This window comes from Cnephaeus nilssonii (genome assembly GCF_951640355.1).
Source record: "Cnephaeus nilssonii genome assembly, chromosome: 5".
Lineage (NCBI taxonomy): Eukaryota > Metazoa > Chordata > Mammalia > Chiroptera > Vespertilionidae > Cnephaeus > Cnephaeus nilssonii.
The window spans coordinates 74,142,883-74,210,487 of NC_137076.1; the positions used below are offsets into that span (position 1 = coordinate 74,142,883).

Here is a 67,605-nt window from a genome sequence, read left to right on the forward strand (position 1 = left end):
TGGGATAAATAGCAGTACCTATTTACTTTCTTGCCCCTGGGCCATGTGAATTCTCCTGCTCTCTTTCACAATATAGTTTTTAGTGACTTGGTTGTCTTTGTAGTCCATAGAACATCATGATGGTTCACTGTATTGGTGGCATAATGCTAATTTGCCACCAATAAGATACTGCATGCCAGAAGATGGGGGAGGGGGGGCAGTATGAAGATTCAGGGCCTGCTCTACTGGTGAAGTTTTTTCTTATCTTTTTATTCTGGACTGAGTTAAATGTATGTAAAAGTAAACACACTTGTAAAATAAACCCCTAGAACCATCATCATAGCCAATCTTATTGTATCTATATACTTGCTCACTTCTTCCATCTCATATTATTTTGAAGCAAATTGGTTAGGTTACTAGGGATCCAGTAGTCGGGAGCATACCAGGACATCCCCTGTAAGGTAAAGACAAGTTGTTGTACCCTGTACCCTTTATGTCCTTTATGTAAATAGACATAAAGCGTAGTGGGAATATTACTCTGACCCCTTTAATGGGGGCCAGTGAAGCCCAGAGCAAGAGAGCGCTATAGTTTGTCCAAGTATAGCGCAAGGTTCTACTATCTGTTCCATATGACCCAGCAGAAGAATGGTGCTAGAGGTGTTTGTGGTGATAAGATGCTGGGTAGTATCTCCCATTAATCCTAAAAAAGGAGTTTCAGTACAGATCTCTAAGGTTCCAGAGCAAGGTCATGCCTTGTGCAGCAGAGAGCTTTTTGCCTTTTGGAAAAGCAGCTGTGGCAGTGGGACATCATGAAACTAGAGGTGTCCAGTATGAGTTGGGAATTATCAGATTCTATCAAGTCATAAGATTAAGCAGGCATAGCAGCAATCCACCTTATAACAGAAATAAATGATAGAGTCAGCATCAGGGCTGAGCAGGTCCCTAAGACTCATGTCAGTTAATGAGCAGGTGCTTCTAACTCCTATGCCACCTACCTTAGCTATACTCACACTTCTCCCTTAACTCGAAAGTATGGTCTTGTATAACCAACTGGTGGTGGTGGGGGGGAAATACTCAGGCCTGACTGACAGATGGGTTAGTTTGCTATCAGCCAAAAACTGGATTGTTACTGCAACACAGCCCCACCTAGGGGTGGCCCTAAAGGACAATGGTCGAGGGAAATCTTCCCAATGGGCCCAGCTGTAAGTAGTGCACTTGGACATTCATTTTTTATGGAGGGCAAAATGGTTCAAGATATGGATCTACATATACTCATAGGCAATGGCAAGTAGTTTAGTTGAATAATACTGTTCGTCTCTCACACCTGTGCAACCTGGAAAAGTGCAGGGGAGTTGACCAATGGAGCCAGAAGTAGGAAACAAATACCTCCTCATTCGATATAGCTCTTATAAGGTCCCAGTGGGATTGAGTCCCAGTCACCCAGAGCAAGGAGAATTGGGACAAGGCTAAGGCAAGTGAAATGAGTGAGGTGCAAAATGTAAGGGGGCACAGAGAAAGTAAATAATCAAGTTAATTATATTTTAATATATTTTTTAAAAATCAAAATCAGTATAAAAATCCATATAAAAATATTAAAATCTTAAGTACAGATAGGATCAGTATTGCTAATTTTTTTCCTTTGGCCTCTAGCTCCAGTATGTCTCAGCACAGCACTGCCACCGATCCTGGCCATGGCCAGTGACCAGCTCAATCACACAGTCTTGTGTTGGGCTTCCCTCCTTCTCTAGTTGCTCTCCTGTAGTCCCTCACTCCTTTCCCTAGGGTTACTTCTCAAAATAAACTACCTCCACGTAAGTTCTTGTCTCTGGCTTTGCTCTTTTACTGCGGGAAGAGGAGAGGATGAAATCCAAGCTGAGTAAGATAGTGACCACGTTACAGTAAGTATTCACTTAATGTCACTGATGGGTTCTTGGAAACCTCAACTTTAAGGAAAACAACGTATAAAGAAACCAATTTTACCATGGGCTAATTGATATAAACAAGAGTTAAGTTCCCATGACATATTTCTGGCCACAAAAATAAAACAAAACACCAAACTTCTAAATAAAGACCTCCAAACACTTCTAATAGAAAACATTGAAGTAAATGTAAGCTATACATACACTCAAAAAATATTAACACACACAAGTAAGATTATTTTCCAATCGGCTTCTTCCAGTTCAGGGTCATAGGTGGCCCAGAAGCTCAGAATGCAAGGCCAGAACCCACCCTGGACAGGACACCCTTCCCTCGCAGGGTCTCACACACTCACACACACACACACACACACACACACACACACACACCCTGGACAGGACACCCTTCCCTCGCGGGTCTCACACACACACACACACACACACACACACACACACGGGCACACACACACACTGGACAGGACACCCTTCCCTCGCAGGGTCTCACACACTCACACACACACACACACACACACACACGGGCGCACACACATACACACAAACACATGCACACTCACTCATGCTGGGATGATGGAAACAGGTGAATTAGCCTTACACGCACATTTTTGGGATGTGGGAGGAAACCAAAGGACCTGGAGAAAACTCACGCAGACATGGGGAGAGCTGAAAACATCACACAGACGTGGCCCAGGCTGAAAACCGACTTTTTATCCTCACCAACATAACAAAATGACATTGAATTCGAGGATGTGATATATATATACATTTCAAAGAAGAATACTTTCAAGCGTAAAGGGAAGAGCTATTAATAATTTCGCTGGATTACTAGGCATACATCAGAGCTGTCCTGGCACATCAGGACATATGGTCTTATTCAGACAAGGAAACTGAGGCAAGTGAAATGAGTGAGGCCAGGCTAAGAGGAGGGGTAAGACTGGAGGCTACAAAAAACGAGGCAGAAATGTCCCTCAGCCTGTAAAGCAGGGGCTGGAGAAGCAAGCAAACTTGTACAAAATCTCCAATTTGACAGGTCCTTCGGCCTGTCAATTTCATCTGCCTCATGAACCCCAGGACTCTGACAGCAGAGGGGACTTAGACCTGGACACTGAGCAGACTGTTGTCCCAGCTCTGGTTACCCCGTTAGATCTAGGCGCCAGACTGGATCTTCTCCTCCTCCCTTCCTCCCTCCCAGTTCCTGGACTGGGGGCGGTCCCTTCTGCCAACGGAGGCCTTCCAGTCCAGATGGCTCTGGCAGCCACCCCATAAAGAGCCCTGGCGGGGGGGGGGGGGGGGGGGTGAAGAGAGGGAAGGGATCCAAATGAGAATCCAGGAGCGGTGACAGCAGCGTCTCCACGAGTTGCCCTTACAGTGGGCCAGGCTTCCGGCTGAATCCTCTGGGGCCCGCGTAGGACCCTGGCACCACCCCTGCCCCCCACCTCCCTTCGTCCCAGCCTCTCTGACGCAGGGTGACCTTGCCCGTCCCTCCCGGGCCCTGGGCCTGTTTCCCCTTTTTTCAAGGTGAGGCTCCTGGCTTTCCGTGAGCGCCGCTCCGGAGGCCGCCGGCCGGGGACCGAATCCAGCCCTCCCAGGACGGGTGGCGAGTGCGCGCCCCGTCAGCTGGTGCCGGCCGCGGGCGCGGCGTGCGTGCCCGGGGAGAGTGCGCGCTGTCGCCGCGCCGCACGCGTTTCCCGGAGCAGCGAACCCACGGACTCGCGTCCGCGTGAGGCCAGCGGGGCTCAGACTCCGGATTGGGAGGGACCGCGGAGAGACCTCCGCCCCGGGCGAGGGGCCGCCGCCGACCGGGAGGGCCGAGAGCCGACCTCTCCAAGACTTTGCTCTCCAGCCTCTGCTCCTCCCTTTCGCCCGCTCTCTCCCGAGGGCCCGGCTCGGGGGCCGGGTTGGTTGCTCAGCACTGCGGGGTCGCCGGGGACGCGGAGCCCCGGAGCCCAGCCTCCTCCCAGCCTCCTCCCCGCACGCAGGTAGCCCGCGGTGTCCCAGCGCCGGCGGAGTCGACCGCGGGGTCGCCGGCGTTCGGAGCGGGGCCTCGAGGCGGAGCCGGCCCGGAAGCCCCACCCCAGCGGGCCCGGCCGCCCGGCCCTCCCCAGCCCCAGCCCCAGCCCCAGCCGGGATGGGGGTGTGGTCCCGAGTTTCTACGGCGGCTTCCAGCTTGGCGTCCAGATCCCGCTGCAGGTTTCCCGGGAACTGGCCCCGGTCGCGCGTTCCAATTTCCGCAGCCTGCCTCCCCCGGAGCGTCCCGACACCCGCGGGGAACGCCCTCGGCCGCGCGGCGCCCTCCGGAGAGCGCTCCTGTCGTCACCGCGCGCAGCGACCTGCGGAGCCGCGGCGGGGAGCATGCGGGACTACGACGAGGTGACCGCCTTCCTGGGCGAGTGGGGGCTCTTCCAGCGCCTCATCTTCTTCCTGCTCAGCGCCAGCATCATCCCCAACGGCTTCAACGGCATGTCCGTCGTGTTCCTGGCAGGGACCCCCGAGCACCGCTGCCGGGTGCCCGACTCCGCGAACCTGAGCAGCGCCTGGCGCAACCACAGCGCCCCGCTGCTCCGGCTGCAGGACGGCCGCCAGGTGCCCCACAACTGCCGGCGCTACCAGCTCGCGGCGATCGCCAACTTCTCGGCGCTCGGGCTGGAGCCGGGGCGCGACGTGGACCTGGAGAAGCTGCAGCAGGAGGACTGCCTGGATGGCTGGGAGTTCAGCCAGGACGTCTACCTGTCCACCATCGTGACCGAGGTGGGTGTGTGCAACCCTCTACCCGCCTCAGTCCCCTTCGAAGCTCCCCGGCGCTGGCTGTCCCACCACTGCTCACATTAAGCTCATTCTTTATCTTTCTGTCCAGCATGGAGGGGATGGAGAAGGGAGTGTTCTGGCCAACTGTCTTCTCCTTTTAGAGTTGCACAACAGATGAAGTTGTTTCTCAAGAGCCTAGATGCTGCCCTAGGGAGGCCCAGCCCCAGGCTCCCCAGATGTACAGGCTGAGTCAAGTTCTGTCACAGGCAGGAGGGGAGCGTAGGGGACGCTCCTGAGCTCAAGTGCAGACACAAATGGGCAGGTCTGCTTGCTGGTGGCCACAGACTTCTGGAAGCATCAGGGGCCTACTGCTCGCACGTGCCTATGGGGAGGCTTGAGCTCCAGTTTCCCTGGAAAGGAGCAGAGGTCCTCCTGATGCCTGCTGGGTGCAGGGACCAACGGAGGCAATAACCATGGCCCCAAGGCACTTAAGAAGAGACAGGCACACAGAGACCCCTCTGAGCCTAGGGCCCAGTGGTGGATGGGGGCTCCAGCTTATGCCATTAGCCCCTTAGCATCCTAAGTGATTTGGTGGCAGGTTTTCCGAGTCTCGGAAGTCAGGATACAGACAACTTCACTCCCTGCATTTCCTGCTCTGCCCTGGGTAAAGGCCAGGAGATGCTGGGTCAGGGCACGGGTCCTGAGAAGGGTATCCTCACAGACTAGTTTCCTGCTATTGGTTGGGCAGGTAGGAGTCCCCAGCTTCTGGACCCTCGTCTGCTCTGTGTTCCTCCCAAGAAAAACTGGAGGGTGGCCTCTGCTATCCCCTTCCTTCAGCACAACGGGGCAACCATCAGACACCATGGCTGGCTTTGAGCTGGGCACTAGGCTGTAGACATCTCAGAGGTCAGATGCCCATGGGGCATCCTGGCCAGGTTACAGAGAGGACTAAGGTCAACAAGGTTCTGGAGCCTGAATTCCAATCCTGACAGGCTTGCTCTGTGACCTGGGGCAAATATATTACCCTCTCTGTGGAGAGAACAGGGTGAGGAAATACTCCAAGAAGTGGGGATAAGATTTGAGCAAAGTCTGGAAACACGAGCAGGACTTATCCAGGCAAAGAACATGGCAGATCCTGGGAATGGAATTTTATAGATCAGGGTGCCTGGAGCTCAGAAGATGGCAGGTGAGGCTAGAAACGCCTACAGAGGCCAGTTCCCGGTGGGCCTTGTAGGAATGCAGAGGAATTGACTTTATTCCAAGAATAGTGAGGGTTCTAAGCAAGGGGTAACATGGCCAGATTGGTGTTTTTAGAAAGAGCTCACTTCAGCTGCTAAAAAGCAAGAAGATTAGTGAGGAGGCTATGGGAGTTGCTTTGGCAGAGACTGGTGGCCAACCAGGAGTGGTGGCTGCAACATCTATAGGACCTATGGAAAGTGGGCTCAGCCTATGGGCCACCTCAGGTTCCCCCTGGCATTGGTGCCATGCCTACCTTAGACCCTAAGGTGGCCATTCTTCTTTGATCCCCTAACAGGGCCTCCTAGTGCTTGCCCATGCCCTGCCTACATCCTGGCCCGGGGCACCTAAGACTGGAGGCCAGTTCATCCCACCTCGGTTCCTGGAAGCGTCGTCAGCAGCTAAGCTGCAGCTGGCCGAGCTGGCTGCTGTCTCCTCCCTGGCAGCTGTGTTGACCAGTCTCTTTTCCCTTCCTTTCTGGTTTCGTTCCCCTCAGGTGTCAGGGGTGGGTAGCTGCTGGCCTCCAAGTACATAGCTACCCTGTTGTGCCCTGCTTACAGAGAGGGGGCCTATGGGATGCTCTTCATCACACACACACACACACACACACACACACACACACACACACACACCAGGATTTGGTTTTTCCCCTCCTTGCTTCCTTTTTGGGTGGTGGGAGTCAGGTAAAAGGCAAATGGGCACTGGTGGTTGGGAGGAAGGTGGGAGAAGCCCCAGGGTGGCTGGAGCGGGAGGGAGGGGGTGGTGGTGGCTCTCCCCAGAGAATTGGTGGCACAGGAGGAGTCTGGAATCTGACTGGAGCCTCGGTTCTGACTCCACCGCTAACCACCTGGCTGACTTCAGCATGTTACATTCACTGCTCAAAGTCTCTCTTTCCTTATCTACAAAAGGGGATACCAGTGTATGAAAAGGTGCTCAACATCACTAACTGTTAGGGAAATACAGATGCAAATCAAAGCCACAATGAGATATCACCTGACACCCACTAGGATGGCTGTTATTTAAAAAAACAAAAACAAAAAACCCAAAAGGGAAAATAAGTGTTGGCAAGGATGTGGAGAAATTGGAGTCCTTGTGCACTTTAGTGGGAATGTAAAATGGTGCAGGCACTATGAAAAACAGTATAGCAGTTCTTCAAAAAATTAAAAATAGAATTACCATATGATCCAACAATACCACTTCTTGGTATATATACAAAATAATTGAAAGCAGAGTCTTAAAGAGATATTTGTACACCCACGTTCATAGCAGAATTATTCACAATAGCCAAAAAGTGGAAGTAACTCAAGTGTCCATCAACGGATGAATGGGTAAATGAAATGTGGTATATACGTGCATCTGTCTTTGTGTGTATATGTGTATACGGTAGCTTCCTTCCGCAGGGGCTGTTTGTGAAGTTTAATTTATTCGTCCTGTGCAGTAACTAAGAATCGCTTTTTATTAAACTTTATTTTGAAATAATTTTTGATTTAGAGAAAAGTTGTGAAAATAGTACAGAGAATTCCCTTCACCCAGGTTCCCCTAATGGTCACAAGTTACCTATACTAATAAAAGAGACAGATGCAAATTGACCGTACCTTTGCGACACCCACCAGCCAATCAGGAGTGAGTATGCAAATTAACCCACCAAAGATGGCGGGTTAATTTGCATGCACAGGCGCCCAGCAGCCGGGGGCGGGGGACTTATGTTGTTGCCATGGCAATGACGCAGGCATTTCGCAATGCCCCAGCGGCTCTGGGCCTCTGGGCAGCAAGGGAAGGCTGAAAGGCAGCTCTGGGCGGAGCAAAGGCAGAAAGGCAGCTCCGGGCCAGAGCAAAGGCTGTGCCGGCAGCCAGGGTAAGAAAGGCCCATTCTGCATGAATCTTCGTGCATCGGGCCTCTAGTATAACCATAATTTATTTATTAAAACCAGGAAATTAACATTGGTTACAATATTATTAACTAAATTTCAGACCTTGTTCTAATTTCACCAGTTTTTCCACGAGTGTCCTTTCTCTGTTTTAGGATCCAGTCCAGGATTTTACATTGTATTTGGTTGTCACGGCTCCTTAGTCTCCTCCAATCTGTGATAGTTGCTTAGTCTTTCCTTATCTTGATCTTGACACTTGTTATGAGTCTCCTTCATTTTGGATTTGTGTAATTTGTCTCACCATGAAATTGAGTTTGTGAGTTTTTGACAAGAATACCATAGAAGTGATATGTCCTCGGGGCATCATACCAGCAGGTACATAGTATTGATATGGCTTATTACTGGTGATGTTCACCTTGACCACTTGTTTAAGTTGGTGTCTGCTGGGTTTCTCCATTGTAAAGCTATTATTTTCCCCCCCTTTATCATTAATGAATATCTTGGGGGAGATACTTTGAGGCTATACAAATATCCTGTTTCTCCAACTACAACAACTATTTCTGTGGCATTTGCCTAGTGGTGATTTTTGCATCTTCTACATTCTTTCCAATTTATCAATTGGAATTCTGCAAAGAAGAGCTTCTTCTTCACTCCCATTTCTTTATTTATACAATTATTACTTTATATCAGTACAGACTCACACATATTTATTTTGTTTCATGAGTTATAATCTAATACTATCCTTATTTATTCTGTTGCTTCAGTTGTGCCAGTATGAACCCAATTATTTTTCACTTTAAGGATAAAGACTGTAAAAGTCAGGGCAGGGCCGTTTGTCTGTCGCTGGAGTCGGGGCTAGAGAAGCCTGCACTTGGCCCAGGGAGGAGTGCCAGCCACCACGGAGCAGGAGCAGGAACAGGAACCAGTGGAATCTGGCCCAACAGGTTGAGATTGAAGCTTCTGTTGGGGAAGGAAGGGACCCCAAACCTCCCAGACCGGCTGATGATGGATGCTTCTCACGGAGACCTACTGCAGTGGGGGACCAGCCTCCCTGGGCTTGGCCCTCCCTGCAGCCCTTCAGTGTGATGGACTCCACAGGGCAAAGGCCCTGTGTGTGAGGAAGCTCAGAAGCCTCCAGCCCTGAGGCTGAAAGAGCAGGGAGGGCAGCCTGTTCCCTGCTCTCCAGGGGCCCTCGATTCATCTGAAGGGCCTCAGGCAGAGCAGTAGGGGTGAGCCTCGCTTCTGGCCTGGGTCTAAGCATGGACTGGCCTCTGCCTCAGCACGTCCTCTTTTCCCATGGAACATTCAGTCCATGGGCTGGGAAAACTATGCGTCAGGTACCACTTCCAGGCGCCGGGCTCCAGAGGCCCTGAGAGAACCTGCTTTTGGTGAGGACCAGCCTTCTTCTTTTTTTTTTTTTTTTTTTTTTGAGAGAGAGGAAAGGAGAGAGAGAGAAACATCACTGTGAGAGAGAAACATTGATTGGTTGCCTCCCATATGTACCCAACAGGGGATTGAATCCTTAACCTAGATACTAGTATGTGCCCTGACTGGGAATTGAACCCACAACTGTTTTGGTGTACGGGATGACACTCCAACCAACTGAGCCACCGGCTAGACAGGACCAGCCTTCTGTGGCAAGCCACCAATGGCTTGAGGCAGGTTTACTTCCTCACCAGACAAACTTTTAGCCTTTCTAGCAGCTGGGTGCTTCCTCTAGACACCCGTGGGTGGAGGTGATGCTAGTCATGCCTTTAAGCATGAAAGAATCTCCAGCAAAGGGCCTGGACCTTTGGAGGCACTAGCCTTGTGCATCTTTCCTGGGACCCGGGGTCAGGGCATGGATGGACAGAACAGGACACGCTGATTTCCACCCACAGTCCAAAGTTATGAGGTTGAAACACAGTGGCCTCATCTCTGCTAAGATAACACTTATGGGAGGCATTGGGAGCAGCAAAGGAGGGAACAGTGAGACAGAGTGAGCCTGGCATCTATCTGATCACTATGTGGGAGTGAGTGCATATGGCAACACGCAGAGATGTGCCTCTCCTGGGACTTGGCCGGGCCTGGCTGGACTCTGGCAAAGCTGCAGACTTTGAGCAGTAGGCAGGTTTAGGCTGTTTTCTTTCCATCAGGCCTGTAGGCTGCCTTGGGATACTGCTGGCCAGTATGGGGACTGGCAGCTTGGTTATCGGGATAGCCTGAATATAACCAAGCTCACACTCAGACCTGCCCTTTGGCACATTCCAAAGCGGGTAAGGTGTGGAGACCTCTGCCTCTAGCCAACACCAGCAAGACTTTTATTTCAGAAAGATCTTGCCAGAGAACAAATAAAGGAGACGCAGGGGCATTTCCCTAGCTCTGGCCTGAATGTGCTTCCCTGTTTGTTTATCAGCTGTCTCACCCTAAACAGTGTGCCGGTGGCCTCTCAGCTATGTTCCTCCAGACAATGGCCACCAGGATCTCAGAGTGTGCCTTTGTCCGGAAACTGCTTCACCTACACCTCCTGCCAAGTTTCTGGATAAACAGACTTTGTCCATCCCTCCTGGTGGGCAGCAGAACCCTCACACAGAGTCCAAGAGGTAGGTTGTCAAAAAACAAGGCTTTGGCAGGGCTGATCAGAGGAGGAGCGGCAGATGCCTTGGGCCTCTGCAAGGACTATAATTTGTCCCTTGTGATGGGCCAAATCAATTTATATTCAAGGCTAGCACAGGCCTGCCTTGTTATCGGAAACCTCGGTGTAGTTGTAAGCAAGGATACCATTTGGAGCAGAGATGGTGCAGAGAGAATGGAGGCTCTGGGGAGAGGCAGGGTTGACTCACATGCCCGAGCAACTGGCATAGACAGCCCAAGGCTAGTGGTTCCTGCTCTGTGTTTGCCGGGCTGTAGGGAAGGTCCGCAGTGGTACAGACCCCATTCCATTTGCTCACACTCCCAGAGTGGAGCCTGGTAGAGCTGTGATGGATTCCATGCCAGGATGCAAGAGGAGAGCCAGGTCCCTGAGTACCCTCCTCCTTCCCTCAGGTTCTCCAATCCCATCCCCACCATCCCACTCAAACCCCCTGGGTCTTTCACTTTGGGTGAGCCTCTGATGACCACAGAACTCTTCACTGAGGCCTCTCCACCTATGGTTGATTTTTCTTTACCTCTAGTATGAAGGAAAAAAAGATACTGAGAACATTTTAAGGTTTAGCCCACCTCAATTTCCTGAACTCCAAGTTGCAGAGGTTTAATTTCTGGTGAATGCGGCGAGGAGATTGGGGGATCCCATCTTCTAATCAGCTCCTACTGACACGGTGGCAGCTCTACCACAGGTTACATAAGCCGAGAACATAGGGACTCTTGTCCCAGCTTGTTTGTAGAGTGGGGCTGGTTGCCCTTGCCCCAGCTCATTTGTAGGGTGGAGGTTCCATGGTGAGAGAGGCAGCTGAAAAGACAGAGGCTATAACCCCCACCCAGAGTCCAACTCATAAAGTAGGGGTGTCTGCCAAAACTGGTTTGGCTCAGTGGATAGAGCGTCGGCCTGCGGACTGAAAGGTCCCAGGTTCGATTCCGGTCAAGGGCATGTACCTTGGTTGCGGGCACATCCCCGGTAGGGGGTGTGCAGGAGGCAGCTGGTCGATGTTTCTCTCTCATCGATGTTTCTGGCTTTCTATCCCTCTCCCTTCCTCTCTGTGAAAAATCAATAAAATATATTTAAAAAAATAAAAAATAAAGTAGGGGTGTCACTCTGAGGGCTGCTTTCTCTGCCCTCAGCTCTGGAGCTGGAGCTCAGAGGTTTTTGCACTCTGAAAGGTAGTCCCATTAGAACAGAGAGCTCTGAAGCTGTCCCTACAGAAAATAACTTCATTTGAAAGTGTGCAGGAGTTGAAGACTAAGAGTGATGTTGAAAGCAACGTAGACTGTGGTGATAAAGAAGAGGAGGATGGCAGCTCCATTAGAGCAACAAGCTAACCCAGGTCAGCTAGTTTACCAGTGGAAACCAGAAAAAGAAACAGCTCAGAACATCCCTCCTAGAGTCAGAACAAACCTCAAAAACTACTCCTGCAAAGGGATTTGAATTAATTGAACTAGACTGTGGGATGATTTATGTGCTAGGGGATTATTGAAAACAATAAAACTATAAGCTGGGTCTGATATCTGCAGAGGCAGACAGCTTAATAGGAAAATAAGAGAAAGAGACAGTCAAAAAGAGCCCTGCTAAAACCATTGTCATCCCAGGGTAACTGTGCACGGGCCCAACCCTGTGCCCTCTGAAGAGCAACATGAGAGGCTTCACACTGAAAGGGAACCAGACATCACTTAGAGTCCAGCCAAGTTACTAAAAAATCAACAAGCAATTAAAGACAAGCCTCCCTAGGGTGTAGGTGGGGTTCAATGCTCAGAGTTTCCATAATATATTTCCTAACATGTCCAATTTTAAACAAAAGGAAATTAGAAGACATACAAAGAAACAGGAAAATGTGACCGATACATAGCAGAAAAAGCAGGCAACAGAAACTGAATGAAAGGGCCCAGATATCATATTAACAAAGACTTCAAAGCAGCATACTTAAAAAAAGTAAAAGAAGGTATGATGACAATGTCTCATCAAATGTAGAATACCAATTAAGACAAAATTAAGTTTATATATAAAAATTAAATAGAAGTTCTGGAGTTGAAATATATAGTAACTGAAATTAAAATTCAGTAGAGAGCTTAAATTGTATATATGAACAGGCAGAAGAAAGAATCAGCAAACTTGAAGGTAGAACAATAGTAATTATGCAATCCAAAAAAAAAAAGAGAGGGAAAAAAAAGGAATGAAGAAAAAATAAACAGAGCTGTAGAGAAATGTGGAACACCATTAAGCACACCAACGTATGCATAATGGAATACTAGAAAGAAAAAAGAGAAAAACAAAAAAATCTAGTCAAAGAAATAATGGCTGGAAACTTTCCAAATTTTTATGAGAAACATTAATCTACATAGGTCAGAGCTCAGCAAAGTCCAAGGAGAAAAAACAAAAAAAGTTCCACACACAGACATATCATGGTAAAACTGCTGAACGACAAACACAAAGGGGAAAATTTTAAAGCAGCAAGAAAAATATGACTTCATATACAAGGGGACTCCAATAATATTTATGTTTGACTTATCATCAAAAACAATGGAGGCCAAAAGGCAGTGGGATAACATATTCACAGTGCTGAAAGAAAAAATATGTCAACCAAGAATTTTATCTCTAGCAACACTTTCTTTTGAAAATGAAATAAAGAGCCCTGGCCAGTTTTGCTCAGTGGCTAGAGCGTTGGCCTGCAGACTGAAGGGTCCCAGTTTGATTCCGGTCAAGGGTACATGCCTGAGTCCTGGGCTTAATCCCCAGTGGAGAGCATGCAGGAGGCAGCCGATCAATGATTCTCTCTCATCATTGATGTTTCTATCTCTCTCCCCCTCTTCCTTCCTCAATGAAAGTAATAAAAATATTTTTTAAAAAGAAAATGAAATAAAGATATTCCCAGATACACAAAAACTGAGATAATTTTTTGCTAGCGGTACTTCCTTACAATAAATATTAAAAGAAGTTATCTAGGAATACATTTTTTTAAATGCAAAACATGCTCTGAAAACTACAAAGCATGTTTGAAAGAAAGTCAGGACCTAAATAAATGGAATGACATCTCATGGTCTTGTGATAGGCCAATATGAAGCAGAAGACTTAATATTGCTAAGATGGCAATACTCTCCAAGTTGATCTACAGATTCAACACAAAAGATACTCAATATTGTTAGTCATTCGGGAAGTGCAAATCAAAACCACAATGAGATACTTCTTAACACCATTGGAATAGTTATAATTAAAAAGACATACAGTAACAAATGTTGGTAGGAATAGGGAGACTGTGGTGATAGAGCAGAATAATGCTGCTATGTACACAAAAGTTCATAGCAACATTATTCATAATAGCCAAAAATAGAAACAACCCAAATGTCTATCAACCTATGAATGGTTAAATAAAATATGATATTTCCATACAATGGTATATTATTCAACCATAAAAAGGGATGAAGCACTGACACATGCTACAACATGGGTGAATCTTGAAAACATACTTAGTGGGGGGGGGGAAATCAGTCATTAAGGGCCACATATTGTATGATTCCATTTACATTAAATGTCCAGAATAGGAAAATCCATAGAGACAGATAGTATATTAGTGGTTGCCAGGTGCTGGGGGAAGAGAATGGGAATTGACTGCTAATGGGCATAGGGTTTCTTTCAGGAGTGGTGAAAACATTCTAAAATTAGATAGTGCTGACGGTTGCACAACTCTGTGAATAATATACTAAAAGCCACTGAACTGTACACATTAAAAGAGTGATTTTATGGCATGTAAATTACATCTCAATATAGCTGTTATAAACAAAAATAATTAAATAGCCAGCTTCTTTTTCCCCAACAGCCAAGAAATTTTCAGCTTTAAATAGCAACTAAGTTGTAAGGAAGAAATTGGGGTAATGTATATTCTATTATACTTCCTATTTTCCCTGGGATGAAAAATAACTATAAGAGGATGTGACCGAAATATAGTTTTCACTCTTAAGTGGATTAATGTCAGATTTTCATGTACACTCGTCTCTAAGATTGAAGTCCATTTATAAAGGGATTTTATGCCGTATGGTAAAAGCCTTTTGGTCATTGAATACAAAGTTCTTGTTTCTGAGAATCTCTTTTGCTTAGTCAGGTTTAAGTGTAACCTGCTTTGCTTACTCATTCCTGCTGTTTGTTCTAAGTCATGGTTTAGCTTAGGACAAAGGTGTGAGGTTAGTAGAAAGGGAACTGCCATTTAGGAAGGTCTGTAATATGTCAGACACTCTACTTACATTTCTTGTCAAATTCTCACCGTATCCCTAGGAAGGGGTATTACCGTCTCCTCCTTGACGATGAAAAAGCAGGCTGGTAGGTGTGAATGAGGAGCCCAAAGCCACAGAGCCAGAAGTGACAGAACCCGAGAGAGCCTGTGCACTTGGCCCAACATCAGGCTGCCTTCCCGAGTTCTCATTTCTCCGCAGTCCTTTATGGTCCTTTATGCCTTGGATAAATGCGAAAGCCTTGGCTACTTGGAGAGTTCAAGGTTGAGGATGATTTTCAAAGGACAAAGTGTGACACCACACGTTTTCCAAACTCGTTTTCCATTACTCCTAATGGTTCAGCATTTGTTCATCAACGGTTTGTTAAGCATCCGTCATGTGCCCAGGCCTGTGCAAGCATTAGTGATCTCACATAATTATAGGAGTAGGTTCAGGTTTTAGAACTCTGTCCACCTGGAGGAGATAGAGCCAGGGGTGCCTCTTTTCTGCTCTAGCCAGAGAGCAAGGGCACAGTGGCCGAGGACAGCTGGGCGAATGCACGCACATGTGCATACCTGATCTGTCCTATAAAGTATGCTTGACCTTGAGCTTTGTGGAGGCAGAAACCATGTCTGTTTTGTACCCCACACAGAGTCTGGCCAAGAGCAGGTGTTCAATGACGGTTGGATAAATGATTAAGCAATTTCCTTTTCCAATCCACTAGAACGTGGGCTGGTCACGTCAATGCTCTGTGCCTTCATTTCCTCATTTGTAAATGGGGATAAAGAGAGTACCCATTTCACATGGCAACGTTGAGATCCAGGAGACAATACAATGCACACAGTTAGCACTCCATACACTGTAGTTGTCATTCCCGTTATTACTGCTGGGAGGGCTGAGAGGCACATTCTTCTATGGCAAGAGTGACCTCCTGTCCCCTTTTACCTGGTGACCTGGGTTTTTATTTCTTAAAGCAGAACTGAAAGCTAGCTGGTCCAGCTACATGGAGCTCACTCTGCTCTGTGGGGGAAATCTTGGTCTGAGTCCCTGAGGATGAGACGGACATAGTAACACTGGGAGGACACATCCAGTGCCCCTACTCTGCACATCTTGGGCCAGTTGGTTCCCGCAATCCACTCTCTCTCTCCAGGGGATGTGTGTGTGGGTGGGTGGGTTATGCTTCAGAAATGTTAGTGTTTGACCTCCAAGCACAAGTCCAGAGGAATGCCAGCTAGCTCCTCACCAGGCCATCCACCTCTGAGCGTGTTGTGTAGATCTGTGAGAGGCTCAAGGCACAGGTCTGTCCCATCAAGGAAGCGACTGTCTCCCACTGAGCCTTTCATGTCACTGTTAAGCACAGAGAGTTCCTTGGGGCCGTGGCTAGCGAGGCCCCAAGACACACCCCTCAAACGCCAAAGGTCTGGGACAGACAGGACCTGAACTCCCCAGGAATAGCCCCGTGGAGAAAAGGGCTCCTCTTCAGGCTGACAGATGATTTACTAGACTGCGGCCCCGTGAGCCCCAGCTGGAACTTTGTCTGCCAATCCTGTGTCCTATTACCAGGCCCTTTGCAGCTTTCCTAAAAGACTCCTTGGATTCAATCATTACCCAAGAGAAGATCCAGCCCTGGAGCCACCCCGGGTAGCACTGAGGTCCAGCTGCCGTTCCCTGCTGGGTATGAGCAGGCTCTCTAAAGGTAGAGGGCAGCCTGCATGGGCCTGGAGCAAGTGGCTGCTGTGACACACGGCCACCTCCTGTGTAGCCTGATATTGACAGGGCTTCTTGAGCCCTTCTTCAAGGAGGGAAGGGGCACCTAGCGCCATGGCTGCATAGGAGAATGATGGAGAGCTGGTCATTGCTCACCCTTCCCAGCACTCCAGCTCACAACTCCTTCCCCTGCTCCATTCCCCAGGGAGACCAAGTTGACCCACTGCTGAGCCGACTTTGTGGGCATGCAACCTGTGCAGTCAGTCACAAGGGGCCCATGATTGGTTTTAATGTTCTGATATTGACGTCTTGAAATCCATGATCGTTTTTTTTAACAAGGGGGTTCCAGCATCTGCAGTTTGCGCGGGGCCTGCAAATTAGGTAGCCAGTCCTTCCCACAACCTTTGCTCATGCGATGCCTAGCTCCACTCCTGACAGCCTTCTTCCTTCTTTGCTGTCTCTAAATCTAATCTCCCCTCCTCTAAGGCAAAGTCCTGACAGAAAGAGTTCAAAAAAAATCACGAAGGAGAGAGACCACGTTATCTTCAGAAGAGCGTTTCTGCTCCACTGCAGGTGGAATGGTAATGATTGGTGATGGACACACTGATACTCCTACCAAGCTGGAGATCTTCTTGGCTCAGTCCACGGCTGAAGGCTGTGGTGGAGGCCTCCTACCCCTAGTCCTGCTGTCACATTCCTTGCCGAAGAGTATGGGATGGAAGTTCATTTTATCCAGCCTTTGGAATTCATGTTCAAAGCAGATGCATACAAGGTTGTAGAGACCTGAGTTGGTCACTCGCATGCCCCTTTACTTGCTATGACTTCAGACAAACCCCAGTCTCAGAGCCTCAGTTTACCCTTCTGCAAAATGGGTCACACTTCACATCATGAGGCTTTGAACTCTCAGTTGCTGATCTTGCTGTTTGTTGGAACAGATCCACGCTCTTTTTTGACACTTGGGCCAGTGAGTTCTGGAAGTGGGTGGCCATTAATTCAGGTGCACATCCTGTCTACCTTTTCCCGTCCTTTGGCCAGGCCCATGAATCTGGCCATACAGCTTCGGAGGGTTTGTGACCTTTCCCATGAAGCCCATTCAGGGACCCGAGGTGAAGCAACCCTACTGTGGGTGTGGTCTCAGGACTTCTCCTGGGATTGTGACTGAGGGTAGAGAGCCGAGTTCCTGGGCCACGTTGTTTTTCTTCTGCAGAGCTGTGCTTGGACGTCCCTCCTGTGGCCAGCATCCTGGCCACCAGCAGAGGCAGCCTTGTGAATCTTGCTGCTGTCTTTAGGACAAGGGTGTTCTCAAGGACGCTATCCTCGCCATCACAGAGACCCCTTTGTGGAAGAAAGTGTCTAGGAGAGACTTCTCTCAGGCCTCGGTACTCAGGAGCTTCTGCAGAACGAGATCATCACCGTGTGCATTGCGGTCCTGAGCGCTGAGCGGCTGGGATGCTCAGAGCTGATTTCAGGGCCTCCCTAGCAAGAAGGCAGGACCCTGGGCAGGGCAGCAGGTGGTCATTCTCCCCTCAGCTAGGGTATTTTGCAGCCCTTCCTCCCCTGTGCTTTCTTTTTGCCCCAACTCCCTTGGCTTTTTGTGTAACACTTTACTTTTGGAATTGTTCTTATACACACCTCTCTCTGCTGCAGAATGAGGTGTGACAGAAATATGTGAATTCATGTTTAAATCTATTTTAGGGAAGTTGTGAGCATTAAGAACTGAATTGCTTTGAGACTGTCATGAAGCATCACCACCAGCAAGTGGAGCTGGGATGGTGGTGGGACGGGCAGCAGGGGCTCTTTGCTCTGGACCAGTGATTTTCAACCTTTTCCATCTCGTGGCACACACAAACTGATGACTAAAAGTCTGGAAAATATATATATTGTGTGCCGATCTGACAAAAAAAAGATAGGTGTAATTTTGATTCATTCACACTAGACGGCTGTTGTTATGCTAGCTATTGTTGTTGTTTTTTTGACAATCTGCAGGAAAAGAGGTCAGTGCCCCTGACTAAATAGTCAGGTATTGCGTGTTTTAAAATTTCTCGTGGCCCTCTGGTGTGCTGTGGCACACTCCTTGAAAATCACTGCTCTAGACCAATCATCTGGCCACACACAACAACCTCCTGACCCACAGCCCCCAAATACTCATTGGCACCTGCTTATTTTTTAAATAAATGAAAGTTCATTGAACACATGTTGAAATTGGTGCAACCTCCCTTGAGACTTTGCTGACTTGACTTAAGTCAAGAGCTGGGAGGAACTGGAACGCTGGCTGAAACCCTCATGTTATCGATCAACCAGCAGAGACTTGTTAGGGCTACCGCAGCCCCGGGGCCCTGGGGAATGGGAGGGCCCCACTTCTGGGAAGGCTGGGTAGGAAGGAGGGTGGAGGACTGTAGATGGGAGATAGGGTGCATCCCCTCTGGCTCCATGGGGCCCGATCCAGGCTTCTGGTGTGAATGGACCAGGGAGCACAGGGTTCTCTGGAGGAATCTCCTCAGCGCATATAATCACAGACCCCCTGCGACCACTTGCACTTTCAACAAGGCAGAGGAAATTTTATACCTGGACCAGGTGACCATGCCCCCTGCCCCGGCCCTCAGGAGTTTCTAACACCTTCGCTCCGTGCTCTGACACCTTCGCTCCATGCTCTGACACCTTGGCTCTACGCCTCCTGAAGTAGACATGCCACCTCTGCTTCATAGCACTGTGCAGCTGAGGGTCACCAGTCACAGCCGTGGCCTCAGCTCACTTCTCTTTTTTTTTTTAATTTCTTTATTGATTAAGGTATCACATATTTGTCCTCATCCCCCCATTCCCATCCCAAACCCCGCCCCACGTATGCCCCACCGCCCTGTTGTCCGTGACCATTGGTTAGGCTCATATGTATGCACACAAGTCCTTTGGTTGATCTCTCCCCCTTTCCCCCACCCTCCCCTACCTTCCCTCTGAGGTTTGACAGTCTGATCGATGCCTCCTTGTTTCTGGGTCTGTTCTTGTTCATCAGTCTATGTTGTTCATCATTTCCCCTAGATGAGTGAGATCATGTGATACAAGAAATACACTTATAAGAACCGAAAATGAGACAAGCAATAATGGTTATGCTGAGAGGCAAATGAATCAGTCTGTAGTGAGTTTCTTTCTGGGCCAACAGTTCTTTTGAGTCCCAATTTCAATGTCAAACAGTTCCTTATGTGTACATGTCAGCAATGACATTTCAGTTCTGGATGGTGGACAAATGGTGGTGATGCAGGTCCGACGCTCTCTGGTTTGGTCCTGGGCAACCTTCAGCGACGCACAGCTGCTGACTGCTCGTATGGCAAGGCGTCGTCAGCATCTTCCATCTCTGGACTGTTTCTCTCAGCTCACTTCTCACTGTGTGATGCTAGCAGAGCCAGGGCATCCCGCTCTCTTTCAGAAGAGGAAGGGGGCTCTCAGGGAGCACAGTGACAGGCCCCAGGAGAAGGTGGTGCGGAGCCCAGCCCAGGGCCCTTTGCACAACGGCGAGCCTGCCCGTGGCTGCTGTGCTGCTCTCCCCGGAGCTGGGCTGGGGCTGGGCCTGGGCCTGCTGGGAAGCGGGCTCACCCCTCACGCTCTTTTCCCTGGCAGTGGAACCTGGTGTGTGACGACGACTGGAAGACGCCACTCACCTCCTCCCTGTTCTTCGTGGGCGTGCTCATTGGCTCCTTCTTTTCCGGACAGCTGTCAGACAGGTGAGGAGGCTAGGAGGGAAGGGGGGCTAGGGCCCCTTGTCAATCCCTTGTCTTGGGATTGAACTGAATTCAAGGTGTTTCCACCCAGAGAAAGGAGGCCCCTCAGGCCAACAAGTCCGTGACAGCAGGAGCCATGATGCCTCCTGTTTTTCCTACCCTCAGCCCCTTTCCGGGGCCCACTGGAAAGAGGATCCTCATATTACCAAACTCTTCAAAAGTGCGCAGCTGCCCAGCCGGTGTGGCTCAGTGGTTGAGCGTCAACCTATGAACCAGGAGGTCGAGGTTCCATTCCCAGTCAGGACACAGGCCTGGGTTGTGGGCTTGATCCCCAGTGGGGGACGTGCAGGAGACAGCTAATCAATGATTCTCTCTCATCATTGATGTTTCTATCTCTCTTTCCCTCTCCCTTCCTCTCAGAAATCAAATATATATATATATATATATATATATATATATATATATATATATATATATTTTTTTTTAAGGTACACTGCCTCCCACCCCGTCCCTAACTCTTGGATGACGTGATCTGTCCACAAACAGCCATCAGCCAGCATCAGGGCCACACAGTGAGCAACTGCTTGCTAATATGCACCACCTCTGCTGTGGACCGGGCCCTGACCAGGCACGGGGGCCACAGAGCTGATCTCCAGCTCACAGACTCGAGGAGAAGGCATCACAGCTCCAGGGGAAATGTCCACTGACCCCCGAATGTTCTGTGGGGATAGAGTAGGAAGGTGGGAATGCTAAATGGCAGTGTTGAGAAGACTCCCAGGGAGGTGGCTGTGCCTCCCCTACAAAGCCCAAGGGGACCCCAAGCTCAACAACCTGAGACCTGAGTTTGGAAAATGGGGTGGAAGACTATTCTGCTCACACCTGTGATCCATTCCTCCCATCAGTCACTATCAAAATGGGAAATTAAGATTTAAGCCAACTACAGGGTCACTAATGAAAGTTCCTGGAAGCGACACTTCCCACAGAGCAGTGGTTCACAATTTTGGTTGCACATTAGACTCACTTGGAAAAATTGTTTCAATCCCAATGTCCAAACTGCATCCCAGACATAAGAATCTCGGGAGGCGGGTACAGGCACCAGCATTTTTTGAAGGCGATTCCAAGGGCAGCCAAGGATGAAGACCGCGGGAGTCTGGTTCTGGACACATAGAAGTTGTTGCTGATATGAGATGTGCCTGCTGTCTGTGCTGTACCCACCTTCTAGAAATGTGGTGGCAGCTTCTTTTTTTTTTTTTTTCAAAGAGGAAGGGAAAGGGAGAGAGAGAGAGAGAGAGAGAGAGAAAACATCAATGATGAAAGAGAATCATGGATCAGCTGCCTCCTGCACGCCCCACACTGGGGATCGAGCCCACAACCCGAGCATGTGCCCTTGACTGGAATCGAACCTGAGACCCTTCAGTCCCCAGGTCGACGCTCTATCCACTGAGCCAAACCAGCCAGGGCTGGTGGCAGCTTTTACCTGTGGCTCGATCTCAAGTGATTTCCACGTGGTCCTTGCATAAGTTGCTCTGTGCTTTTGAAATAATGGTGGTTCCACAGGAGGCTTAGACTCTCACAAGGTAACTCCTGGGCAGATGGATGCCTGAGACCTCACCTAGGAGGAACCAGAGAGGATTTGAATGACAGAAAAGCCTGTCATAACTGCCCCCCCGCCCCCCCCCCCCCCAAAATGAAGTCTACAGCAGTGCCTGACTCGGTGCTTCCCGCACGCCCGAGTTCAGTGCCGCTGTGACCTGCCCGGGCCATGTTTTGTGCTGTGCTATCGTCTACAGGTTTGGCAGGAAGAGCATCCTCTTTGCAACGATGGCTGTGCAGACTGGCTTCAGCTTCCTGCAGATTTTCTCCATCAACTGGGAGATGTTCACCCTGTTATTTGTCATTGTCGGCATGGGCCAGATCTCCAACTATGTGGTCGCCTTCATACTAGGTAGGAATGGCTTCTTACCCTTGGGGCTTCTCCTTCCAACCCTCTGAGAGGCCCGGGAAGAGGGGGGCAGGGAAAAGGGCACAGGGAGCGCTCTTACCCAGCACAGAAGGAAGCACCTCAGCCTGTGAGCTGTGCTTCCAAAATGGGGTCAGCTTGGGGTGTGGGGGTGGGGGGCCTGTAGCCACAGCTCTTTGATCAGACATGGACAAGGCAGGCACTCACAGGGAGCCAGTTCTGTGCTGGGTCCTGAAATGTGGTGGTGACTACGAGTTCAGGCTGGTGGGAACCAGCTACTTAATCACTGAGACACATTTCGGGAGCATAGGGCTTGAGAGAGGCGTAAAGGTGGGGGGGTGCATTGGGGGAGGGACTTCTGTGATCTGAGCTGTGAAAGCTCGCGACTTCTGCCTGGGACGGGGCAAAAGAGTGTTCCTGGTAGCTGTGCATGGCCCATGGAGGGACTGAGGAGAGCTGGTGTGGCCAGTGCACAGGTGGGAGAGGCACAGGTCAGACAGGAGTTCAGTGCCAGCCCGCCACCGTTGGGCAGATTGGCTCTCACCCTAGAGCATATCAGCTGTGTGCAGGACCGGCCTCGTTGCTGATAGCAGTCCTGTCTCCGAGCAGCTGCCTTGCTTTTGGAATATCAGGCTGCACGCTGGAGGCCACGAGAAGGTCCCCAGGGCCCTCGCCAGCTTTTCCTGGGAGGAAGTGAGGTGATCTCCAGACAGGTCGATCAGGGACTCCACAGGTGTGAGGGTCCCTAACATGCTCTCTGTGCCCACCGGCTCTCTGAACAGATGAGAGAAGGGGACAATAGACACCAAATGCCATGTCTAGTGTGACAATATATCATTGTGGGCTCACTGCTATCCCAGTTTATCCCTGTTGTCACAGCGTAATGATTAGCAGTGCCCCTTTAATGAAAGTCTAATGATGCTTCTTATCTCAAAAGCCTGGATCTGCTAAGACGATTCTAATCCCTTTTGAGTGTGGATGACTCATTGGATTTGGAGGTGCTGTGTTTTCTTAGTTGAGGATGTGTACACCCTTTGTCGGGTTGCCAAGATGGAATCATTCAAATTCCACTCTTTTAATCATTTGTGAAGAGCCCTTGCCATGGGCCCAGCCTCGGTGTCTAAAAAGGGGAGGGGGGGAGGGCATGTTGAAGCCACATGGACCTGGTAGATAGCACCCTCTTCGCAGGCTCCAGCAGGAAGGGGGCCTCTCTCTTCCCTGTAGGGGGAAAGAGAGGAGCAAGTGCTTTTTTTTTCTTCTTTAAGAAAGTAATTTGTATAAGGGACACCGATCTTCAGGACAATGAGGCTGGAAACCAGAGATTGGAGGAATTTGGGGCCGAACTTGTCTGATGGGGCCCAAGGACACAGGGTTTGGGGGCACAGCAAAGTCTATCCTTCTCATAGTCTAAATTCCCCACAATCTGTCTTCCTTGTGGTGACCTTCCCAGCATCTGAGAAGCCCAATGTATGGCTCTGCTTGGGCCAGAGACTAAACAGGCTTCCTCAAAACAGAGAGCTCTGCCAGAGGCCAGCGCCCCCTTGCAGGAGGACACAGAGGACCATGGGAAGGAGAAGGCAGAGAACTGTGGTGGAGCCAGGGAAGCCCTGGCACTGGGATTGGGAGCCAGGTGGGGTTTGTGCCAGGCCTGGCCTCCCTCGGGTTCTGCTGAGTGGCCGGCCGTGAGGTCTGCCTCTCCAGCGGCACAGGGTGCTTCGGGGGCCACGGAGCCTTCCCTGTATGACGGGGTGCGGCCGGGGCAGCCCACCCTAAGTGCCCAGCTGGCCCTGACACTACAACCCACTCCCCTCCCTGCTGCCCATGCTGAGAAGAGGGAGAGGGCCAAGGGGGAAGGAAGATCATGGAAGATCAGTCAGAGCCTAGATGTGCCAGCCAGAATCCGCGGGCAGGACGCTGGGTGCAGCACCGGCCTGGGCCCCGGGCTGTTGTAGGGTGCTCTGGAGCCTCCCTGGCTGTAGTTTTACTCAACTGTGCTCTGTGGGAAGCTGCTGACTTTGTGTCCCTATACGGGACTCTGTGTTGGGTTCTCAGGTCTGAACCTTCTTCAGAGAGTCACTGAGAACCAAGCTGACCCTGGAACCTGCAGGCTCCCTCCTCCGCGCCTGGCGTGTGGTGAGGTGACAGGACCAGTCAGTACAAGGGCACCACTGTGGCTGGCTTCCCTGCAGCACAGCAGCTCCCTCTGGCGTTTCTGGGCTAACTAACATGGTGTTCTGGTTTTGACTAAAGCAAACCAACGCTTGGAGTCTGGGCTCACAAATTCTGTCTAGGCCTTCACTTTGCCCTCTGGCTCTAGAGAAGCGTTGGCAAGACTCTCCAATGATGATCTCCAGTTTTAAGAGTCTTCACATTAACATTAATTCAAGGATCTGAATTGCTCCCATTCTCTAAGTGGTGCAGAAATGGATCCTCTCCTTGCTCTGCTTTTTAAAAAGCCTGCCAGAGTCACAGGAGACAAGAAAAGGGGCGAGAAGGGAACATAAAGGGGTTACACCTGGAGAGGAGGAATGGGGCTGGTTTAGGAGGAAATGACCACTCAGGACAAAGGACACTGACCCTCCCCACACTCCAGCTGCCGTTACCACCTACTACCGTTTCCCAGAAATAACGCCTTCAACCTGTCCACAGCTTGTGGGTAAAATGCCAGCAGCATCCCTCATAACTAGCTGCTCAAATTTATTCCACACACTTAACTGCCTCCTGTCTGGAATGATCCATTAATTTTAATATTTTCCCAGGACTCCTAACATCAACCGCCTATGCAGTATTTGTTCCAGTATGTTGAACTATTTAAAGCTCTGATAGTTCCTTTGGTTAGTATGCAACTGATTGCATCTTCCTTTATTACTTTGGCTACCAGAAAGCTTGGGAAAAGTTGAAATTTAACTAGACAAGATTATTCATAGGTTATTTCCTTCCTCTCTCTCTCTCACTTCCTCTCTCTGAAATCAATAAAAAGTATGCATTTTTTTAAAAACAGACCAGACTTAAATTCTGGCTGCCCCATTTATTACATATGTTTGAATTTAGGCAATGTGTCCCAACTCTTTAAGTCTCAGCAAATTACAATATAAGATAGAAGTAATATTCTTCTATAATTATTGTGAGGATTCAAAAAGATAATACAGGTAAACACTTAATCTGGAACCTGACACAAGTGCCTACTCAAAAAAAAAAAATGCTAGCTATGAAGATGATGATGGTGATGGTTTGGGAAGGTGATTATCTAAAAGTCAGAGAGCAGAAAGTCATGCTAACAAGCAACTATTCAGGTTCATGCCATCCATATTGATCCATGCACGGAAAGGCAAAGAGGTAGATTTACGAAGCATCTGCCCCCCATGGTTACTCAGCAAAGTCAGAACAACTCTGGCCTGGGACCCAAACTTAGAGAGGGAGGTGATCCAGGAAGCTAGTGGTATAACCTCTCTCTCTGATCTGGGGCATGGAACTATGAGGGAGCTCCCGTGGCCTCATGAGTCTACAAGATTTCTCACATGGTCCTGTGCACTTGCTGTTTTCCACAATCAAATCCTCTGCCACTTCACTTCTGAATCTCTGCTCAGGAATAAAACATCCCCCGTTCATTTCTATGTCATGATAATCACAGGCAAAGTGTTTAGAAACCATGGCATGGGCAGTCTTCCTGTGGAGTGGTAGGTAGGAAGGTCATTAATGAAGTAAGAAAAGATCTGGAAATAACATTCATGATCCTCAAAATGGTCAGGCCCGATCCTTGGAAATGAATTTAGGGCTGAGAAATGCCTGGGTGGTTGGGTCTCTTGTCCACAGTCTAGGATGAGAGAGGCACCAGTACTGGCCATGTCTATCAGTCTGGTTTTAGAAATGGCTGTTTCAGAGGGAGCCTCAGAGGCGGATGGCTCAGTCAGGCTGAGTAAGGAAGAAGTGGGGCGGGGGCCGGAACAGGTAGGCGTGGGAAATCAGTAATTGCACTACTTCTCTGTAATTAGCCCCTTATTCCTTAATCCAATGATGGCAAACCTATGACACGCGTGTCAGCACTAAATATTTAGTTTTTGGTTTATTAAATACAATTATATATAACAATTATACATTTATGTTATTTAAACTATAAATATCGCGAAATAATGTTTTTTCCTCAAAGTGACACACTACCCGAGTTATGCTCAGTTTTTTGGCGAAGTTTGATACACCAAGCTCAAAAGGTTGCCCATCACTGCCTTAATCTGTGCTTAGGGCATTTAAACATGATTGAGAAAAGCTGCCTTGAAAGCCAAACCTGAATGACGTTAGAATGTTCTATTTTGTATTTCTGGGCTACTTCTCTGTAGTGGTGGAAAGGCTTCAAACAAAAGGCGGAGCGCTTGCCATTGGCCAGATCTCCGCCCCTGGGATCACGAGTGGACTCTGTGGAAAGGGCCTGGAGCTTCACGACAACAGAAGGAGCTTGTTCTTGGATTCTGAAGGGCGGGCGGCATCTCTGGGAGAACTGGTGCCGAGCCAGCCATTGTGGCTCTGAGCAGAGCAGGACCCAACAGCCACCTGCGTGTCCTTTCCCAAAACAGGGCCCAACACCAAGCCGTCTTGGGCCTTTGTGCTGTTCTGGGAAAGCTCAGTGGAGTCCCCTGCGTGTGTGGCCAGCTCCAGGGCCGCTGTCTGCCAGGCCAGCAGAACGGCACCTTCTTTCTTTCCTGGTCTAAATGGCCTGGTCTGCCTGGGGCCGACCCCTGGGCACAATGTGGCTGCAGGGGAACTCAGCCCCTGGCTCCGGGGCCTGTTCTGTGCACAGCCCAGAGCCAGCTGGATCCCATGTATCATTTCTCAGGGCTCACGGGAGGCTAAGAGGGTCCTAGCACCACTCAGTGACTGAGCTCTCTGGGGTTTCCCCAGGGGCCAGGGTCTGTGTCTGTACGGTGGAGAACAGTGGGAAAGGCTCAAGGCCCGGTGCCCCCACGAAGCCCCTCAGAAGAGCCCCCACTGTCTCCTGGACCACCTCTTGCTCCTCACCCTGGGGCTCTGGTTTTGGAAATGTGGCATTCCCAGAAGAGGTTACCTGTTGGCGCTGGGCTTGCTATTTCTAAGACATGAAATGATCTTTTAAAAAAAAATAATAAAAATCGATGGCTCTTTTAAAATCCCATGAAAACTTAGCTTTCTATAAGGTGATAAGTCTTGAGTCACTTCCCACCTCCCTCCACCCTGACCACTCCTGCCCTGGGCCATGAGACAAACGGCTTTTCCCTTCTGTAAGTGACTACAGTTTGAACTCTAACTGCCAGGTAATGATGTATAAAGCAAATATTAAAGTGAGTTAAAATGCTAATACTCCTCCCTTGTTTTGAACAGGAACAGAAATTCTTGGCAAGTCAGTTCGTATTATATTCTCTACGTTAGGAGTGTGCACATTTTTTGCAGTTGGCTACATGCTGCTGCCACTGTTTGCTTACTTCATCAGAGACTGGCGGATGCTGCTGCTGGCGCTGACCGTGCCGGGGCTGCTGTGCGTCCCGCTATGGTGGTGAGTGTGGCTCAGCCCCAGACAGCCCCCTGCTGCTGGCCAGCACAGCCTGGAGCCGAGAGCCTGGTGCTGACCCTGGTGTGACCTCACTGTAGCTGGCTAAGGCTGGGCCTCGAAGCCCAGAGACTGTTCTCCTGGCTGGGTGGGTCTGTGTGCTGGGGTTTAATTCTCCTCTGTCCCACAAAGCACCCTTCTCAGGAAATCCAGCCTTTACCCCTCCCCAGTCTTGTCTGCTGTTGGTGGTGGTTTTTATTTGTGGAGATGGTCTTGTTGGGTTTTGTTGTTTAGAACTCCACCACCCCACCAACCCCAGGTGTTTTGACACTTTTCTCTTTCTCCCTATGGACTCAACTAATGTAGTTTCTGTCCTCAAGCATCTAAGGAGCGCCTGTTTATCTGCTTTGTCTAGAAGGGCAACAGAATTACTTTCCTTCAATGAATTGTCAGAGAAATGACCTCTTCTCTCCTCCCTCAACCCGCCAACCCCATTTTGACACACGAGTATGGGAATCACACAATCACAAAATCACTAGCCCTAGGTTTTCCCTTTATGGTTATGTGGGAGATTTCAGGTGAGAGAGCAAATTAAGAACAATGGAATCTGGTCCCAGCCATACCCTCTTTTTGGGGAGTCCCCATTTCTTTGGTTTTTCACATTTAAGCAAGAGGAAAGGGGATTTCTTCCATCGCTGGGTCTGGCGCTCTCTCTCTCTCTCTCTCTCTCAATTCTTTTTTGTTTGGTTTCAGGACATTGAAATCAAATCTCCCAGTAGTGCCCTGGTCAGTGTAGTTCAGTGGTTAGAGCGTTGGCCCATGCACCAACGGGTGTCAGTTTTAATTCCCAGTCAAGCGCAGAGGTACCTAGGTTGCAGGTTCGATCCCCCAGGTTCAGTTGGGGAGTGTGCGGGAGGCAATTGATGTGTGTCTCTCACATCGATGTCTCCCCCTTTCCCCCCCTCTCCCTTTACTCTCTCTAAAAATCAATGGAAAAACATCCTCAGATGAAGATTAACAACAGCAACAACAAATCTCCCAGCAGTGACTGGTTTTATCGAACTGTTCTACCTACTTGCACACAGTGAATGCTTCTTTGATCATTTTTTGGAACTCACACTTTAGACGAGCCCTCCTGGTTGCCCTGTCCTGTGGACACGCTGCCAGGAGAGATGCCTAGAAGTCCGTTATCTTGCTGCAAGTGTTATGCAGCCACAGAGGCTGATAGGTAGCACACATTGGCCTGGTTGAACCAGATGGCTCAGGTTGGACCCACTCCAAGCTACTATCTTCTTATGACCTCGGAGACTCTATGGTTTACCAGTGTAAATTTTTGGCATGGGTGTGCGTGGGGGGAGAGAGAGCACCTTTTTTCCTCTTATTTCCCTGGAATTTGAGGGACAGTGTGTTAAAGGTTAGCTACTATTCTGATTCGGAGGTTTCCCCTGGAACCCAGTCTGATGGTCAGGAGAGCTTATGGTGAACAAGGGCAGGCCATTATCTACACAGCTCTGCCTCCAAGAAAAGCGAGGGCAATTTTCTGGTAGAGGAATCACCATCATCACCATCATCATCATCATCACACCCTCTAACCACAACTCCTTGCTAACTGAATCTAGTGTAAATGCTTTTGGTGACCCAGTGCTCTCTGAAGACACAAGACAAGATTATTCATAGGTTATTTTCTGCCTCTTCAGATGAATGATTTTAATAATTGATGTTCCCTGGCTCTCATCCTTTTGGCATAAGAGACCAGTACTTTTAACATATGTTATAACTGTATATTTCTATGAGAGAGAGAGAGAGAGAGAGAGAGAGAGAGAGAGAGAGAGAGAGAGAGAGAGAGACTAAAAATAGAACGGTTCTGATTGACTAAGAGATTAGTAGGGATTTTAATCTGTGGGACTTGTATCTTTCCCTCGGGACCAAATAGCACAGCAAGGACTAACTCTGATAGGTCAGCCCCTTGAGTTTCCAGCGGAGAAGGCCCATCCCATGAGGAGCGGCCTCTCTCACTCTTGCCCTAAGGAGAGTCCTATCTTCTGCTGCCCCTGGCTGGTCTGGGAGTGCTCCTGGCCATGGGCACACTGCCAGGGACAGCCCCGCCCCACACAGACGCAGTCCGGGGCCAGCACTACAAGCTGCGTGCTGGTCCTGCAAGGTTAAAACAACAGTCTCACCATTTTCCTACAAAAACAAAATCACTTCATTCTGAACATCTTGTCCTTACGGGTGGGCCTTCCTGGAGCGACGCTGGAATGATGGGCGGGGATGGTGGGGGATGCTTCGGGCTGCTGGGCTCTCTGCTGCCCGTCAGCGAGTGACACAGACTCTCCAGCAACCCCCTCCCCTGTTCACTGTGAATTAACACTGCAGAGAGACGACCGTGTACAACCTCGCGTGGTGCTCCACTGACTAAGTGGTCAGCTAGACTCGGTTCTTCCTACACCAAAACCCATGGCAGTTCAGCAGGAGGGATTGCAGTCAGCCTGAGTACGGGGGCTGGAAATGGGAGGGGAGCAGAGTCATTGCAGGTGGCTTGGGGATTTTTTATGTCCCAAGTTCGCTTTAAAAGGCTTGCCCACAAGTTTGAATGGAGTACGTGATAGAGGGTGGGGAGGGAGCCCATCGATGCAATGTGGGGAAAGCTTTGCAATATCCAGCTGCCTAAACATTAGGACTGAGGCCAATGATGCCCTCAGGGCCTGTAGTAAGAAAGATGGGATATTTTTAAGAACAACCTGGTTGGGGAAAGATACTGCTCAGAAGCCAAAGTGTCCATGATGTACACAGTGGCTGTGTGTAAGACCCCTAATTCTGCACGAAGGCAGTAGTCACTAGCCACATGCTGCTTTTTAAATTAAAATTGGTTAAAAACAAATGGAATTAAAATTCACTTCCTCAGTCACACTAGCTCAATAGCTGCACGTGGTTAGTGGCTACTGTACTGGATAGCCCAGCTCTAATTACTGAAGGTCAGTGACCTGACATCATCATGGTTGCAACGGGTACCACGTAAGGGCATCTTCTGAAAACTGCAAACTGGGCTCAGTTTTCAGCCACTGTGCTGGGAGGCTGGGACAGGGAGCTGGGGTTGGCTATTTGATCAGTTGTCTTTTGCTCTGAGATCATTCCTATTGAGGCTTTGGAGGGGCCCATTTAAGTAGAGGAGGCCTCTGTATCTGCTACACGTAATGTACTTTCTAAGTACTGATGAGTAGGTAAGGAAAACAAGAGCCGGCAGGAGAATGGCTAAGAGATTCTAAGAAATAAAAATTGGGAAGGAATTTAAAAATATAAATAAATATGTGCATGATAAAAATAAATAGAAAAAGAAAAAATAGAAACATTAGGAAAGAAGTCAACTGTGTTTGACCATCAATTAAAATGTAGAAAGATTGTCTAATTTTTAAAATTAACTTTCTAGACATAAAAAAAAAAGACAACATTGGCTGTCTCCCCAAATCTGGTTTGGGGGCTCACTGACCCGGGAATCTGTTGGAGTTGAGGAGGACAGCCCACAGGAGGAGTCAGGGCACCCACCTTCTCTGAGGAGCACAGATGCCCTGGCCGTCCTCACACATAGACTTGAGCGCAGCACCAGCTGGGGCCCAGGGAGTCTCCCAGGGACGGACACACAGAGACACTGGGCTGTGTTTCCTTTTAAGAGCCACACTTGGCTGTTAAGTTTTTGATGGCCGTCTCCAGCTCCCCTGGCTTAAACCCATGCACAGTTAACGTTATACCTTACACTGCTCCTGGCCTCAAATACAACTGATGATCAGTCTTGTGATTTGTTCAGAACTTTGCAACGTGAAGGTGCTTTTATTTATTCCTATAATCAATGGAAATATTATGAGGCCTCAGCTTTAAAAAAAACAAAAAACTAGAATTTTACAAAATAAAAATTATTTGGGGAACAACTTATGGCTAATAGTATGAAACCCGGCCTTTGTGAAAAATTATAAACCATTAAAAATGAATTCTAGGTTTATTCCTGAATCTCCGCGGTGGCTGATATCCCAGAGAAGATTTAGAGAGGCTGAAGCTATCATCCAAAAAGCTGCAAAAATGAACAATGTAGCGGTCCCGGGGGTGATTTTTGACCCCGTGGAGGTAAGCATTTGCAGATGTTTTCTCTTGAGGTCAGTCACGCATTCTTGATCTTAATGGAATTTAATTTAATTCAATGTATTTTGAGTGCCCACCAGGTACCAGGCTCTGTCCAAGGCCTTAGAGACACAACAATGATTAAATTCTGAGATAAAACCCACCATGAAGAGATGTGTGTGAATTAAATGCTATAATATATGTAAACTGCTTAGCATAGAGCAAGTGTTAACTAAACATTAGTTCCCTTCCTTTTTGCAAGTTCATCTCCAGCTTTTTATTGGTATTGCTCCATACCATTGATGCAGCTACATACTGGTGAATATATATTATATATATACTAGAGGCCTGGTGCACGAAATTCATGCACAGGGGGTAGCGGGGGTGGGGGGTGTTCCCTCAGCCCAGCCTGCACCCTCTCACAATCTGGGACCCCTCAGGGGATGTCCTCAGGGATTCCTGTGGGATCAGGCCTAAACCGGCAGTCGGACATCCCTCTCGCAATCTGGGACTGCTGGCTCCTAACCACTCGCCTTTCTTCCTGCCATGAGGCACATTGGACCTGAACTGGATGGGTCCACGAAGGGAAAGGGAGCTTGTGCTTTCCCAAGGCCCAGTCACCTCCCCTGCTCACCTCCCAGGTAGAGTCCTCTTTAGGAGGATCTGCAGAGCCCTGCGCCAGCAAATGCAGCCTGCTCGGGATGGAGAGCTAGCCATATGCCCATTTCTCAGGAGAGGAAACTGAGGTACAGAGAAGTAATTTCCCCAGGATCACACAGCTAGAAGTCTCACCGGATCTCTCCAGAGCCAAAGTGCATGTACTTACCCGGGCTTCTTTACCTGATATGAGGAGCAGTGGTGTTAACTTGGACAGGAAAGAATGAAAAGTAGTATCATTTGGAAAGCAATCTCAAGCTTCTCAGATTTCCTTTCTGAAGCATCTCCAACTTGCTTGGTGCCTGGTCCAAAGGCATTTTGGTGGCTCCCACACAGGCCAAGCATGAGCACTGGATACAAGAATGTTCTTGTCCTGAGGTTTCCGAACGTGGCTGCCTATCACAATCACTCAAGGGACCTTAAAATGCAGATTCCCAGGCATCTGCCCGCCCCCCCCCCCAGCAAAGAGTGTGATTAAGCAAGTTCAGGTGGGACCTAGCAACCTGCATTTTCACAAGGGCCCTGTGGAAGCACCAAATGTCAGCACAGGCCTGACTCACGGGTCCCATCTGTGCATGGCACTACTCCCAGAACCCTCCAGGTTCCCTCCAGCTATGCAGGGGCTTTGCTTTGTGGTCGTAACAGAGCAGCATGCTCCAAGTAGTGTGGAAGAAACAAGGTAATATGCCTGTGAGCTGCGTGAGGAGGCGTCTGATTATTCCTGAAAGAAGGATGCTAATATCTGGGGAACACCAGCTACAAAGGTGGGCTGGCGCCCTCACTTCTTTTATCATAGAACCTCCTTCCTCAGCCTCATTGTACACACATCATATGGCCACAAAGTCCTTGCACTTTATCCCAAAGAGATTCCGCACCTCAGAGCCTTGTAACTTTTTAGTTTTAATGCTAATAAGCTTGGTTATCTAGATTCCTAACATATGGCGAGTTAACATCAGTAAATTAAAAGTAAAGGAGGGCTCAGAGGGAAGGTGTGGAGGGGTGGGTGGGAAGAGATTAACCAAAGAACTTACATGCATAGCCCATGGACATAGTGTGGTGAAGACCTGGGGTAAGGGGCAGGGGCAGGCTAGAAGGGGTCAATGAGGGAAAAAGCAGGGGGGGGGGACATATGTAATCTTTCAACAATAAAGGTTTTTTGGGGTTTTTTTTTTAAGTAAAGGAGGGGAGCCCATTGACAGTAGTAAGAAATTGCCACTCACCACTAACAGCTAGCATCTTAATGGCACAGTAATAATGTTAACAGTTAAAATGTATTGGGCATTTACGTAGTTCAGGTATATGCTAAGCTACATTTAATCTTCTCAACTCCATATATATATTGTGGGGACACCAGGGTGTCCCTCCAAAATGTATACATACTTAACAGCTGATAGCTCAATTGATGTTTCTTTCTTTTCAGGTTTAACCCATTGGAATTAATTGTTCAAAGTGTGTATCGTTTTCTGGGGGCATCCTATTTTACAGAGAAGTAAATGGGTGCTGAGAGAGGATAAATAGTAACTTTCCCAAGGTCCCACAGTTAACTCAAATCTGTTCAAGTCTGTTTTGACTCAGAGACCTCAACAAGAAAAGTATAAAAAGCAGACAGGGACCTCAAGGCATACAGCCCTACCCACGCAAGGATCACAGCGCAGTGTGATTCAGCTGCCCATCGTGATGAGCGTGAGGCAGGGAACGGCTGTGCTGGCAGTTAGACTCTCTATAAGAGACCGTGGGGCCACTGTTATATATTTTAAAGGCTTCTGTCTTAAATTAGCCACAAACACTTTAGTGTTAGAATAAAGTGTCATATATGTACATGCTCTTATTCCCTGAGAATTCCTGATTTCTAAGCATATTCAAGGTAAAGTGCATAAGTGTTTGCCATGCAGTCATGGCCAAAGATACTTCCTCACTAGCTCTTAATCTTATGGTTATTTGCATTATTTTAGCTACAGGAGCTAAAACCCCTGAAGCAGGAGAAAATTTTTATTCTGGACCTGTTCAGGACGAGAAATATTGCCACAATAACCACTATGTCTATACTGCTATGGTAAGTAATAAGTGATCTGGAAGTGTGATATACAGCACAAATAAGCATATGACTTATTTTCTTTAGTTCAAGGGAACATCTGGACAAGGCGTGGCTCTTCATGAGACAAAATAAAAATTATCCTATATAGCCCTAACCGGTTTGGCTCAGTGGATAGAGTGTTGGCCTGCGGACTCAAGGGTCCCAGGTTCGATTCCAGTCAAGGGCATGTACCTTGGTTGCGGGCACATACCCAGTAGGGAGTGTGCAGGAGGCAGCTGATCAATGTTTCTCTCTCATTGATGTTTCTAACTATCCCTCTCCCTTCCTCTCTGTAAAAAATCAATAAAATATGTATTTTTTAAAAATTATCCTATATAATAAAGAGGTAATATGCAAATTGACCATCACTCCAACACACAAGATGGCCCCCCCATGTGGACACAAGATGGCCAGCAGGGGAGGGCAGTTGTGGGCGACCAGGCCTGCAGGGGAGGGCAGTTAGGGGTGACCAGGCCATCAGGGGAAGGTAGTTAGGGCAATCGGGCTGGCAGGGGAGCAGTTAGGCATTGATCAGGCTGGCAGGGAAGTGGTTAGGGGATGATCACGCTTGCAGGCAGAAGTGGTTAGGGGCAATCAGGCAGGCAGGCAGGCGAGTGGTTGGGAGCCAGCAGTTCTGGATTATAAGAGGGATCCCAGATTGGAGAGGGTGCAGGCTGGGCTGATGGACACACACACACACACACACACACACACACACACACCCTGCCCCCTGTGCATGAATTTTATGTACCGGGACTCTAGTCTATATATATAAAAGGCTAATATGCTAAGTGTCCAACCATCTGACTGGTCACTATGACATGCACTGATCACCAAGGGGCAGATGCTCAATGCAGGAGCTGTCATGATGCACACTGGCCATCTACAGAGAAATGGCACCACAGACCTGGCACCCACAAAGCAATACCTGGCTCCCCCCAAGTGGGACACAGGTCCCACCACCACCCCAGAGCGACACCCCACCAAATTGCAGCCGACATGTAGCAAAGCCCAGCTTGCTCTCCCTAGTGACTAGCCTCCTTGGAGTTTCTTCAGCCCAGGAACATGACTTGCTTTATAGCCAGTTGCAAACATTTTACACTTTAACTAAATGCCTGTGAAGCATTTCCCCATGCCTCATCTCATTTTATCCTCACTGAAGTCCTGGAGTAGGTAGATAGGAGAGTTGGTAGAATCCTTTTCTTTTCATTAGCTGGAAAACAGAGATTTAGAAAGCTTAGAAACTTGACCCGACTGAAAAGAAGTAAGAAATGGTGGACGTTGAAAATGACTTCAGGTTTTCTCACTGCGCAGAATATAGTCAAACACTGCTTCAGTTAAATATTTTACCCTTTGTTCTCCCTGCGTGATCTACAATAATAATCTGCTTCATGTTGATATTTACTGCTGTGTTGCTGACAATTACCTGAAAGAAAAGTTGGGGTGCTTCACTGGGCTGGAAAAAGTTTAGCTACATCAGAAAGCAGGTCTAATTAAGTAAGTTTATTCTATACATAAAAGGCTAAGTTGACTCACGCATGCACGATACATATAAAGCTCTCACTGGCGCCAATCGCATGCCTGTGTTTCAATCTGTCATTGTCGATCATGAATTTGGTTGACACCTCTCTTATAGAGAAAGGGTGAATAGCGATACTAAAATATTTCTTCTAATTAACCTTTTGCACTCGGATGTCGAGTGTGACTTGACACGGTTAGCATTGGTAGCAGCTCGAGAAAAAAGCAAGTGAGTGCAAAGGGTTAATTTCCTTTCAATGTGCATGAATTCGTGCACTGGGCCACTAGTAAAATTTTAAGTTATTTGGAGATGCCTCAATTCAATTCATGGAACTGGATACTAAAAAAATAAGTCACAGGGAGCAATAAAGTCTGCTGCACTGTGGCCCACAGGGACAGGGTCCCTCCATTTGGGATTAATGATGTCCTTGGTGCCTGAAGCCAAGATGCTAATTCAGCTCCTACTTCCTGAAGCTGTACTGGCAATTGAACAGGGAGATTAGAATAACCTGAATCCCTACTGCCTAGATGGGAGTTTGTTTGTTTTTGTTTTTAAATAATCCTCATTGGAATATATGTTTATTGATTTTAGAGAGGGGGATGGAGCGGGGAGAGAGAAAGAGAGAAACTTATGGGTCCTGACTGGGGATCGAATCTGCAACCTAAGTACATGCCCTGACTGGGAATTGAACCCAAAACCTTTTGGTGTACAGGACAATGTGCCAACCAACTGAGCCATCTGGCCAGGTTCCAGATTGGGGTTTTGACAAGCTTTTTATACTTGCCAATTGCAAACTACCAAGTGTTTTTTAAAAGTTCTTTACACACACACACACACACACACACACACACACACACACACACACTAGAGGCCCAGTGCATGAAATTTGTGCACGGGGGCGGGGGGAGGGTCCCCTCAGCCCGGCCTGCACCCTCTCCAATCCGGGACCCCTTAGGGGATGTCCAACTGCCTCTTGCAATCTGGGACCGCTGGCTCCTAACCGTTCGCCTGCCTGCCTGCCTGATCGCCCCTAATCACCTCTGCCTGCTAGCCTGATCGCCCCTAACTGCTCCCCTGCTAGCCTGATCACCCCTAACCGCCTCTGCCTTGTCCTGCACCCGGGACCCAGGATTCCCTCTCTCTGGCCAACCACAGACACCCAGGACCTGGGCTGGCTTTGCCTGGGCCAGCAGCAGCCTCAGGGGACCTTGGGTGGGTGGCTTCGCCTGGGCTGCAGCCACAGGCACCCAGGACCATGGGGCGGGCGGCTTGTCCCTCTCCCAGGCCACAGCCCCAGCCACTGGCGCCCGGGACTGCAGGGTGGGCAGCTTGTCCCTCTCCCAGGCTGCAGGCACAGGCGCTGGTGCCCAGGACCGCGGGGTGTATGGCTTGTCCCTCTCCCGGGCCACAGCCTGGCTGGTCCCCATTCCTCTCTCAAGCTCATTTGTGCCTGGCTGGTCCCCATTCCTCTCTCCCCAGTGTTGAGTGTATGAGCCGTTACTGCATGAGGGCGTGATGACCATTTGCATATTAGCTCTTTATTATATAGGTATTTAAAAATATTTTTTTATTGATTTCAAAGAGGAAAGGTGGGGGAGAAAGAGAGAGAGAGAGAGAGAAACATCAATGATGAGAGAGAATCATTGATTGGCTGCTTCCTGCACGCCCCACACTGGGGATCAAGCCCGCACCCCTGGGCATGTGCCCTGACAGGGAATCGAACCTTGATCTCCTGGTTCATAGGTCGACGTTTAACCACTGAGCCACACCGGCAGGCTACCAAGTGATTTTAAGGCATCGAAATAATGAATTGACTAGTTTTAATAATAGATCTGCCAAGAAATGAGGAAGAAGAAAAAAAACATGCTTATCCCATGATGGCAACAGAAAGAAAGATGATTGTCATAACTAGTAGGTTCAGACTGCAGCTAGTCTATTTTTAGGGCCATCCCATTTTGCAGTTCGAGGAAACCGATGACAGAGCTTATGACTGAATTAAGCAAATGTGTCCAGGCACCTGGCTTTCGTCCCTCACTGTAGGCCTCCTTAGTTCTCACCTGTCAGCATAGTCACTGGTTTTTATCTAAGCTGCTCTTATTACCAAATGTGAAAATCACTAAGATTCCTAGACAGATCAAGTTTAATTTTTGTTGTATTTTGCAATAGCCCTTGTGCTACCCAACCTAATAAAGTATGTATAAAAATCTCCAACAGTGTCCTGAAAAGATTCTTCAGATATCCTCTGCTTTCGTTCATCTGAATAATAAGCAAACTTCTGCACAGGGAAGCCTGCATAGGGCAGTGATTTTTCCACAGAGAAGCTTTTCCATGGAAGTTAACTGTAATGGCAGGATATATGGCGTGCACTTCACGATACTTTGAAACATTATGGGTCTCCATTCTTTTCCCTAAAGTGAGTTTTACTAAATCTCTTGGAATTTACTATAAGTGGATCCCACAGTATTACCTATGTTTCTCCTTTTCCTTCTTCTTCTTGTTTTTTTGGTAAGAATGAAGTATGGATTTTATGTTCACTGACATGACTGACATACATTCTTTCTTCAAATAGTAGCTCTAAAGGAATGAAGATGTACAAACTGTTCAAGAAATATTGAAATGTAAAATTAATTAGACCAGGGTAGGGGTTGTTGTGTACTGGTATATCTAGACTTGTGCTGTCCAATAGAACTTTTTGCAGTGATGAAAATGGTTTTATCTGTGTTGTCCACTATAGTAGCCACTAGCCACATGTGGCTATTAAGCAATTGAAGTGTGACTAGTGCGATGGAGGAACTGAATCTTTGATTTTTTTCTTTTAAGTAGTTTTATTGTTGTTGTTAATCCTTACCAGAAGAGATTCCTCCATTGATTTTTAGAGAGAGTGGAAGGGAGGGGAGAGACAGAGAGAGAAGCATCGTTGTGAGAGAGACACATCAATAAGTTACCTCCTGCATGCAACTTGACCAGGGATGGGAATCTAGCCTGCAACCGAGGTATGTGCCCTTGACTGGAATTGAACCCGAGACCCTTCAGTCTGCAGTCCAATGCTCTATCCACTGAACCAAACCGGTCAGGGCTGATTTTATTTAATTTTAATGTATTTACTTTTAAAAAGCCATATGTAGTTACTGGCTACTTACAGGAAAACAGAATCTAGACAATTTCTTGACCATTATGAAAGTTTAGAGTGATTCATGCCATCCTTTTATCACTTTTGTTTTTTCTTTTTTTCTTTTAGGATGCTAACCTCTGTCGGTTACTTCGCTCTGTCTCTCAACTCTCCTAATCTACATGGAGATGCCTACCTGAACTGTTTCCTCTCTGCCCTGATCGAAGTTCCAGCTTACATTACAGCCTGGCTGCTCCTGCGAACCCTGCCCAGGCGGTATATCATAGCTGGAGTGCTGTTCTTGGGAGGAGGCGTGCTTCTCTTAATTCAACTGGTACCTGTAGGTAAGAAGTTAACCAACAGCAACAGCTTAACAGAAAAGACCTACACCTTGACTTGAGCTAGTTATTGGTCACTGCTCCCTGTTTATGTAGCCTTCCCATCATATGCCATTCATAAGTCAATTAGACAAATGATAGCTTCTATGTGATTTCCCGTGTTCAAAACAATACCCTCAAACAGATGAGTCAGCCTTGGAGAGTTGGAAATCATTACCTGAAAAGGAAAAATAACGCTCCCAGTCATCCCTGTCGTAGAAACCTTCACCCAAACCTTCAAACCTCTTTCTTGAAGACACAATCCTGATTCCCAATTTCTTGGTACTTTCTAACCTTTATTTGAGGTGCATACTCAAGTGTAAGAGTTAGTAGTTCATGCCAGTTCCAGTATAAATTCAGTGATTTTTAGGGTGTGTAATGTTTTAGTTAGAGATCACACAGAACAACCTAAACTGATAAACAAAAATAGGTCCAGATATATAGAAGCATCAAACAGACCGTCAAACCTCAGAGGGAAGGCAGGGGAAGGTGGAAGGAGGGAGGGTGAAAGATCAACCAAAGGACTTGTATGCTTGCATATAAGCATAACCAATGGACACAGACAGTAGCAAGGTGAGGGCATGTGCTGGGGGGTGGGAGTGGCCCGGGAGAGGTCAATAGGGGGAAAAGGAGACATATGTAATACTTACAATAAAAATTTTAAATTAAAAAAAAGAGCACACCAAGGGACATATGCTTCCTTTCTGCTTATGTCTAACATTCTCATACTATTAAATTGTTAAGACAATAGATTATTGATACCTAGTATTATACATACAAATATGTATTTCTTGCCTGGCCAGCATGGCTCAGTGGTTGAGCGTCGAACTATGAACCAAGAGGTCACAGTTCGATTCCTGGTCAGAGCACATGCCCAGGTTGTGGGCTCAATCCCCAATGTGGGATTGTGCAGGAGGCAGCCAATCAATGATTCTCTCTCATCATTCATGTTTCTATCTCTCTCTCCCTCTCCATTCTCTCTGAAATCAATAAAATATATATATTTTTTAAAAGGAATATGTATTTCTTAATAATACTAAGCAGGATAGAAAGCATTGGTTCTTCTCGTTGAAGATTAAACTTAACTATATTAACATGCTAACGACTTACCATGAAAGTGCTGTAACAAGTAAAAGTGGACAAAGGTCACTGAATGTGTAAATGATCTAGACTAATAGTAGAGCCAAGCACAAGGCAACCCCTCACTCTCCATCTTTGTCCATGTCAATTATTAAAACATTTGAAGAGAAAGTGTCATTTGGGGAATATCTCTACATTGTGAAAAACATGCTCCTTCAAGCAAAGAGAACCATAAAAGCTACTGAGTTGAGAACATATGACTTCTAAAGCACCTCTGTTTACACTGGGTCTCTTTTCCAGATTACAACTTCTTGTCCATTGGCCTGGTGATGTTAGGGAAATTCGGGATCACCGCTGCTTTCTCCATGCTGTACGTCTTCACCGCAGAGCTCTATCCCACCCTGGTCAGAAACATGGCTGTGGGGATCACCTCCATGGCCTCCAGAGTGGGCAGCATCATCGCTCCCTACTTCGTGTACCTCGGTGAGACACAACTTATCGGTCTGTTCTTTTCTTAAATGTAAAAGTAATGTATTTTCATTGCATAGAAAGTACTGAAAAAAGTACAAGTTTATCTCTTCTCTCTCAGTTCCCCAAATCACACCCCTAGAAGTAATTAATATTAACAGTTTGGTGAGTAGCCCTTCAGATATTTTGTGTGTATATATATTTTTTTAACACAAAAACAAAAATTATATATATACACTGAGTGGCCAGATTATTATGATCTCTGGACGCATAAAATCTGGCCACTCAGTGTATATCCTATATAATAAAAGGCTAATATGCAAATTGTCCCCTCGACCAGGAGTTCGACCAGCAGGCAGGCCGGCCAATTGCCCATGTCCCCTCCCCCTGGCCAGGCTGACTGGACCCTACCCATGCACGAATTCATGCACTGGGCCTAATACACACACACACACACACACACACACACACACACACACACATATATATATATATATATATATATATATACACACACACATATACATATACATATATACATACATACACACACACACACACACACACACACACACACACTGAGTGGCCAGATTATTATGCATTCAGAGATCATAATGAATCTGGCCACATTATAAATATAATCCCCAAAGAATATAAGAATTCTCAGAATAGGTACACTCAATTCTTACAGAGAAACATTTTCCTATCTTATGCATCCTCTGCACAGCTGCCCTAAATAACACCCAAGAAAACACATTATTATATAGAATGGTGTCGTTTCCCTTTGTTCTTCCCTGTACTTTCAAATCATGCTCATATAGTCAAACAGTGGGCCACTGATACGTAAAAAATGGAGAAGTCTAAGACAGAGCTTCCTATTTCACAACCACTACTCCTGTTAGTGACTCATAACCTCAGCACAGTTTCAAGATTAATGTTTTGGGTTGTTGTTGTTTTTTGTCAAATAAAATTCTTGGGTGTGTTGTTCCTCTATAATCTCTTTATGCAGATGGGAAGCAAAATAAGGATCTGTTATTCTCCTGAGTGACATTGTATAAAGAAGAGATGAAGTGGTTCTTCCAATTACATATAAAACCAAGACTTACAAATGCTGCAAAAAAAAAAAAAGAAAGAAAAGAAAAAGAAACCAAAGCACTGCTTTCACAGTGCCTAACATTTATTTTTTTAATTGGATTGAACATATTACTTAGATTTTTTTTTCCAAGTCCCTTGACTCTATGGACCTCACTTTCCACTGCAGCCTACTGGTTTGGGTCAAAGCAAAGGTCACACCAATCTTGATAGCCAGTACCTGTCCCTGCACCAGACTGGTCAACCTCTTTCCCCTTAATGTCCTCCCATTCCCTCTTCTTCAGTTACCTCCACCTTCAGGGGAGAACCTTGCTTAGGCAAATATTCCTATCAAAGGAACATCTTTCACACATGATCATATAGCAGCTTAGCGAATACCAGTTGACATGAGAGACCTTCTGATAATGCAAAACAAATGGTGTGTTTTACATACTTTTTAACTTCAGAAAATGTTCCAATTTAAAACTGCTGTCAAGTATTGTTTGCCACCTTTACAAAACGATGCTCGAGAGCTCCTGGAGAATCCCTTTTTCTTTTTTATTCTTTTTTTTTCTTTTTTTTTTATATTTCTTTATTGATTTCAGAGAGGAAGGGAGAAGGAGAGAGAGATAGAAACATCAATGATGAGAGAGAATCATTGATCGGCTGCCTCCTGCACACCCCCCACTGGGGACTGAGCCCGCAACCCAGGCATGCGCCCTTGGCCGGAATCGAACCTGGGACCCTTCAGTCCACAGGCTGACGCTCTATCCACTGAGCCAAGCCGGCTAGGGCAGAATCCCTTTTTCTAACTATGTCCTGTGCCTTACAGGTGCTTACAACAGAGCTCTGCCCTACATCCTCATGGGCAGCCTGACCATCCTGATCGGAATCATCACCCTGTTTTTCCCTGAAAGTTTTGGAATGACTCTACCAGAGTCCTTAGAGGAGATGCAGAAAGTGAAATGGTAAGTGGAACTTTAAAAAATTATATCAAAATATCTCAGAAAGAATAAATATGCAAGAATGGGTAGGGAGAGTAGCGCTATCATATAATCAAGTGTATTATGAAGCAGTGGTAGTGAAAACAGTGTGCTGATGGCATAGGAATAGAAATCACTGGAATAGAGTTCGAATTAAACCCAAGAAAATATGAGAATTCTGTATATGATAAAAAGTAGAAATTCAAAAGCAGTGGGGAAACGTTAGATTATTCAGTAAAAGATATTAGAACATTCAGCTAGCCATTTTGGATAAATAAAAAATTGAGTCCTGCTTCAAAACGCATCCATATAAATTCCAGAAAGATTAAAAGTTGTAGCCTAAAAATGTAAAATCATAAACATACCAGAAGAAAAATATTTTTATAACTTTTGAGAGGGCCTTTCTGAGCATAATCTGAAAAGTAACAAGCCATAAAGGAAAATATTGATATAGCTAATGATGTAATTTTAGAAATCGTTGGCACAGCAAAAAAGAAACCATAAACAAAGACAAAGGTCAACAAGGCAGGAGGGAAATATTTGCAACATGCAACACAAACCCAGGGCTGGTATACCTAATATATACAAAACGCTCTTGGTGATCAGTAGGGGAAAAGACAAACAACTCAGTAGGGAAACTTAGCAGAGGTCATGAACAAGCAGTTTATAGAAAAGGACATTTCAGTGGCAGATATACACTGAGTGGCCAGATTATTATGCTCTCTGAACGCATAATAATTTGGCCACTCAGTGTATATCCTATATAATAAAAGGCTAATATGCAAATTGTCCCCTTGACCAGAAATTCGACCAGCAGGCAGGCCGGCCAACCGCCCATGTCCTCTCCCCCTGGCCAGGCTGGCCGGACCCCACCCATGCATGAATTCATGCACTGGGCCTCTAATATATATATACTGAGTGGCCAGATTATTATGCATTCAGAGATCATAATAATATGGCCACTCAGTATATATATGAAGAAATTATCCACATTAATAAAAATATATCAAATAAAATAATTCAGTATCATTTCTTTGACTTATGAGATTATGAGGGTTTTTCCTCCTGATACCAACCAATTCTAACACCAGCTGGCCTATAATTTAATTCAGTTCTAACACTAACTACCTGGAGTTTGCATCAGACTCCACTGGTTTAAAGGCTCAGTCTCCCTTCAGATGTCAGTCACAGGTATCAGGTCCCCCGGTGACTCACACTTCTGTACAACTTGGCTACAAAGTTGGGTGTTTCCACACACCCACTCCTGAAGGACGTTTGGTAATCTGCTAGAACGACTTGCAGAATTCAGGAAAACACTTTCCTTACTATTACTGGGTTTATCGTAAAGGATACAAGTGAACAGCCAGATGAAGAGGTGAGTGGGGTGAGGTCCGAAAGGGTCCACAGTGCAGAGCTTCTGTCCCTGTGGAGTTGGGGAGTGCCCTAGCCCAGCACAGGGATGTGTTCGCCAATTCAGAGGCTCTGTGCACCCCAGTGTTTAGGGGGTTTTATGGAGGTTTCAACATATAGACATAGAAATGGTCAATTATTAATTCAGCTCCCATCCTGAAGTTATCTTAGGGGGGCCCAGCCAAGAGTCACCTCATTTGAATAAAAGATGCTCCTATTACCCCTATCTCTCAGGAAATTACAAGGGATTTAAGAGTTCTACTGTTGGTAACAGGGACAAAAACCAAATATCTTTCTATGATATCACAGATTGGCACACATTTAAAAGATAAGTGGTTTGGTAGGAGAAGTTTAGATTCTAGAATGAGACTGCCTGGCTTCAAATCCCACATCTACCGCATAAATTTGGGGAAATTTAATTTGAGGTAAACTTAATTTTCACTAAACTTCAGTATTGTAAGGTTATATAAGATTGTAAGGTTATATAAGATAACATGTTTTAGTGCCTGGCCGTGATAAAGGTAAGTCTTTATCATGTGAATGGATTCTGATCTCTGACAGAACACATAGTAAAAGATGCATATTTTTGATAAGCTATTTTCTTGTCATGGTACAACCAGTTCAATATCAACTTTAACTCGTGAGCACTTCATTCTTACCAATCTATCCTTTCCTCAGGGAAACAAAAAGAGTGTAAATTCTGGGTTTTGTTTATGGTTAATTAAGAAAATGACTCCAAATATTCAAAATAATAAAATATTAGTTCTAGGTTCTACTTAGAGTTACAATCATTACTTGTTCATTGAAGAAATGTTTTCCAGTGTCGGTTTAGAATGTTGAGGAAGAGAGTTGTGAATATTTAATTTTCTTTAGCACGCATCTTATTTTCAGGTTCAGGTCTGGGAAAAAAGCAAGAAATTCAATGAACAACGAAGAAAACCCCAAAGTTCTAATAACTTCATTCTGATAAAATGTCTACCCCACTCGGTGAACTGAAAAACAGAGACATAAGACCCTGAAGAAACCAAAGCTTTTCCTGATGAAATGGACTGACTGTAACCAAACGGGCCCTGCTGTTGAGAAATGCTTGTCGTGTAGCAAATTCTGGGCCACTCTTCCAGATAATCTCCTTTTTAAAAAACTAACCATTTATATAGAGTCCACCTTACTAATTAATTCAGTGAAATGGGTTTGTAAGGTTGTTTGAAAATGTGTTGGTTAAGGACTAGTCAATGCACATAAAGATTAACACTCATTTCCAAACATACAACTGCTATCCAAATAAAAAGTGTCACTGTATTCACACAACTGTCAGGTGACAACAGTGTGTGTGTGTGTGTGTGTGTGTGTGTGTGTGTGTGTGTGTGTGTGTACGCGTGTGTAAGTGAACCGGCACATTCAAAATTATAGTCCTTTCTACAGTGAACTAATATACTGCTATAATCAAATGGCAGCATTCCTAGCCATAAAATCTTATACACTCCTTTGAGAGGATTAACAGTGTTTGCAAGAGCCTGGCTTCTATTTTTTTAAATTATTTTTATTGATTTCAGAGAGGAAGGGAGAGAAAGAAACAACAATGATGAGAAACAATCATTGATTGGCTGCCTCCTGCATGCCCCCACTGAGGATTGAGCTCACAATCTGGGCTTGTGCTTTGACCAAGAATCAAACCATGACTTCCTGGTTCATAGGTCAATGCTCAACCACTGAGCCACAGCGGCTGGGCACCTGTCGGCTTTTAAGAAGGGAACCAGAGCAGATCCCGGCTACAATGCCAGGGGCTACAGCTCACAGACTATTAAAAGATCCACTTTTGTGCTCTCTTTGAGCACATGACTAAACCTTCTATTTCCTAAGACTGGCTTAAGAGATATTTTACTGGTAAACAGAGAATCATGAAAACCGCAAAACAGTAAGATTGGTAGAGATGGTTTGTGTGCCCCACAGCCAAGAGGGGTCAGCACCTAGGGAGAAGGCTGTCCAAGCCAACCATCTAGGGAGCCTTTTAAAACAGTTCTTTCCATTAATACACCTTCCCAAGCACAGTGTGCAGCTACCTCCACTCCACCCAGGGTGCTTCTGATCAGCAATCGCGGAACCTCTGCTCCATGAATGAGCGGCATGAAAGATAAAAGCTACCATAAGTTCAGAAAATAAATCTCAGCCCTATGTGGCACCATGTTTTGGGTCGAGATGATAGCACAGCAAGCAGTAACTTGGGGCAGCATGCTTTCATTGATGGTGGCTTCTCTGAGGGCAGCATGGTGACGAGCTACTGATGACCCTTTAATACATCCAGGGCCACGGTGTGTGCATGGAAATAGACAGCTACTAATTGGTAATATGCTGCTTGGTGGCATCATCTCCTTAAAATAATTATCCCCAAATGTTAACTTTCACTGTCTAAACATTTTTCTTTTTTAAATGTATTTTTATTGATTTCAGAGAGCAAGGGAGAGGGAGAGAGCAATAGAAACATCAATGACGACAATGATCGACTGCCTCCTGCACGCCCCCTACTGGGGATCGAGCCCGCAACCCGGGCATGTACTCTGACCAGGAATTGAACCATGGTTCATACATAGGTTGATCGACGCTCAACCACTGAGCCACGCCGGCCGAGCTGTCTAAACATTTTTCAAAGGAAGCTTTGAGGTAACATCCTGATACACTCATTATTTTGAAATCCTTATCTTTAACTTTTCTGATTAGCTCAGAATTTGTTCTCTAGACTGCCATATTCCTAACACATATTTTATATCCTACAGACACACTGCTTCTGCATTTTGATTGTTACTTAAAATTCACTAAAATATCTTAGAATAGCTTATGCTTTGTCTTTGGGAATACAGGTGAGCAGCTATATCCTGCTTTTATTTCCCCACGGATACAGCCCGTCTGATGGCCATCCCACCTTCCCCACCAGGCACTAGGCAGCCTGTCTCGCTGAGAGGAGGTCATGCTGACTCCCAAGAAGCTCTCCTTGAACTTCATTCCCAGCAGCAGTGACTGTTCACTCTGCGATGCTCTCCTAGTACTTGTTACCCTCACTCTGTTGGGCTCTATTCCCCACCCCCATATGGTGATTAGCCTCTGGGAGCCAGGGACCTTGCCTGCTTATCTTTTGACAAATATTTATTTTAATTAAAATACTTTATAACTCTAGCTTGGTAAGAAATGTTATGTTGGATACATAGATATTTGAATATTTAAACACCTAAATGTAAAATGCTCTTAAAGCTTTTTTAAATACAAAAAGTAAGGATCTGTCTTTTATTGCTGTTTGTATGGGTGCTTTATATTTTACTAGAGGCCCAGTGCACTAAATTCGTGCATGGGTAGGGTCCCTAGGCCTGGCCAGTGATCAGGGCCTGTCTGTGGGGCAACTGGCGGGGCAATTGGGGCCCCTGCTCACACCCACCTTGGCCTGACACCTCCCGCTCACCTGCTCCACCATCCTGCCATGGTCCCGCCCTCCTCAGGACCCATCGGGGCCTGCAGTGCCTCCACTGCCGCCTGCTGCCAGCGCCACATCACCGAGGCCCGCCATGTTCCAGGCCACCCCCTGGTGGTCAGTGCACATCTAACTCCTGGTCGGTCAAATTCCCGCCTGTGAGGATGATTTGCATATTAGCCTTTTATTATATAGGACTAGAGGCCCGGTGCATGAAATTCATGCATGGGGGTGAGGTTCCCTCAGCCCAGCCTGCACCCTCTCTAATTGGGGACCCCTTGGGTGATGTCTGACAGCCAGTTTAGGCCTGATACCTGTGGGATCGGGCCTAAACCGGCAGTCGGACATACCTCTCGCAATCTGGGATCACTGGCTCCCAACCGCTCACCTGCCTGCCTGATCACCCCTAACTGCCCTCCCCTGCCGACCTGATCTTGCCGCCAACTGCTCTCCCTTGCCGGCCTGATCTCGCCCCCAACTGCTCTCCCCTGCCGGCCTGATCTCGCCCCCAACTGCTCTCCCCTGCTGGTCTATCTCACCCCCAACTGCCCTCCCCTGCCAGCTTGATCTTACCCCAGTGGCCCTTCCTGTCGGCCTGATCTTACCCCCAACTGCCCTCTCTGCCTCGGCCCCCATCACCATGGCTTTGTCCAGAAGGAAGTCGGACGTCCAGAAGATGGCCAGTCGACCTGGTCTGATTAGCATATTACGCTTTTAGTAGTATAGATAGATTGTATAGGATAGAATTGCTTAAATGGCGGGGGGGGGGGGGGGGGGCGCGGCAGGAGCCTTTTTAATCAGGAGGAGATGCTCTTGGCAGACAAAAATACATAATCCCTATATCTGGACTGATAGCCAGCCATATGCACTATACTGCCAAACTGGTCATTAAAAAATTGAATCGCTTTCTTACACCTTATACCAAACAGCTGTTGCCCTTAAAACCCCTCCTCAGCCCCCACCTTAGGTTCTGCCTTCATAGTTCACCCTGATTAGGTTCTGATTGGTCGGTTTCTATGCCAGTCAGTGTCGAAAGCTCCGCCTCCTAGGCAGCCATTGGCTCCTCACACTTCACCCAGATTTGGTTCTGATTGGTCGGTTTCTATGCCAGTCAGTGTCTCCAGGCCTATCAACGGGCCTAATCAGAGAGGCAGGGCTTATCAGCAGCCCCAGCAGAGGCCCGAGAGAAAGAGAGGCGTGGCTGCTGGCCAGACCCTGAAAGAAAGAGAGAGGCAAGGGCTGATCAACAGCTGCCATGGAGGCTATGGATCAGACCCTGCTTCTCCCTCCAGGTCTCTCTTCGGGCCTGATCTGCAGCCCCCTTGGCAGTCAGTGCTGGGTCGGGGTGCCCGCAGCAGTGGCAGTCAGTGCTGGGTCACCTCAGCAACCCAGCACTGATTTCCGGTTGGTCGAGCCTTCAGTCGTTTTGGATTTTATGGACCCTGGGTTTTTATATATTAGGATAATAGGAAGAGATGATTTTTAAAAAAATATATTTTATTATTGATAGTACCTCAGATATCTCACATTTTCCTCCCCTTCCCCTCCCCCCAGAGATAACTTTTAAAAATCTGTTTATAAAAAGACAACAAGTACCCAATTGGTTATGTCTTTGGTAGTTCAAAGACCAAGGTGATCAATATATGCCAAAATTGTATTTGGCTAAATTCAAGATATATTCCTGATTTATAAAAACTACTTTTAAAGTTAGGTCTACAAAGCAAGTTCCTGCATTTACTTATGAATATCAACCTCAGACTGATAGCAAATATTGTACTGCATGTTAGAGTGAAACACTAGAGGCATGCCATTAACAGAAATTTTATGGATACACGTTTTTAGCACCTTTTTCAACATTTTTTTTTTAGTAAGTTTTAGTAACTGTAGTCATAGTATAAAATGTAGGTAAGAAGTTAAACTGGTAGAAAATAGACAAAATTACCAATATTGAGGAGCATATAATAATGTTCTATTTTTAAAATGCAAGACAATTAACTAAAAATTCTTACATTTAATAGATTCAGTTTAAGTGGAGGCATATAAAAAGTTTCCACTTTTTATGTACTAGCTATAACCAGCTAGAAAATATGTGTGTATTTGGGGTGTGGGGGTGGCAGGGAACAGGTTCTGTTCATAATAATCATAAAGCTATAAAATACCTAGAAATAACCTTACTAAGAAATATATAAAACCTAAGTGAATAAATTATTCCATTTTATTAAGACTTGAATAGAGACATGCCATGATTCTGAATGGGTAGAATGAATGCTCGCCTGGTTTATAGGGCCCTCCTCTCTGTGCCCCCACTATGTGCTCTTCCTAGGTGTTGGCAAAGCTTGCTCTTTTACTTCCTTTATGTCTTTGCTCAGGTGTCACCTGCTTAATTAATCCTTACCTGACCACTCTATTTTAAATTGTATCCCTTTAGCCCTCTGTCCTGACCTTACCCATCCCTGCTTCATTTTTCTCCAAAGTTCTTATTACCCCCTGACATCCTAACTATTTACTTCTTCATTTTGTTTATTGTCCTTCTCCTTCTTCATCCAAGTGCTTCCTTACAGGCCATAAAGACCACTTCTGTATCCCCAGGAGTTAAAACCTTGGTTGGCATATAGTAGATGCTCAATAAATATTTGTTGAAAAAAATTAATAAATGTATTATATTTTCATTATTATAGTTAAAGGGACCAAAGTAATTATTAGTTTTCAAACAAGGAAACACTGGTCAATAAATATACAAAAAAAGTGTTCTGCTTCACAAGTAACCAAAAAAATATTAATTGACGTGACAATGTGATGCCATTTTTCAACTACTACATTGCAAAGGTTACAAAATTAAAGTATTCAATAAAATTTTTAAAGAATATTTTTTAAATTAAATAATTTTTAAAAATAATAATAATAAAACAAAATTAAAGTTTAATATTGATGAGAGTATGATTAAATGCACTCTCATATTCTTCTGGTGGGAATATAAATTATTTTATTGTTTTCTAGAAAACAAATTGGCGAAGTATTTTCAGAGCCTTAAAATGCTGGAGTTTTTTGAGGTATTCATTCTACAACTGGGAAATCATCAGAAATATAAGAAATATTTATGCACATAGATGTTTATCACAGATATAATGCGATTCACAAAGTGTAATTTTAAGGTTTCTTAAGGTGGCATCATTAAAAAAGTAAAAAGAAACAGTTTTAATAAATAGTGTAATAATTCAAAATATTATTTCAACAATATAAAATTATTAATATATTTTTATAAAGACAACAGACAGGCTCACTTAAGGTAAAGATTGACCTTTGTCAAGGAAGCTACAGGCCTGCTTTTAGTTAGGAATTTTTATGTTCAGATCATCCTATGTAGTCACTTTCGGTCTCTGACTTTTTAAGGCCCACCACGAAGGCCTCTCTAATCTTGTCTGATTTAGTACGTGAACCCTTTTTCGTCCACATGTGGATAACTCCCTAATTTATATTTTATGCTGATCTCTCCTATGACCTTCAGTCTCATATATCCAGCTGTCTCCAAATTTATATTTTAAAATAACTTTAAAGTATTAATATATTTAAATGTAAGTTTATTTTTATGTTTTAAATAAAACTCTTTGCAATCTTAAAAATGTTTCACAAATAACATAAATTACTTTTCTAATCATAAAGATGTTTAAAAATAAAAACTTTTATTGAGTGTCAGCTAAGTGTAAGGTCTTGGAAAGCAAAGATGAAGATCATGGAAAATGCAAACTTCCTGCTCTTAGTGGGCTCACTAGCCAGATGATAAACTCTTACCTGTGTGGCCACAGCAACTAGCTCTGTGCCTCCCACTTGGGGTTGAGCTCTGTGGAGCTGAAACTCTGGTCAAAGTCATTTTCTTCCATTAATTCCCGGGTATGTTTATATCTCTCCTCCTCCATGCAACTTGAGCAGCAGTCACCTCTACCCTGATTTGGACCAAGCCAAACTTGCTTTGCTGAGGCAAATTACCTTATTATTGAGTTTTTGTATTTAATAGGCCACTGAATGGATTGCAAAATATTATGAGGATTTGAACTATCACCCAATGCCTCTGAACACAGAGAAGTCTTAAACCCGGTTTTGAGAACCTTAAGACCATCCTTCTCCAACATGGCAAATACAATCCTTCTTGAAGTCAAATACTCTGTCCCTGCCTAGCCCACCGTCTCACCCTCCTACTGTTGCTTTCCCTGCTACAGTGAAAACCCATTCCACTGTGGACAAACAATTCTCCTCCTACAAATATAGTCCCGGTTGCTCTTTCTACATCCTGGCCTTGACAGAGACCTGGCTTCCCTATCACTCCACTTCCCTCGTGGTTCTTCCTGTCTCTCAAATAGAAGCTGTTCATTTATCACTTACTATGAACTTCAGGGCCAGGTAAGGTCTCAGCATTTTCCTGTTTCCAAACCATAATTCCCTCAGCTTCACATCTATAAAATGCCTCCTTTGAGGTTTACCCTGTGCTTTTTGGTTGCTCTTACCACAATCTGCCCATTTGCTTGTCTGCATTCTATGAGCTCTCTGGAACCCAGCCAGGGTTAGTTATGCCTTTTGTGCTCGGAAGGCTAAGTAATTTTACACCCCAACCTCATAGTATTTGACCTTTACCTGTATTTCAACTCCTTCCTGCCAAGGACACACCCTAGATGACCTCATCAGGCACAATAACCACCTCATCCCAGGACTTTCCTCCTGATCCTTCAGCTCTGACCTTGATTTCCTTTCCTTTCGAGTGTACCTCAAGATCCCTTCAATTCATTCACACCACTACCCCCATCCTTTCGTTTACTCATCTTGAAAATGTAAGCTCAAGATAAGCCAAACCATTTTACTCTTCACCCTCAATCAAAGCTGTTGAATTAAGATATAGGAGCGAAGGGGGATCGTTACAGTTGGAGAAACAAGTGGGTTGGCAGAATCAAGTGGGTTGAGGGTACAGCCAAGATTGGAAAGGTGAATTTGCAGAGAACCAATTCACATGGTTGTGTGATTTCCTCCAGGGCCCCAGGGTAGGAATGATATGCACTAATAGTAGGGTTTGGGGCTTTGCAGTCCAGGTGAGCAGAATGACAAGACAATGGAGGAACTGAGATTGACTGAAGCAAAAGATCATAGTATCTAGATTGAAGAGGAAAGGGAATAAAACACATGACAACTTTTGTTGATCCTAGTATACTATGTCCATCTACCTTCTTTTCCTTTATTTGGGGTGTATGAGAACTTGGCACAGTGTTCTCAACAGAGTAAGCAAAATCTCAACAGATTAAGAAAATGCCCTGGAGAATGGCAGTTTTCAGTGTTCAAAGAAACAACAACAAAAACCCCCCACGACTTTAGGTCAGCCTAACTAAGGTGACAGGATCAGTGCCATCTGTCTTGGACCATCCACCACCACAAAGATGTGACTATAGTGATATGAAACCGAAGGAGACCAAATGTAGTCAGTGGGTAAGGGCCAAGGGCTAGACTTAATTGTTCAGGATAATGAGATACAGCATTAATAAATAAGAGTGAAGGCCTGGAGGCAGACCAACTAGATTGTAATTTGGACCTGCCACATACTAACTATAGCAACTGGGTAAATGATTGAACTTCTCTTTGGTTTCTTTGTCTGTAAAGTGAGGACAGTACAAATTTGTACCTCATAGAGCTATTGTGAGGACTCAATGATGCCATGGGCTATTGTTAGTGCTATTGTAATAATACAATAGCAAGCAGGTTTAATACTTGCCCAGGGCTTTCTAATTTCCACCTGAACCTAGCATATACCTCAGAAGAACATCAATAACTTATAGTACCCAAAGTTAACTCAGTCAAAGCTTCTTGATATCTTCCTATGGAATCTTAACTCTAAGATGACTCCATTCCAAGGGAGACCTAGTTGCTATGGATCTTCTCTCTTGGGTGATTTCATTCACTCCATGGCTATAAATACCATCCATATGAGTATCAATCACAAGAAACATCCAAACCTATAGAGAATTTTTATGAGTTTATTTGAGCCAAACTGACAATTGCTAAGAAGCAAAATCTCAACAGATTAAGAAAATGCTCTGGAGAATGGCAGTTTTGCAGCTTATTTTATACATTAGAATCAAAGAAGACATAAGGAGGGTTACATGAGATACATTGATGGTAGATTAGAGAGGAGAGAAAAAGCAAAGCAGGGAAATCTCTGGGGTTGGGTAAAAGTGAAATGGAGAGACACATATTCTTTTACACTGGTGGGTACAGGGTAGGCCTATTAGAGCCCATTACTTCCCTCCATTGTAGGCTGTGACCCCACCCTGTATACCAGGTAGTCTCACGTTAGTGTTAACCACTAGCATTGTCCTGTAGATATGATGCGACCCACATCGAGTAATTTTAAGGTTTCTAGTGGCATCATTTTAAAAAAGTAAAAAGAAACAGTTTTAACGAATAGTGCAATAATTCAAAATATTATTTTAACAATATAAAACTATTAATATCTTTTAAAAAAGACAATAGACAGACTCACTTAAGGTAAAGATTGACCTTTGCCAAGGAAGCTACAGGCCTGCTTTTAGTTAGGAATTTTTATGTTCGGACCATCCTATGTAACTGCTTTCAGTCTCTGACTTTTTAAGGCCCACCATGTAGGCCTCCCTGATCTAATCAGGTTTAGTACGTGGACCCTTTTTTGTCCACATGTGGATAATGCCCTAATTTATATTTTATCTGACCTCTCCTATGACCATCAGTCTCATATATCCAGCTGTCTCCAAATCTATATTTTAAAATAACTTAAAAATATAATATATTTAAATATAAGTTTATTTTTATGTTTTAAATAAAACTCTTGCACAGGCAACAAAAGAAAAAAATCGATAAACTGAACTACATGAAAATTTAAAACTTCTGCACAGAAAAGGACAATCAATAGCGTGAAAAGCAACCCATGGAATGGGAGAAAATATTTGCAATTCATATAGCTGATGGGTTTATTATCTAGAATAAAGAACTCCTACAACTCAATAACAACTAAACAACCTGAGTTTAAAATGAGCAAAGGACTTGAATAGGCATTTCTCCAAAGAAAATATACAAATTGCCAACAAGCACATGAAATTAACCTCCACATCACTATCATTAGGAAAATATAAATTAAAACTAAAATGAGGTAGCACCTCACACTCATTAGGATGGCTACTATTAAAAACATAGAAAATAACAGGTGCCAGTGAGGATCTGGAAAAACCGGAAACTTTGTGCACTGTTGTTGGAAATATAAAATGGCACAGTCTCAGCAGAAAATAGTATGGCAGTTCCTCAAAAAATTAAACATAGAATTATCATCTGATCCAGCAATTCTTCTGAGTAATACCCAAAAGAATTGAAAGCAGAGCCTTGAAGAAATTTTTACTAGTATACACTCATATTCATAGCAACATTATCCACAACAACCCAGTGTCCATTAACAAATGAATGGATAAACAAACTGTGACATATAGATACAGTGGAATATTATTCAGTGTTAAAAAGGAAGGAAAATTCTGACATTTGCTATAGCACAGATGAACCTTGAGGACATTATGCTGTGAAATAAACAGTCACAAAAAGGACAAATACTGTATGATCCCAGTTACATAAGGTACCTAGAATGGTAAAATTCATTGAAACAGAAAACAGAAGGATGACTGCTAGGGGCTGGGAGAAGGTGAAAAATGCAGCGCTATTATTGTTCAATGGGTACAGAGTTTCAGTTTTGCAAGATGAAGAGTTCTAGATGGTGGTGATGGTTGTACAACAATGCAAATATACTTAATGCCCCTGAACTGTACACTTAAAAAATGGTTAAGATGATACATTTTACATTATGTGTCTTTTACACCAATAATTTTTTTAAATTAAAGAAAATTTTTAACTTCCCAAACCTCCACTCCACCCAGTTTCCTCCAAGTTGTTTAGTCCAAAAATCCAGGAGTCATCCTTAATTTCCTTCCCTTATCCAACAGTAAGTCATGTTACCTTTTGCTTCCAAAATGTATTCTGAATTCATCCATTTATCTCTTCCACAGATACACTCTACTTCAGGCCCTTATATCCTCTTGCCTGAGATGCTGCAATAACTTTCTAACGCATCGACCTGTTTTCATAATTCTTCACGTAGCAGCCTAAGTGCTTCTTTTATGATAGAAATCACACCTTGTCCTTTCTCTGCTTGAACACACGCTGATCGTTGCTCATTGCACCTAGAATAAAATTCAAACTCCTTGACACTTGCAATTGAAAAATAAAAACTCCTTGCCACTGTCCACAAGGAACTAGATGAACTGGTCTCCATATAAACTGGCCTCCTGCCAGTGTCTCTGCCCTCATGCCCCATTACTGTTCTCTTTGATCACTATGTTCTGGTCATGCTGGTCTTCCCTCGGTAGCTTGAGGCACATGACCTTACCTCATAACCTTTGTACTTGCTGCTCCTCTGCTTGGCACACTCTCTTCCCAGATCTTCACATGATGGGTTTCTTCTCATCCCTTGTATCCCAGCTCAGATATCAACTTTTAAAAAAAGGATTCACTTACCATTTTATCTATAGTAGCCACCCCCTGACTGTCACTCTTTATACCATCATCCTTTACCATCTTTTTTTTCTTGGCCCTTATCACCACAGGCATACCTTGGTTTATTGTGCTTCACAGATGTTGTGTTTTGTGTGTGTGTGTGTGTGTGTGTGTGTGTGTGTGTGTGTGTTTATATATACAAATGAAGGCAGGACCCTCTACCAGCAAAAAGACTATGACTTGCTTTATTGCAATACTTGTTTTATTGAGATGGTCTTTGAACTGAACCTGCAGTAATTCCATGGTATACCTGTATTTGAAACTTGTATTTATTTTTTTTCAAGTTTATTGTCATCTTCTTCATCCCCCAATTAAAATGTGAGCTTCAAGAGAATAGGTATCTTGTCTCTTTCCTCAATTCCTAGAACACAGAACAGTGTTGGGCAAATAATAGTCTATTCAAATATTTGCTGAATGAATGAATAAGTAAACAACATTAATAACCCAATGTTCACCCTATCTGGTTTGACTCAGTGGATAGAGCATTGGCCTACGGACTGAGGGGTCCGGGTTTCAATTCCGGTCAAGGGCATATGCCCAGGTCACAGGCTCAATCCCCAGTAGGGGGCATGCAGGAGGCAGCCAATCAGTGTTTCTCTCTCATCATTAATGTTTCTGTCCCTCTCCCTCTCTCTTCCTCTCTGAAATCAATAAACAAAACAAACAAACAAAAAAAAAAAAAACAATTTTCTTTCTATGTCACATGCATACATAAAACTCTTTCAGGAAAACTTGTATTTCTAACATTAGCCATCACCAACATCTTTTCCATCTATTCTAGAGGTTGATAACCAGTCTTGAAGACACAAGCAGCATATTTCACATCTCATTTTATGTAGGTATTGCCTTGAAGGGAGCAAGTTTGTATTCCTACTGCCACTCAAGTTGGTAGCAATGTGTAATTATTTATATGGAATTTTAAAACTTTCCTGTATCTCTTAAGCCAAATTGTGGGTTTCACATTGGAAATTACACTCAGTCAAAGTCCTTAAAAAATGGTTCAAATGACTTCTTATCGAACTCTTCTAGTCTGAAGAATGTCTCAAGGCCCATTCTCCTTGTGGTTAGTTACCTATATGTCCAGGTCAAAATAGCCTAGGGTTAAAATGCAGGATCCTATAATAGTACAAATGTGATTTCTCTGGCCCTTCTATTGGTGCAACTCCAATCTCCCTCAAAGTCAAACGTACAGACCACAGTTGGGCTCATGAATACAGACTTTTCTGTTAATTTTTTTGAGATGTGTCTGCAGTAGACACCTGGAAAAGAGCACAAAAGTGCTGCATACCCACTGAAGATGAAGGCCTGCTGTGCCCAGCTCAGCTGCAGCTGCTCTGCTGTACCCCAAAAGCTGATATGCATGGGCGATGACATGCCACTACAAATGTGATCTGATGAGGTGGATGGACTCCTGTTCCTCCACTTTTGGGTCATACTCTGATGTTAAGGGGCCAAGGCAAATAATGTCTCAGAGATTTTAGAAAAATCGCTATTTCAGATTTTGCTCAAGGTTCCCATCCCATAAAATCTCTGTGAGATCAACAGCAGAGACTGGACAGACCAGACCCTCTGCATCCTCCTCCACTGGACTTAGTCTGGACTTCATTCTTTGCAAGTTTCCTCTTCCTCAGGCAAGTAGGTCACATAACCTTCAGACTTGTCCAAAACTATGGAGGATGCTTAGTTCATAAGGTGCTTTTTTTTAGGGTCAATAATCAAAATAAAACTAATAATTATAGCTAACATTAATTCCATAATGTTTAATAATCTGTATATTAGTGATTTGTTGCTAAAATTACCCCCAAATTTAGCAGCTTAAAACAACAAACATATTATCTCTCACAATTTCTGAGGGTCAGGAATGTGGGAGCCACTTAGCTGGGTAGTTCTGGCTCAAAGTCTCTCATGAAGTTGCACTCAAGCTATTGGCTGGGGCTACAGTCATTTAAAAATTCAACTGATGCTGAAGTGGTCACAATCTCGCTCAGTTGAGGGTCAAAAGGCCTCAGTTCCTCATTGGCTGCTGGCAGAATTCTTCATTTCTTGCCACTGCCTAGGCCTCTTACTACATGGCAGCTTGTTTCTCCCAGAAAAAGAGAAAGAGAAAAAGAGAAAGGAGAAGTGGCGTTCAAGATGGAAATCTTTTAACCCTTTGCACTCACTTGCTTTTTTTCTCGATTCCTTTATTCTACTCGGGATTTAATTTTTTAAATACCCCAGATTTTACAAAGCGCGGCAGTAGAATAAAAAACTGGAGTTTCTTTTCATACAAACTTATTTATTTGGATTTTTTTATATTTCAAATTATTGATACATTCAATAACCGTCACACTCGACATCCAAGTGCAAAAGGTTAAAATATAATCACTGAGCCCAGCTGGTGTGGCTCAGTGGTTGAGCATTGGCCTATGAACCACGAGGTCACAGTTCGATTCCCGGCCAGGGCACATGTCGGGTTTGCAGGCTCAATCCCCAGTGTGGGGCGTGCAGGAGACAAGCCAATCAATGATTCTCTCTCATCATTGATATTTCTATCTCTTTCTACCTCTCCCTCCCTCTCTGAAATCAATAAAAATATTTTTTTAATATGATCAGTGAAGTGACAAAACATCACTTCTGCTATATGCTATTAGTCACCAATCCTGGTACAATGTAGGAGGGACCTACACAAGTGTATGAATACCAGAAGACAGGGACCATCTAGGAGAAAAGCTACCACATCTGCTAGAGTTTTAATCCTTTTAATTTAGGGTTCTAATCCTGAATCTGCTCTCTGTCATATATGTTTTTTTCTCTTATATATAAGATATATATAAGAGAAAACAACCTAATTCAGAATCCTGAGGGCTAAAGGGCCTCAGGTAACTGATTTTCTCAGATACAGAATTCAAACTCTCTTTTAAAATGTGTAATTTAGCCCTAACCAGTTTGGCTCAGTGGATAGAGCATCAGCCTGCAGACTGAAGGGTCCCAGGTTCGATTTTGGTCAAGGACATTATACCTTGGTTGCAGGCACATCTCCAGTTGGGGGTGTGCAGGAGGCAGCTGATCGATGTTTCTCTCTCATTGATGTTTCTAACTATCCCTTTCCCTTCCTCTCTGTAAAAAATCAATAAAATATATTTTAAAAATAATAATAAATAAAATGTGTAATTTAAATAATACTAACATTCAGATATGTGGTAATTACTGTCTCACCAAGAACTGGAAGTCACCTTCCAAGGTTGCTGCTTGTTTTGTACATGTGGACAAGATATCTATTACGACAAATGATTTTTTTTCTTAAGATCTTCTTCTTTGGTAGCCTACTGAATTATTTTCAACCCTCTCAGGAGTGTTTTCTGACACACAACTGATATTGCCTAAAATAAGATATATATTTTTTCAATTTGTTTGGTCTTGTCAAAGGAACTCAAAGAGTCTGGAGGCTTCGGCTAGAAATAAATTATGTTTATCAAAGTCTTAGAATTTGCAAATGGGAACACAGCTAGGCAAAAAACCCAGAAGCTTTCCAAAGAAGAAAAAAAAGTTAAAAGTTTTTATAGTAAAAAAATACATTATTGAGAATTACTGGTTGGTCCAGGGCAGTTATCAGTCAGATGTCAGGTGGTCAGGATAATGGATGTCAGATGGTCTGATTAGGAGTCCTTCGGTGGGTAATCAGGGGGATATCTGAAGGTCTGTTATATGTCCAGATGTATATCTAGGCATTGACTCAGGACTGAAAAATTCAAAAAGTTTAAGTTTCCAGGCTATTAGAACAAGAATAGACTCATTGCCTAATGCCTTAACCCACTTGATATTATTAATTTACCAAATGGACTATATTTCCTCACTCCAATCCTCAATTTGTACACAGGCATTCTTCTCATAGGAGCTTCCATTTATTTTGAAATATTAAGACAATTTTGAGAGTCAATACAAGAAACTAGTTTATGATTAAGATTCTTGGTTTTCCTTTTCAGTTAGTTCCAGAAAAGGACTGTTACTTGAGATAAGATGTTAAAAAAAAGTACATTTCTGAAGGCATAGCAAGTCATCTTCAGGAAGCAGGAATACTGAATAGTAAATGCAAATGAAATAACCAACACCTGTGTTAATTTTTATCTTAATGTAAAAAAAATTGACTATGCTTTATGGAAATGTTAATATTTCCTTGTGTAAAATGTGTTGGCAAGGTTGTGTGGACAAAAAGGGGCCACATGCTAACGTGACTAGCTCAGGGAAGGCCTGTGTGGCTGCCTTGCAAATTCAAAGACCTAAAGTAACTGCAAAGATGGTCTGAAATTTAATTTTTGTTTTACTAAAAGAAGTTTATGGTGGGTAGTCATGTCAAAACTGCCATTCTCCCAAGCATTATCTCAATCTGTTGAGATTCTGCTTCCTGGCAATTGTTGACAGTTTGGCTTAAATAAACGCACAAAAATTTATCATAGGTTTGAATGTTTCTTACATTAACATTACCTTCTCATTCTCTTATTTTCAATTTAGAATGTAATCACTATTGAAGTGTTCACCCAATAGGCTACTTTTTTTTATCCTCACCTGAGGCTATTCTTTTTTCCATTGAATTTCAGAGAAAGTGGAAAGCAGAGGGAGAGACACAGAGAGAAACATCAATGTGGTTGCCTCCTGAACGCGCCCTGACAGAGGCCAGGGATTCAGGTACGTGCCCTTGACCAGAATTGAACCTGAGACCCTTCAGTCCACAGGTCGATGCTCTAACCACCGAGTAAACTGGCTAGGGCACCAATAGACTACATTTTAAAATGCACATTTAGTTCTCTTTCTATTACCCACACCACGGCTGGGCTGTATAGGCGCTTTTAAATCTGCTTTGATGGAACCTCATGGTTGAGCTCTAATGGCCATCATGTTTGCCTGCAATACCTATATTTAACCGGAACCCAAGTTCTGCTGCACAAAAACCAAACTCATTGGACAGATGCTGATGAAAAAAGGAAAGAGGTTTTATTCAAGTGCTGGTCACCTGAGGAGATGGGGGATGCTTGTCACAAAGCCATCTCAACATCTCAGTGTAGGCAGAGGTTTTTACAAGGAGGGAGAGGCAAAGCAGAATAAAATAATCAAGGGGAGGGAGTTGAAAAGTTCTCTACGTGCAGTCCAGCACCGTCCGTTCCAGTAAGGATCTTGAAACTGGTCAAGTGATGGTCCAGTGCGGGTCATCCTGGTCTTGGTCATCTCGATTTTATGGTCAGCAATTTTCCTAGAACTGGGATGACTGAAGGTCAATGTCTGTATCTTCTGAAGTTAGTTCCTAGGATTTGTTTGTTTGTTTTGTTAATCCTCACCCGAGGATATTTTTCCATTGATTTTTTTTAGAGAGAGTGGAAGGGAGGGGGAGATAGAGAAACGTCCGTTGTGAGAGAGACACATTGATGTGTTGCCTCCCACATGACCCCTGACCAGGGTTGAGGATGGAGCCTGAAACCGAGGTACATACCCTTGCTAGAATCAAACCCGAGATACTTCAGTCTGTGGGCTGACACTCTATCCACTGAGCCAAACTGGCTAGGGCAGTTCCTAGGATTGTTATACAAACATGCTGTTTATCTACAAGCTACATATTAGTCAGAGTCAGCATTTCACAGAAACAGTGGCAAGAGAATGGGGGGTGGGTTACAATTTTCCACTGTTACAGGTCCTCACTGTCAATTTTTCTTCCATTTCCATGGAAGTTAGGGAGTTATAGCCAAAATATTTCAGGAAACTAGAAAAATCCAGGATCCAGTCTAGTTAATAAGTGAGAAATACAATATTATAGACAATATACTGAACCAGAGCCTAATATTTATAACTAGAGGCCTGGTACACGAATTTGTGCACAGGTGGGGTCCGGCTGGCCCCACCCCTGATGGGGGGGAGAGGGGCTGATGGGGGGCGGCCGGGGGGAGGGGCCATGGGCGGTTGGCTGGCCGCCCCGACCCCCTGGTCCAACTCCCTGTCAAGGGGACAGTTTGCATATTAGCCTTTTATTATATTGGATTCTATTATAGATTCCATTGAAATACCATTTTTCTCCTAAAATCACCCTTATTTTTTATCAGAATCAAATCAAGACTTTTACTTACTGCATTAAGTCCAGTTTTAATGTGACATGATTATTTGCATAAACACAACAGGATAGCAATTGATCATATAAACTTTTTAAATCTGCTTTTCGGGAATCTTACAAGAAAGTTTCCTCTCTGGGCAAAGAAACCAAGCCACACAGTTGCCATCAGGTTTTGCCTGCAATACCTATAGGTTTGGGTTAATTCCTCAAGTTCTTGAGGTCCCCAAAATTTCTTAAGGTTCCTTCCTTGCCATCTCCAAGGACAGCAACCTTCGTCCCTTCCTGAAAAGACTGCCATGAACCATATGAATAAGCACAGTACCAGGCTATTTTTTTCAATGGGCTTTTATTGGCTTCAACATCAATCTTCATTCCTTAAAGCTTTTTGCTGACATCAGAGTCTAGGCATCTCTTTCTCAAACATGACACTGCAGTCGAAGTATTGGTTAAAAAAAACAGCAACTGAAAACTGGCTTTATGTGTCCTTTTATGAAAAAATCATATTCCTATTTGATTCATACAAATAAGCATTGGCATGGAAATAATAATACTCATTAAGAGTTTTTAAATTCTGGAGGGATCAAGTAGGAAGAAAAATAGAAATGCCTGCACCAGTTTTCTGCCGGCACCAGGGACCCAGGCCTTGGCTGTGGCCACCGCCTTCTGCCTTTTTCAGGGTGGGGGCTTGGCCCCGGGCGGTGGCCTTGGGCTCGGCGGCACCCAACATCCCTGCCTCCGCCCCAGGCTTTCCCGGCCTTGGGCTCGCCGCACCCAGCGTCCCTGCTACCGATCGCAGGAGCTGACCCCAGTGGTTTCCTGCCATTGGTGCAGGCTCCCCTCTGGTGCCCAAGGCCGGGAAAGCCTCCGCCCCGAGGCTTTCCCGGCCTTGGGCTCCGCCACACCCCAATGTCCCTGCAACAGTTTCCTGGTGGGCGTGGCTTGGTGGACGTGGCTTGGGTGTAGCGAAGGTGCGGTCAATTTGCATATTTGTCTATTATAAGGTAAGGTGTGTGTGTGTGTGTGTGTGTGTGTGTGTGTGTGTGTGTGTGTGTATACACACACACACACACACACACATACACTAGAGGCCTGTGGCACAAAGATTCGTGCAATAGGCCTTCCTTCCCCTGGCTGCTGGCACCGGTTTTCCTCCGGCACTCGGGACCCAGGCCTTCACTCCGGCTGCAGAGGAGAAGCCAAGCCTCAAGGCTAGGCTTCTCCACTCTGGCCACAGCGAGGCTTGGCTTCTCCGCTCCGGCTGCAGCAGAGAAGCCAAGCCTTAAGGCTAGGCTTCTCTGCTCCGGCCACAGTGAGGCTTGGCTTCTCTGCTCCGGCCGCAGCGGAGAAACCAAGCCTCTTCAGTCTTCAGTCGTCTTCAGTCTTCACTCTGTGCCTGTGTATGCAAATTAACCCACCATCTTTGTTGGGTTAATTTGCATTCTCACGCCTGATTGGCTGGTGGGTGTTGTGGAGATACAGTCAATTTGCATATTTCCCTTTTATTAGTGTAGATATATATATAATATATATATATATAAAATAATGTGTCAGAGTCCTTTCCATGGATTGCTCAGATGTGACATTTTTGCAAATGTACTATTAAAAAAACAGTGACTGCCCTAGCCAGTTTGGCTCAGTGGATAGAGCGTCAGCCTGCAGATGCTCCCAGGTTCGATTCTGTTCAAGGGCACATGCCCGGTGTGAGGGCCCTGTCTAGAGTGCGCCAGATATTCAAGGCTACTCTAAGCGTGGGAATTATAACCAGGGTGTTCAAGGTTACTTTGCTATATGCAGGTGCAAGAAGCAAGGACACAGCTATCTTACTGTATGTACACTGCACAAGCATACTCTTCTATAACTCAAAAGACTGAGGTCACTAGTTGGCAAAAAACCTCTTTTGTCTAAGTGAGTATTAAAGTATGTTACCGACCAGCAGGTAGTGGGCTCGGAGGCAGCTGCTTAGTGAGGCTGTAGCTCTAAGGCTGGCTCCTGTATAGCTCCTATATTAGAGGCTATGGCTATGTTGTGGGGAAGATGTATTGTTACCTAGCCGGTGTACAGCTACTGCATGGGACTTTACTTTGAATAACTGCTTTGTCTAATAGCTCCTGTCGTAGCAATGACTACTTGGGCTACAATAAAGACTCTCTTATATACCCACAACTTCTCAACAAATACCTGTATCCAAGGGGGTTCAGTCCCTGGCAGAGGGGCTCGGACCCAACAGTTAGCATAGTAGAGTACTGCCACGATTGCTGCAGCAAGTAGGATCAAGGAAGAACTTGCTCTAACACCCGGGTTGTGGGCTTGATCCCCAGTAGAGGGCGTGTAGGAGGCAGCCAATCAATGATTCTCTCTCATCATTGATGTTTCTATCTCTTTCTCCCTCTCCCTTCCTCTCTGAAATCAATAAAAATATATTTTAAAAAACCAGTGACTGTCTCTAAAAGAAAAATAAAACTTAAAATGACATGGTTATAGATTTGATTTTAATGCGATTGACACGGAATCCTGTCCTTTCTTCAAGACACAACATTTCAGAATAACAATCAAAGTTATAAATAAAAGTATATCAGAATCTTGTAGAGTCTTGGAGATTTTTATATACTCTCTAGAACACCCATTTTAATACAGTTATTATTTCCTTATTTGACAAAGCTTCCCATGTACCTTAAGTAAAAATTTTTCCTTCGTAAGGAGAGAAAACAAATCCTGAGGTATTCCCGGATTCCATTGTTATGGCCCAAAGCCAATTCTAGATCAAGAAAAAGTCTCTTAGGTGCTCTCCCTCCGGGGAGCATGCCAGCACCTTTCTCTTTCCCTCCCCTTCCCCTTCCCCCTACCCCCCAGGTGTTACCATTACCTTCCGCACTCCGGAGCTCCTCGGGCCTGTCCTTTGCCTCCATAAACGTTCCTAAGCCCATTTCCTCTACAAATTGCTTCTTCCATCTCTGTGATTTTTGTAAATAAATGTTCTCTTATAGTTTTGAGTCTTGGCTTGGAATTCTTTCCTAGGGAAAATATATATATATATAAGTCTCTTAAAATCCAAACCCTGGGAATGTTGTCAGACATATTGGACCAGAAGATCATGTATCATTATGAAACAATATTAAATGATTTATTCATTCCAAGTGCTTCCCCAGCCTGCACTGGGTTTTGGGGTGGGTATTAATTTCCCCATTGTTCCCAGGACTGCTGTAGCTCCCAGACCTCCAGGAGGAAGATTTAGAGTGTTTAAAAGACTTATTTCATCACATTTTTCTTCTACTCTCTGGGAGGGGAGTGAGACCTTTCCCCCTCTTTTTTTTTTTTTTTTTTACTATATTATTATTGATTTCAGAGAGGAAGGGAGAGGGAGAGAGAGATGAGAGAGAATCATTGATTGGCTGCCTCCTGCACACTCTCTACTGGGGATAGAGCCTGCAACCTGAGCATGTACCCTGACCGGGAATCGAGCCATGACCTCCTGGTTCATAGGTCAACCAACCCTCAACCACTGAGCCACTGCAGCCAGGCTTTTCCCTCTCTTTGAACCATCAATTCAGATCTTTCTGAGTATAATTCTTATGATGTAACAATAGGAAAGCTTGCCTGTAAGAGATCTTAGTCTATTTACCAGACCTTTGGCAAAACAACTCCGATTGCAAAATAGTAATAACAATTAGACAAACAAGAAGGAGCAAGCAACTATATAGCAGTATGGTTTCTATGCAAATTTCTTTAAGCAACAATATTCTAAATTAAAAACACATCTATTAAGATAACCTGCCCTGGCCCTAGTCTATTTGGCTCAGTGGATAGAGCATCAGCCTGTGGACCAAAGGGTCCAGAGTCCGATTCCAGTTGTGTGTGTGGCGGGGGGGGGGGGGGGGGGGGGGGGAGGGCGGATACATACCTTGGTTGCAGGCTCCTCCCCTGCCTGGGCCCTGGTCATGGCTTGTGCAGGAGGCAACCAATTGATGTGTTTCTCTCACATCTATGTTTCTCTCTGTCTTTCCCTCTCTCCTCCACTCTCCCTAACAATCAATGGAAAAACATCCTTGGGTGAAGATTAACAAAAAAAAAAATCTATATATATAAAAGCCTAAGTGACCATTACGAATGGATGACTGGCTGGTAGCTATGACGTGCACTGACCACCAGGGAGCAGATGCTCAATGCAGGAGCTTCCCCCTGGTGGTCAGTGCGCTCCCACAGCCAACCTCCTGTGGTCCCTCCCCCCAGCTGGCTAGCCCTGATTGAGACTAGGTGAGATGGCCCCCAATTGCCCGTGAGGTTGAGGAACCCCACCCATGCACGAATTCGTGCACTGGACCTCTAGTTACAAAATAAAAGTCATAAAAAAAAAAGATAACCCATAGATACAGGCAACAAGAGAAGCAAACAATAGTCAAAAATCCAAATACCAAAACTAAAAGAGTGCTCCAACCAAATCCCACACTTTTCTTAGTCACTAAGCCATGCCTACCACCATGGGGCACTTATTGATTCCTACAGAATCCCAAATAGTTCAAAGATGCCCCAAAAGGTGGGTCAGGACTTCTGGTTGTGCACACTAAGGGCTTTTACCCAGTTTGGGCTCATCAGCCCACCAACAACCCTTTTCCTTTCCCTAGCTGGATGTAGCAGGCAACCAGCTCTGAGGGGGGAGGACAGGGGGAGAGATAGAGAGGCGGGGGGGGGGGTGCGGGGAGAAGGGTCCTCGAGTACACTTGGCAGCTGCTAGGGACTCCCAAGTTCCCTCAGGGAGTCAGTCAGCCACAGGCAGCCTGAGGAACTCCCTCCAAAGCCCAGGAGCTTACTGGGTATGGGGGAAGGGGCTCCAGCTCACTCCTGGCTGGCTTGCCAAAACTGTAACCAGAACTCAAGTTCTGTTGCCTGTCACCACAAAAAAACAAACTCATTATTAGACAGATGTTGGTGAAAAAGGAAAGAGGAAATTGAGGACTCTTGTCACAAAGCCCATCTCAACATCTCAGTGTAGGCAGAGGTTTTTACAAGGAGGGAGAGGCAAAGCAGAACAAAATAATCAAGGGGAGGGAGTTGAAAAGTTCTCTACCTGCAGTCCAGCACAGTCCATTCTGATATGGATCTTGAAACTGGTCAAGTGATGGTCCAGTGT

At 45.4% G+C, this 67,605-nt stretch overlaps 1 protein-coding gene across 2 annotated transcripts; it reads left to right on the forward strand.

The window, feature by feature from the left end:
- The first annotated feature begins 3,278 nt into the window (after positions 1-3,278).
- SLC22A4 (solute carrier family 22 member 4) lies at positions 3,279-48,424 on the forward strand. Of its 2 annotated transcripts, none has more exons than XM_079771125.1 (10): positions 3,279-4,661; positions 19,910-20,013; positions 21,801-21,955; positions 27,320-27,491; positions 31,475-31,601; positions 34,205-34,305; positions 39,084-39,298; positions 40,712-40,894; positions 42,783-42,918; positions 45,235-48,424. In XM_079771125.1, exons 1-10 carry the CDS (start codon positions 4,266-4,268, stop codon positions 45,308-45,310), a joined length of 1,665 nt encoding a protein of 554 aa, XP_079627251.1. In that variant the 5' UTR covers positions 3,279-4,265; the 3' UTR covers positions 45,311-48,424. The 2 variants fall into 2 exon arrangements, with proteins under 2 accessions (XP_079627251.1, XP_079627252.1); XM_079771126.1 differs by having other exon boundaries at positions 27,389-27,491.
- The last annotated feature ends 19,181 nt before the right edge of the window (positions 48,425-67,605 follow it).

Coding starts and splice junctions, on each gene's coding strand:
- SLC22A4 (XM_079771125.1), top strand. CDS start 4,266: ATGCGGGACTACGACGAGGTGACCGCCTTCCTGGGCGAGTGGGGGCTC. Junction 39,299..40,711: donor AATTCAACTGGTACCTGTAG/GTAAGAAGTTAA, acceptor TCTCTTTTCCAG/ATTACAACTTCTTGTCCATT. Junction 40,895..42,782: donor TCCCTACTTCGTGTACCTCG/GTGAGACACAAC, acceptor TGTGCCTTACAG/GTGCTTACAACAGAGCTCTG.